The 72,089-nt window shown below is 43.0% G+C and overlaps 1 protein-coding gene across 1 annotated transcript; it reads left to right on the forward strand.

Annotated features, from left to right (window-relative positions):
- The first annotated feature begins 9,616 nt into the window (after positions 1–9,616).
- On the forward strand, positions 9,617–51,917 carry ntn2 (netrin 2). The gene is made up of 7 exons (XM_080049200.1): positions 9,617–9,748; positions 20,256–21,518; positions 35,033–35,221; positions 40,999–41,148; positions 43,425–43,478; positions 47,494–47,568; positions 47,666–51,917. The coding sequence occupies exons 2-7, from the start codon at positions 20,468–20,470 to the stop codon at positions 48,052–48,054; spliced, it is 1,908 nt and encodes a 635-aa protein (XP_079905326.1). The 5' UTR covers positions 9,617–9,748; positions 20,256–20,467; the 3' UTR covers positions 48,055–51,917.
- Positions 51,918–72,089: the final 20,172 nt, after the last annotated feature.

Genomic DNA, 72,089 nt, shown 5'->3' on the forward strand with positions numbered 1-72,089 from the left:
GAAATCAACCACAAAATAACTTTGGGAGCGCCATATTGATGATGTGAGGGTTAAAGTATCAAATTGAAGTGTCTTTTGCCGTTCCCTATAAAGAGGGTCGAAGAGGGCAGTGTACTCGATCCCACTGAAAGGGCAGAATAGGCATTAAGAGTGGAGTCTGAAACACTCAGGCCATTGTTTTATTTTCTTTTTCCCATAAGACAAAGAGCACGAGGGAACCAAACAGGTGACAATAAATGGCTTTATTTTCCCTACGGGGCGACGTGCACGACTTGGGTCTGCTGAACCTGATGTCCTGACGCCTGCCTGTCTGTCGTATTCAGCCGAGGTGGTCTATTCAAAGTGAGGGACCAGGGGACACACAGCCCAGGGGGGTGTGGACGTGTGTGTGTGTGTGTGTGTGTGTGTGTGTGTGTGTGTGTGTGTGTGTGTGTGTGTGTGTGTGTGTATGTGTACATGTATGTGTGTGTGTGTGTGTGTGTGTTTGTGTTTGTGTGTAAGGGGGAGGGAGGAGGCACTGTGAGCGGTAGAGAATGCTTGGTGATAGGTTACCAAAAACAGAGCACCAGGGGACAATAGGACCCGGGACATTCCTGACATAACCCCAACACACCGGGGAGGAAGTGGAAGAGAAGGGGGGGGGGGTTTATTGGTGTCAACGGCCCCTCGCCCCAAGAGGAGGAACGGGTGCCTCTTTTGTCCCCTCTGGCGTTGGAGATGGACTGAATCGAGACGCCTTGCACAGTGAGGACGCCTCTAAACACATACACACATAATCACTCCTTTGAAAGAAGAACCACCAATTAGGGAATGGACATATACGGCTATAGAGGTTTAGACTCAAAGGGGGCAGGCTTATGTGTGTGTGTGTGTGTGTGTGTCTGTGTTAGTGTGTGTGTGTGTGTGTGTGTGTGCGCGTGCGTGCGTGCATGTGTGTGTGTGTGTGTGTGTGTGTGTGTGTGTGTGTGTGTGTGTGGTTGCATGCCTGCCTGCCTGCATGCACTTGTCAATAGGATCTGAATGTATGGGAGAGCCAAATGGGATGCTTTTCAGCTCAGATTGCAAAAGGGTTGACCACATGGGAACACTGCTATGAACTTGTTTGAATCAGAGGGCATTTAGTCTCATTTAGGAATGGTTCATGTTACACTGAAAGAGACCACAACGAACAAGACAATGTAAAACTCAAATTGACTGGACAATTGTCAAAGTGAATTTCCCATAGTGTTACCCAAAACTTTGTATGCGCCACTTAAGGCATGGGTCGAATTCTCTTGTTGGGTGAAATGGAATGAAATTGATTTATCAAAACATTTAAAGCCGGTTAGCGTTATTTTACGGCAGATATTTAAAACATTTCTCAGAAAAGATGTGAGCCCACCCATTTTGCTCATTTAATATTATTCAACTGGTGAGAAGAAACATCGTCTCAGTGAATGGAGGGCTGGTTTTGAATTGCATTGTAATTACCGATCCACCCCAAGCCTCCTCACAGCTTATGCAAAACCATATTGAAGGTATAATTACCCTTCTTGTGAACGGATATGACTACGGAAAGCTGACCACTTGGCCTGACAAAGAATACTTTTACTCCAAAGATACCTGAGACCTAACCCCTACAGAAAACATCAACACCACATTGACTGAAGACTATGTTTAAGGTTATAGATTTAGAAAATATCATTATACCCGCTGAAGTTTGATATGTAGTAACTCACTTAGGAATCTGCCCAGGACATAGTTCTTATAAACCACCATTATTATAATTTTTTTTACACCTACATAAAATTAAATGTATAACTAAAACACTGCTCATCAGCCAGACAGTTTTTTCTGTACAAGTCTGGTGTCAATTTTGATCGTCTGGATATGGATTGGTCAATATTCGCCTGCTTTGACCTGTTGAGAAAAACCCTGAAACAGGTGGAGGAAGGTGTCAAATTAAACCAACGCTGCCATCTAGTGGTACAAATATTGTGTTAGGTATAGGAGCAAATGCTGGTATGCTTGTAAAGCTGTGGGACTACACTGTAGCTATCTGATCCCACATTAGCAGTGAGAAGCTGATCTTCTGAGGTCCTTCTGAGGGCCAGTTTAAGTGATTGCTAACTTGCACATTGTTGGTTTGTCAGGGATAATATTTTGCTTTATAACAGATTAACCAACTATTATATTCCTCATTTCCAAATGTCTTAATTTACCCATCCTCAATTTAATCTTTCAACAGTGTCAATCAGGTTGTATGCTCTAGAAAACTTATTCTGCATGTAAACTGAGTTCAGTAATCAAATATGGAATAAGCATTACTTACAGACAAAGACAATTATGTGCTCACAATGATATTGCCAACATGCTGATGTTAGGCAGGTGTTGTGTTAACAACGGTCACTAGCATGTTAGCATTCTAACATTTGCCAACTACCACCAAACGTTTTTGTAGCGTGTTTACCATGATCACCATCTTAGTTTAAAGGTGCTATAAGCGGAATGGTTCTTTTAGCTGACTTCCTGTCAGTGACTGCAGTTAGCAGTCCCCTCCCTTGTCCCCACGTCACCACATTAACGCACTGCGGTCTTCAAGCAGCGAGTTATCTAGCATCATCTCAGATCCACAAGTGTGATAAAACATGATAAAAACCATCAGAACAGGCATTGGGAAGGATGTTTACCTGCTCCTGCATAAACATTCACCCATCTGTCGCTCTGGCTTGCACCGGCAGTGAGACCATGAGTGAGACGGGCGTCGGTTTGTAGAGTTCTCTCTTGTGATTGGATAAAAAAAGTGACAGGATTGCCAAAGTTGGTGGATAGCCTGTCTGTACAACGTTCTGTACCAATCCATCCAATGGCACTTGAAATACTGCACAGGATAGGTTTAGGAGAATTTGGATCACCAAAATGGTTAGGTTTCATCATCTTGATATCATGAAATTCGTTGAGATATTTCAGACAGGACTAAAACAGTGGAGGATTGCGTGACTGACACTTCCATCCATAGAGCATGGCTAAAAAGATGATCAGTTAAAAGGCAAAGAACAGGAGCATGGGCGGTCTGGTGGTCTAGGGGGTTAATCAAGACAAAACAGGACAGAACATAGCAAAGGTTTCCCAGTTACTATAGTGTGTTCACTCTTTCCTGTTGCCACAAGTGAAAGATCACCCACCAATCAAAACTGGTAATAATTACCATTTTTGATGTTGATGAATTCAGGCAAGACGGAAACACTGAAACATTTAAAGCTTTCTTGTAATTGATAACAGATTTATTTGGGCGTTATTTACTACCAGAATGCTCAAATTGAAGCTCCACCATCATCCACTTCCAGCTCACTGGATTACAACTAATTCCTAGAGAGGCTCTGTAGCCTTGGGTGGCATTGTTGTGGCCGCGCAATTTATTAGCTAATCGACAAGACAGTGCCAGATTCCGCTGCTCATGAATATCAAGGCGGAATGAGAACCAGAACGTGAGCTTTCATTAGAGCGCTTCGGCTCTCTCGCTCTTTCTACATCTTCAGAACACACATAGAGTTCAAATGGGAACTCCCAAGCGCTTCCAGCTGGCAACACTTTGGGATAATGATGCTGGATTCCACACAAATGAAGGGTCTAAATACCACCAGAGAGGTACCTGAACCCCCTTCCTCAATGCAAGGACATGCATGCATGTATGTAAAATATATAAAGAATGTAAAAAAAGAAACACACACACACACACACATCCAATCAATCTTTTTTTCCTCTGTGGATTAATCACACATGCACTACACGCCAAGTGGGAAAGCCAATTTCCCACTGTCATCCTGGACAGACGCTGCTGTCAAATGTAAGCAGCTAACCCAAAAATAATCCCACTACAAGTCAACAGTATCCCTTACCGCACACACACACACACACACACACACACACACACACACACACACACACACACACACAGACACAGACACACACACACACACACACACACACACACACACACACAGACGTAGACACAAAGGCCGGCACACATCCTGAGTCTTCAAGAGTGCAGATTGGGTTACTGCAGGATCCTAGCTGCGGCCTCAAGGTATCCTCGTTTAAAAACTCTCTGCGGTTGAGTCATCAGTGTGAGCTGGGAGGAGACCACCTTCAGTGGTGTGATGTCAAAATGATGGATGAGACAATAATACTGGCAGAAGAGCTATTGATAGCTCTCTTTCCTTAATGTTGACATGTTGATACCGCACACCCCAAGCAAAGGAAGTGTGTGCATGTGTGTGTCAGCCTCTAGAGAGACTGTAAGCACGCACGCACGCACGCACGCACGCACACACACACACACACACACACACTCGCATTTCACAAGGACATGCTGGCATTATACCCATACCCATTAATATCTCTTCCGTTCCCACTCAGGCCCCTGGTCTTTGAAGTGGAGTGGCAGCTGAGCCCTGAGCGAGTGAGTGTGTGAGAGGATGTATACAATAACGCCAACACGCCGTCCTGACTTAAGATGAGTCGGCAGAGGGAAAGTAAACAGGCGGGGTTCCCCAAGCGGCTGTCGTTATAAACGGGGTGTGCTGAGAGGGGCTCAAGCTGTTTATTTTTACATGGGACCTCAATGTCGTTTGAAGTGCCCTCAGTGCTCTCTCTCTTATTCTCTTTCTCTCTCGGTCTCTCTCTCGGTTGCTCTTTCTTTCTCTATCAACCTCTTTCTTTTGACCGCCTTTTTCCCATATTTTCCCCAAATCCCTGCCATGACATTCCCCTCTAACCCCAACCCCCACCACCACCACCCACCCATCCATCCTCTCTGGGGTTCTCGCCAGAAGCTAGCTAATTATCAGTCGGTTGGGTTCCACCGTGCCCCTCTGTTTGGCCCACTTCTCTACCGCTGACTGTAAAGGCATATACAGTAGAAAAGGTCTCTTTCCATAATGTTGACATTTTGATACCGCACACCCCAAGCGAAAGAAGTGTGTGTGTGTGTGTGTGTGTGTGTGTGTGTGTGTGTGTGTGTATGTGTGTGTGTATGTGTATGTGTGTGTGTGTGTGTGTGTGTGTGTGTGTGTGTGTGTGTGTGTGTGTGTGTGTTTGTGTTTGGTGTGTGTGTGTGTGTGTGTCTTAAGACTCTGATTCTAACAGAAGGTTGTCAGGGGAAAAATATCTGGAGAACAGTGAAGGTACCTTTCAATCAATAGCACCTTCACTGTCGGAGAGATGTGAGGTGTATGTTTTGTGAGAGTGGCATGGAAATATAGGATACTTTAAGCATGAGCTTGAATTGTAAGGGATTAAATAAGTATCAAATGGTAAATTATTAATGAATATTACTTTTAATGATTTACTAATGCTTTTTAGGTCAGTAAAAAGCATTTTTAGTTGACGGATTGAATGGGTCTGGACCACAGCCCATTTGTTAACAACAGCTTTTTATGGATTGTTGTCTGTGAGTGTCACTTATCGAAATAACATGAAGAGTGATTACATCAATAGTTTCATCAATGGATTTGAAGCATGTTGCCAAGTTATGATTAGTCCACACATAAACTAACGTAAAGTGTAAGAAGTGTTCTGTAACTTAGTGGTTGAGCAGCGTGTTGTTAGCCACATTCCAAAACTATGTATGATGTTTTTATACCTAAAAAACGTTAACCAGTTGATCTTCAGAAATGCATGTTGTGTAGACAAGCATTGTTAAAACACCCATATAACAAAGGCATCTTTCAAAAAAAATATCAAAATGAAGGAATTACAGTATGATTGTTTCCATTGAATGTAACAATTTGGCCATTGTAACATGGTATTTATATTCTAATGAATTCAAGCCTGTTGAGAGGTGGAAGAAATTGATACAACATGTACATTTTTTAAACCTGTTTTAAAAGCTCCCAAAAGAGACACTTCAGGGTTAAACAGTCAATTCTCGAAAGAACATGATAGCACCATAGCACGAACACCGATCATTTCTCTGTTGTTGTAGTTTTTAACATGCAAACAAATCCCTTTTAGTAAAAATAGATCCACAATAATCCATCAATCAATTATGACCGACAGGAAGTGTTGTGAGTTTTAAATATAAAAATGACATCATGTAGGATCATGTGCAACTGCATGGGGTGTACACCTTTCTGGAAGCAAAGATTTGAACTCGTACAACACAGGTGTAACCAAAAACACCATGATGATGCCTGCATTTAATTGAGGTGTTTTAGTGTCAGTGCTAAATTGTGAGTGCTGGCTAATTTGCAAGTGTAAACTTAATGGAAAAGAGTTTCCCTCATGGTTTTAGTAACCCCTTTGCTTTTATGATAGGTTTAAATGTCTGAATTAACAAACGTGCATTATATTACTTACCTACTTTATGATACGTAATCTTCTCTTATCATAACTTCAAATCTTAAGAAAGACAGTGAACCCGGGCAAGCAGTGTAAAGTGTATATCAGTGTAAAAACTGTTGGAGCGGATCCCTGAGGGCGCCTGAAGTGCTCAGCCACAAGATGGTGCCCTCCCCCAACTTAAAACCAGGTATGGAGGGGGGTTTTCCCCTGGACAAGGTAAGCATCTCTCTTTGCGCTCAACAGCAGGGGCGCCCAACAGCAGGGGGGCCAAAGAATGAAGCAAGGAAAAAAAGCCGAAAGCTGACATTTTCTCCAGGGTGTCCGCCACAGGGAACCCAGCACTGAGAGCCCCGGGTTTTCAACACACTGACCAACTAAGGCTTGTTTCGCAGACCAAATCAACAGACTGATCCCAGTGCAACAACTCCAAAGGACCGAGGAGAGCTCCCGGCCTGCCTGAATCCCATCTGACAGCAAGTGAGTGTGGTTGCCTGTTGTTTAGTCTGGCTTTCTTTCTTTCATTCTGTCTTTAACGCAGTCCAATCTCTCCCAGTTGAAAGTGGAGAGATAATCTACATAAGTGCCCGATTTGGCGGGGCTCCTAAATGTTTCAACAGAAATTAGTCAAAATTAGCCCTCTGTTGTATAATGCGTGAACATGGACTATAGCCTACTGTCAATCAATGTACAAACAGATAAAACATTGTGTGAAAATGCTGAAGATTGTTCATGTGTTGTCATATTACCGAACTGAACAGTATTTTTTGTTTAATTCCCAAAAATACCGCTGGTCCAAATTACACTAAGCCATTCTGTGATTTTTCCAATTCCTCTATTTACTGGCCTACTTTCTCGCGTGTCTCCGTTATTAAAGCGAATTATAAAGTTGCTTATAGCGTTATTCACACACTTAGAGAACTTTAGGGGAAATGAAAAAATGTAATCAGACGAACATACTAAAGGTTCTTTATATAAAGACTCTTGTTAGATCGATGGAAAAAGTTATTAGGGTCTGATTCATGTGAGAAATCAAGAAAAATTGGGAAATGTCAAATGAAAAATTGGTCTCAGACAAATAGCCAAAGGGTGAAGTAATCGGACAGGAGGCCTGAGCAAAATGACTATTAATGATAAATACAGGCTGATGGAAGATAAATGTCCCGATATTTGACGAAAAAGTGTCTGCACAATAACTCGTAATTTATCCTGGGCCACTTTAATTTAATTAAATTAAATTAAATTTAATTGATTTCAGTCTATTTCTTGATGAAGCTTGGCACCAGTTCCCCCTCTGGTGTTTAAATCCATTAAGTGGCAATATCTTATTCATTTTTTCTGCCCCATTGCTTCACTGACATCGTTAATTAGTATTGGCTGCAGGTGTGCTTCGGTGTAGGCGTCGAACACACACACACTCACACACACGCGCGCGCGCACACACACACACACACACACACACACACACACGCACACGAGCAGGATTGGGGTTAATGCTTATTATTTGAAATTATCCGTGGGTTTGAATACATATCTAATCGCTCTTTGTTTGTGATGAATTAACGGAATAAAAGGGCACTCTAGCGCATCTCGGTCCCGGGCCGGGCCGGGCCAGGCCGAGCCGAATCGGGCTGGGCTGGGCTGTTCCCCCCAGAGGATGGTACAGTAAATACAACAGGAATGTTGATCAGCTTAAAGCGGAGCCGGGAGGCGCTTGGGATTTGATCGGACGTGATGCTCGAATAAAGAGCCGGCGGTGGGCAGGCAGGCTGCACCTGCAATAACACAGCGAGCAACACGCGGTCTGTCGCCTATACATTCACGGCGATTATAAAGCGGATTGTGTCCTTCCACGCGGTTCTGCTGGACTGGTTTAGCACATGTAACATGTTATTCTATACACAGCTTCAAAATGAATACTCCTGGTGCTCAGATTTGATTTGATTGGATGAGACCATTCGAAAGTTTAAGGCTAACAGGCCAACCAAAATGAACCCATTAATGCCTCAAGCAAAAGGTCAATACTATTGCTGTTTGACTGTGTTGATACATGTCAATATTAAAAAAAACTAATTAATTACTATTTACTACAAATTAAATACTTGTTTCAGTTCTAAAGTCGGAGTGACCTCTCCAGTGCGCCTTTACGCACGCTCTCTCTTGACAGGTGATATAACATTGCAAACAGTCATCATTACAAACCACATTTAGCTGCGGCTCTTTAACCTATGTGCACTAACAGAGGGGCATTAAGTCATATGAAAGCAGTTAATGAGTTAATGTGGTGCCGTCATGGCCTAGGGCGAAGGGCCTAATTGTCTGTGCCCAAACGAAACTCTCTCTCTCACACACACACACACACACACACACACACACACACACACACACACACACACACACACACACACACACACACACACACACACACACACACACACACACACACACACACACACACACACACACACACACACACACACACACACACACACCATAGACCATCCTCATAATGCGACTTCAAGCCAATACCATAATCTGTTTACCTTGATGCCACTTTAATTATAACATATTAATAAAGCCATCAACATGTTGGAGCCGTGACGCACTGGCGTTTGGGCTAATAAATCCAGCATGTGTTGGACTATTATTGGGATTAATAAATTGAACCATTCTGCATCTGCCTCTTGTTTCTGAGGCCCCCGAAGCCCCGCTAGGTCTACTCTGTTTCAACAGGTTCAGCGTTGTGTTCTCATTACGACCTCCATATGGCTGCCCGTGAACACACTGAGCCATGGGGCATTTAGAGCAGGCAGCGCAGTAAGAATCAGTCCGTAAAGCGACGGAGTTATTTGTAGTAAAACTGAAACCAGTTGTGTTGTTCGAGGGGGAAAAAAGCCCTGAACCAAGGTAGTTTGGTCAAGTGTGTATCTCCCTTTGCGCGTTATTTTGCCCACTCAACTAAATTTGATGCATAACCAAAATACAGCTAAATTAGACTTCAGTTAAGAGCGTATTTGGAATATTTGGAGCTCTCTCTCCCTCCTTCACTCTCTCTCTCTTCCTCCCTCTCCCTCTTTCTCTCTCCTTCACTCTCTCCCTCTCGCACACACGATTGGGAAAATCTGGGTTTGATTTGAATGGGGAGTAGCCTGCCCCGGGCTCGCTTTACAACCTTTGGATGTACTGGACACTTTTCAGTTGGTTTGAGCTACGGGCGCGTGTGGGTGCAGCGTTCCACGTCCTCTCGGTGTTTGCACGCGTTTCGCTCTTTCCCTTTCACTGCGTCTTAGTGTGAGAAACACGAGACACGTTAGCGCTTGGAGAGGACGGATTTCTGACGGAAGAGAACCTAAAGGCTAATCGCTGTGGATCTCGGGGGACGTCCTTTTAAATTCAACTACAGCAACATTCACGACTTGACATCGGGGTAAGTCCATAACTCGAGGTTCACTGTGCCCGTTTATTTCACATTCAGCGTGTTCGTGTTTTGGTGGAGAGCAGATTTCCATTTTACGCACCGCTTATCCTCTGAGAAACAGAAGTGAGTGACTCAATGGCTTGATGCTGCGGGCTCTCCATTACCTGCCATTCCTTTTAAATGAAGGCAATGACTGTCATTACTGTATTATAGCCTAAAGGCTTAGGTCGTGTGACTCTTAAAGTATGCGTTTGCGTCGCTGGAGCAGCGGGGCGCGCCGGATCAGAGCAGCGGACAACACAGACAGGTGTCAGCCTCCTCGGTTAACAACTGGGTCGCTGCAAAGGAGAGAGAGGAAAAAAGCGAGAGCAAACAGCCCGAGCCGAGGATTTAATACGAAGTACAAGAGGTGGGCTTTACGGGGCCAGTGAGCTTTAATAGCAACTTGGAACCAGAGCCAAGTGCGGATGCCAAAGCAAGCAGCGCGCTTCTCGGTTCCCGTCTTGCTCGTCACTGGCCTTGCCAAGACTCCCAATGCGTTTGTCACTTCTAATATTTTCCCTTTTCGCCTTGACGCCACCACGTGCATAGTAAAGAAGAAGAAAAAAAACAACACTGGTGTAAAAAAAACGTAATTTTTTTTAATTATGAAAGATGAATCTTACTAGATTCTGTAGAGCAACTCAGTTTCAATGTCAGGAAGCTTTAAGTTGTTTCTTCTCTGTGGTTTCTTGAGGACGTATGGGATGATGGGTTTGAGTTGACTATATGTAGCCTATTGTGGCCCAGGTGTGACAGGGTAAAAATAGCGTCAACCCATAATGGTGAGATCCACCCTCTCCACCCTCTCCCAGCTCTCCTCTCCTCTCTCCCTCACAAGCAGCAACACGCCTGGAAGTGAAAGCGAGAGTCCCACACAGATAGCTTATCTCAACTGCTTCAATAGACTTGAAGTATGCCCCTATTGCACACTGAAACAGTGTCAGCCACTTGACCTACTTCTCACTCTCACCACCAATGACTGGAATCAGTCCATGAAGAAGGCCTTTGAATCCTCTGTGTTCCCCTGAGGTCAAAGAGAACGGGAGTGTTAACCAGTGAATTAGCGAGTCGAAAGTGTCTGGTGCTGTTCATCTGGAATGTGGCCATCGCTTCCCTGTTTTTGCTAATTAATCATCATCATTATTTAACTGCATCACACCCTGCTTCCATCAATAACAGAGGGAGGGAGGGAGGTAGAGCCAGGAGCAAGCTGAAGGCACATGATGTGGAAGCTAATCCAAAGCAACATAGTGCAGATTTGATTCACTCCTGGGAAAGTGTGTGTGTGTGTGTGTGTGTGTGTGTGTGTGTGTGTGTGTGTGTGTGTGTGTGTGTGTGTGTGTGTGTGTGTGTGTGTGTGTGTGTGTGTGTGTGTGTGTGTGTGTGTGTGTGTGTGTGTGTGTGTGTGTGTGTGTGTGTGTCTGTCAGGCCTTTTTTTTTTTACTCTGTGAAAACCGTCCAACCCCTCAGAGATTTTAAATAAATATCCAAGAAGAGATCAAGCATCAAGAAGAGATGGGAATGATGGCCTTTCATATTGCAGCTGTATGTTAGAAGTTTCCCAATCAGGCTCTGGCACCTGACTACAGCCAATAGAACTCTTTTCTCAAATGGCTGATTGAGACTCTTTGATTTGACTCCATGTGGACTTTCAAAGGAAGAGAAGTTATGTTATTTCTTTTCCTCGATCATTTCCTTCCACGGTTTGAATCTATATATAGATCCGCAGATGTGATGTAATATAGTTCAGCATTACACAAAATGGTACTCGCACATGCACGGTCTCAGCTCAAAGATGTGAGAATGAAATTTAAATGCGGTCTTAAGTGGCCGTATGTTTTCCTCTTTGAGAGACAAATTGGTTTTGTGTGTGTGTGTGTGTGTGTGTGTGTGTGTGTGTTTTACCTTTCCTGTTAAAATACCTATCATTTGTCAGCGTGACACCCAAGATGTCTCTGTCTGTGGGAAGAGAACCCAGGGGCAAAGATTCACATGCTTCACCCTGCCACTCCCTGCACCCTGCTAGGCCTGCATGAGTCCGCCACACATTTCCTCCAGATGCAGAGGGGATGTATGTGTTTGTGCATACTGTGTGTGTGTGTGTGTGCGTGCTGGTGTGCGTGCGTGCGTGTGTGTCTGCGCCCAGTTAGTACCTATCAGTATTTAAGTAAGGAGCCCCAGAAAGGTAATGGTGGTACATTTTGTTTTGACGTTACCTCCCCTTTAGTTTTGGGTTATGTCTTAATATTTCTGTGTTTCCCCTGCATTATTTTTCCCTTACCTCGCACTTTATTTTGAATTCCCTCTGATCCATAGAGAAAAGCTGAGCTGTATTATGATAAAGTATAATGTGGTAGACCCCTGCAGGCTTGGAATCTCTCAGCAGTGGTGGCTCTGGCTAGCTAGATTGTCAGATCATAAAACGGAGTTATTTCCAAAAACAGTGATATTTTAACAGTTTTGGAAGGCAAAGACGAGGTGTCAGCCTGCTGACAACGGGGCATCAGATGTCATTTTTTGGAAAATGTGAAAGTAAGACAAGAAAAAATAAAGACATTTGGTCTCTTTCCTCTTTTAACTGATAGACTGCTTACCTCTGACCTTTTTAGGCAAAGGTCAACTGGTGAGTGCTTACATTGCTGTTGTAGGAGAATGAGGGGAAATGGAAAGGAGAGGAAGAAGGGAAGAGAGGAAAGGGAGTTGTCTGATGAGTCACAAGCTTTGGCATCCTATACCATTTGTCTTTTATGTGTGAGTGTGGGGGCACATATTGGGAACAATAAAAATACTACAGAGCACGTTTGTCCGTCGAGATCGTTGTGTGTTTAAGCGTAATGTACGCAACTGTGCGAGTATTCCAAGCACTTAATAAAACGATTTGTGTTTTTTTTTCCCCCTGTGATTTCAAAGCGGGCCCTGCTTTCGGCAGTGGGGTAGAGGTTGCGCTTGTGCAATGGAAAAAAAGGGACTGTTCCTGTGAGGGGTTTTTTTTTTGGGGAAACCGCGGCTCTGCCTACCGCAGCGATGAGGCCTTCAAAGGAGTGCTCACCTCTCCTCATGCTTAAAACCTTCCATCCCTCCAAACGAGCTACTTCCTCTCGTATCCAGGCACACCTCAACCTGCCTCTGCCTGCGACCACCACCGGCCAACCACACTGCTGCAAAGCTGCGGTCAGGGTTACGCTCAGGTCCATGGGAAATGTTCAATCAAGGAGCCCTCAGTCCATCCACACAGGGCCGGAACAGTACACTTTGCTACTTTTACTTCGCCGCATTTCTTGCATGTCTGTTCTATCATCTCTGTGACTCTTCCTCCTTCGTCCTTGATAGCACCTGTAGGTTAGTTTTCCTTGGATTTGATTTTGGATCACAGTTTGTCATGGCATAGGAGGCTATACATTTTTGAAATCTTGTCACTTCACTCTCCTCCTCCTTAGTAATAGTTAGCAGTTCCTTCCCATTATTTTTATTGACAGCCCATTTATCATCCTTAATTCTCAGATGTTGAGTAAAAGTATTAATAACACACTGTGAGAATACTCCACTATAACTAAAGTGTCCTGCATTCAAAACCGTAAAATCAGCAAGTAACAAAAGTAAAATGTTCCTTGTCAGTGTTTTATGATGTTGATATACAGTTTTACGATTACTATCACTGCTGCATGAATGTGTTGCCTTTCACTGCTATAGATGTTGATGTTGAGATGATTTTCTTTATATACTCTTAGTCAATTTGATCTACAGAAATGCATCATACTCTTTAAGATCATCATATGTTCGTAGCATGGCTGTGAATTCTATGTATCGTTACAAAGTCAATTTTTTCATGAGCTCAGAAAAACAGCCCCTTTCAGGTTTGTGACTGATGTAGTTTTGCTAAGGGAGGTTTTAATAGTTTGTTTAGTAGGGGGATTTCCTCAACCTATGCAGGAACCCTTCATCATCGTTTAGTTGATCAGAAAACGTTCAAATCAGCAAAAAATATGGACAGGACGGATATGACATTTTTTTATATAGAAAATAAGTAGTAACTAAAGCTAGCAGACAAAAAAAAGTACAACTTTCACGTAGGAGAATTTCACATTTGCACTTCTTTGCCTTTGCATTTTTTCTCCTCACTTTTTGTAACCGAAAACATACGAGGAGGTACTATAATTAGCAGTCTAACAGTCTCTTGTTACAGCAGGAAACAGAGCAGTGTTTGGATGTGTTGGAACACAAATCTGGTGTGAAAATAAAACAAAGAGCCTTTCTTATGATACATATCTGTATTTCTGCTCCCCCTGTGTCCCTCACAAATTAGCCCTCTTTAACCCTCATAGTGAGTCACCGCTTGCCCACAACTTTTCTGCCTGCTCATGTCCTTTTCCCACCCAATGTATCGCCTCCCATTTTCTCACCAAAAACACTGACCTCATCCACTTCATTAACAGACTAAATATACCGCGACTCGTCCTATCAGCATTTCTCTCACAGTTTTGAACTGTATACTGTGTATGTGTGTGGAGAGAGAGAGAGAGAGAGAGAGAGAGAGGTAGCCGAGCACATCCTCCTGTCTGTGAATGTGTGAGAACTAGCCTGACCTCATATTCCACCTAGCACTCTCTGTCTTCCCTCCTCCCCTGCTCGGTTCTGGATCAGGTTCTGTTGACTTAGAGAACCAATGTGGGACTCTGGGCCTGACCGTGTTTTGGGCTGGGCCACAGGAGCTGCTGCTGCATTCCTCCGCTGGGCGTTCTGTCTTTCTCTCCGCAGTGTCTCTTTCTGCCAGATGCAGAGAAGGAAAGGCATGGGATTATTATGTGTTTTGTAACAGATATCAATTAGTTCAGGTGCAGCGGGTTTGCTCTTGATATAACATTGAGGTGATAATGAAACATTTTTAAGGTTTAAAGGTGGAGAATGCTTGTTGTCAAACTTTTTTTTTGTCAAAATCAGAGAATCCCTCCTCACGATCTACCTGTGCGCTGAGAAAAAAGATCAAGTGTTGATCATCCTAGGTTCTGTAAACAGACATGCTGCTAGCTACAATGGGCCCCCTTTGTTTACATACCTTTGGTTAACATATGTGTTTACAGAGCCTAGGCTGTATAGCAACACTGGATTTTCTTTCAGCGCACACACTGACAGGTGGTCATGAAGGGATATTCACTGATTTTGACAAAAAGTGACTTTGTCAACAAGCGTTCTCCAGAATAGTTGACAGCACCTTTAGATTAAGTAGAGTAAAGCAGAAAAAACCTATAGATTTTTAATTTTTTTTAGTTTACACCTTCCAGAGACACACACTGAGCACCCCGAGCAGAAATAAGCTGGCTTTAAAAATTTGTCAGTGATCCCCCTGCTAATGACGCTCTCAGCTGTGAGAGTTGACCCCCTCCTGCCCTCGGCCCTCCCCGCTCCTCCTCAATCCCTAATGAATGCCAGCGAGGAACTCTGAGTACCCTACACCCCCACACCTACCACCAACACACACACACACACACACACACACACACACACACACACACACACACACACACACACACACACACACACACACAACACATGCACGCTTACACAAACAGCAGGATCATCGTCACCGCTGCAGGGACAGCTATCATCGGATGGATTTCAGGCCGCTAATATGTGACCCCTGTTACCTGAGGCCTGTCAGTCATGTTGATTCATCTGGACAGCTTTATTTGCCTTTTTAAACGTGTGTGTGTGTGTGTGTGTGTGTGCGTGCGTGCGCGCGTGTATGTGTACAATCTGTGATGATGTGATCGGTGCCGAACCAATTAGTCAATCTACAGAATTAGCCCATTGTGTAAATGTATCCCAAGAAAACTTTACTCAAAAGAGAATTTGCTCAATGTCTTCATTTTATAGCATGGTAAATAAAATTTAAAAAAGCATTGGGTTTGAAAGGGGGTTAAAAAAATGAATACGGAGGCCTAACCTTGGACTATTAGAAACTGCTCTGTATTTTTCATCACTATGTGACATTTTCTTGAATAAGAGTTCAGAAACAGTACAAAATGTATAGCATCAACAACAACAACTTAAAACCATGAGCAATTTGGGCGCAGGCCAATTTCTTACTTTGTTGCGTGCTCCTACTGTTCTTTTATATTTACGCAATGCCTATTTCCATAATGATAATGGGGAACGAAGGTGGCCCTGTTGTTAGCCAATTAAAAAGTCCTCTATGGTTCAAGGCAGCCACTAATAAGCCCACCAGGGATTACTGTACAGCAGGCTGGAGGGACAGCAGGGCACCAGCTTGGGGCCTCAGCTTGCTGTCATCCTAGAGAGGCAAACTCAGAAGACCTCCATTCATTGCGCGTCTTAGTCGGGGCCACAGCGGCATCTCTCCGGAGCAGCGCAAAAGGCTCCCGCTTGGGATACAAAGTGGCTCAGCTGTCCCTCTCCTATCTTGACCTCCCATGGCGCCCTCCTCTACACCCAAAGCCAAATAAAGCCTCTCAGACACTTTTCTGTTTTTCTAATCGGTGAACTCTGACAGAGACGCCCCACGCTTGAAAGAGAGACAGCTCAACATGGGATGATCTCCTGGTGACAGGGAGAAGCTGAAAAAACGTTGCTGAAACCACCGGACCACCCTGTCATCATCCTGTTGCTGTAGCTCTCTCTTTCTCTCTCTCTCTCTGCCCACCTCTTCCTAATCTAATTATCCTTCCTGTTGCCCTCCACCATCTACCTTCTCTAATTGGGCTGTCACCATTTGATTGAAAACCATTGAATCCTGTCCAAAAGCCAAATGGCCTGAGTCTTTGAGGTGGGGCACAACTTTTTATGCAGATTACCACTCTAAAAGCCCCATATTTTTTATCCATTGGCAATATGTGCCCATAATACTAATGAGATATATTATCTAAAACTGCAGTAGCTTAGCCGCTGGGGATTGTAGCTCGGCGAGTACATGTTCTATGCCATTAATCCACACAGGAATGTTTCAGTGGCGAATTGGCTTCGCAGTTTGTATGCACTTGAAAATGGCCTAACTTCCACAGTTAGGAACAGTTTGTCTTAACATACAGGTACGGTGGTATATACGTAGATGTGTGTGCAAGGGGTCTGGCCCAACTTTAAACAAAAGGGAAGCCAGTACAAAAAATGTACACTCATTGGACACTCCTAGATTGACTGACATGTTAAACTTAATAAAGGTGTAGTTCGACATTTAGGAAAAACTGCATTCATGCTGAGATTTGAATGAGAAGATCTACATAGCAGCTCTCATGTATGCACGCTAAATATGAAGCCACAGCCGGAAGCACTACTGTGTGGTGTTCATTGTCGTATTCAAAAAGACAGAGACGCGGGGCCTGCAGCTGTTGCTACTTCAACCACATTTAACGAAAGACAATGTCTGCCCCCACTGAGGGGAACTTGTGGCTTGTTAAACACACTGTCAATGCTGAAAGCAGAGATTTGTCTTGCTTAAACAGATTCTTAGTATTTCAAAGGTCAGCCAGCTACACCACTGTGCTGACATGCTGGCTAAGCCCACGGATCCAGTAAGATTTGTGGACTTGGCTTATATTTTGCAGTTGTAAAAGCAATATAGAATAAGTTGTAACTAAAACAATATTTTTTTTTGCCAGAGCCTATTTCTGGAAAGAGTGTCTCCGAAAACTGTTAACAGTTGCTGTAAGGCTAGCATTTATATCAGAGAGCTACAGAGAAGGAATTAAACAGCCATGTCACTGTTCTCTCTCTGTTTAACCTACAAGCTCATCTGCCAGACGCGCCTGACAGCACCAGACTCTGCGAGAATCTCCCAGCAGGCCCGGCAGCACACGGACCGCACCATATTTAGTCATACTAAGTCCAGACACAGACCGATGCAGTCCTCTACCTTAATCTGTCCTCCCCACTGTTTCTCTCTCCATCCCTCCCTCTCTAATTTTTTATGTCCTTCCCTCAACTCCCTCGCTCCATCTCTGTCACTTTCCCTCTCTCTCTCTCTCTCTCCTATACTGCTTCCATGCATATCCATCCTCACTCGCCCTCCCTCCAGTCAATTCTGCTTTATCACTGCCTTGCCCCTTTCCGCTTCTCTCCAACTCACATGTCCCTTTTTTCCTCCTCACCGGCAGAATCTCTTCTTATCCTTGTGCTTTTTTTTTTTGTCTCTTAAGCCTGTCCCATGTTTTCCGGCTTTAATCTAATTTGTTAAAGGTGCACTATACAGTTTCAGGGGAGGTGGATTTGTTTACATTTGCAGAGCCTGCAGTTAATTCACGAAACACATTCACTCTACATGTAATTCTTAGTATTAAATAATTCATCATCATAAATCAAACCAAAATTATTTTGCCACACCTGGAACCAAACTTAAGACTAGAATATGTTTGTGAACAAAACTGTGCGCCCTGCTGCTGTAAACAACAACAGTGAAACAATAACCTTTAAGGTAGCCTTCTAACTTCAAACAGTGTTCCATGGATCAATTTTTCCTGTGAAGAAAGTTTGTTCAGTTCTGAGAATGTACCTTGGAAAATGTTCATTTCTCTGACACACCCAAAGTTACATAGTGCACCTTTTAAAAATATCTTATTCCCTCACCTGTCTTAATCCCTACCCCTTCTCCCCTTTCCCTGACACCACACTCTCTTTTCTCTGATGAACATGTCCATTAGCATCCGGCCCCAGCTTCCATCAAACTGGGCCCGGATGCTAATGAGTTGCTAATTCTATCATCCGCCTCTCCATGCCCTCCCTGCTGGGTGTCAGGGCCCGCCAGCTTTACCACAGCCAGCCTTTTGATGGAGTGCCTTGGCTGATGAACTCCCCCGTCTGCGTGCCCACTTTGACCTCCATCGTCCTCAGACACATGTCATTGATCAATGTACTTATCCGCCATGGCAAGGCCCAGTCTTATACTCCCATCATTTTATCTTATTATGAGCAGCAGGCCCATTACCTGCAATATAGTTTTCATATGATGAATTTTGGAATAGCACTCACCTCAAATTTCAACCTCAAAGTCCCTTTCAGAGCTCCGGGACATATACACTACACTTATCTCTTTAACTCAAGTGTAATTCAAAATGAAGCAGTAAACAAGTCAGAACAGCCATTTTAAATCATGTTTAGCTACCTACCAATTTCTAGGATTGATATGAAAGGTAGTAACTTGACCTTTGTGAGATTTGTCTGTTTAATTCCCTCACACTATTTGGCCAGCCACTCTCTCTACAGAAGAGGCCACATAGCGGGGTTTGAGCACTTGAGCACACACGAGTGGTCCTATTTACCCCTCCACTGGGCTCTTTTGAGGGTTGCTAGCCTCACATAAGAAAAGAAGGACACTTTTTTTCCCTGAATCCCTTCAAGTCCGTCCGTCGGCCCTCCCCACTTGATTGAAGTGGATACAGAGGCGGCCTTTTGTTCTGCAGAGATGAAGAGGGATGCTGTAGTATAAGAGGGAGCGTGAGGTTAGGAGTAGGTGGGTGTGATTCATTGTAATCTAATAAATACCTCGCTAAGAAGGTTGGGGTGCCTTCTCAACCCCTCAGCTGTCTGTTTTGAAATGCATGGGGCTCCTCTAGATTTGACACTCAGGAGGGTAAAAAAGGGATTAGGGAAGGAAAAGCCTCAGGCCTTATACATCTCTTTCTATGTCTCTTTCTTTGCCCTTTCTCTCCCTGAGCCCCTCAATCTTTCTCTCTGTAGGACCGAGAGGCCCCCTCTTCTAGCTGTGAGCGTATGAATGATGTCATCCAGGTATCTATCTTGATTTAGAAAGGCTTGAATGGAGTCTCAGAGCCTCAGTTGTTCTAATGCGTTGACTATAATCCTCAAATATCTATCACTTTTGGTGCAATTTCTGGTTCATTGAATGCACATAATGCTGCCTTCTCTTGGGTCAGCACTGTGTAACAATAGTGTTGTGGTGGTTGATTTTCTGTTAAATTCCCGCAGATCATCAGTAAGAGCTCAAAAGTAGAGCCATGTCCTGGTACATGAAATAGTTTCCTTTTTTCTTTAAAGGACACACTCTAGGCAGCGGTTTGACCAGGGTCACAAACGGTCCACTGCTTTACAGCATCACCGCGGATTATAGGGTAACTTCTGCCACGCTGCTCAAGCATTACCAGAAGGCTTGGCCAGTTTTGACCTGAATGGAGGTACTGAATAAGAGGCCGGCATTGAAATTCAGGATGCAGTCACTTGCAGTCTCTAATGTCTCTCTTTAAATGGTCACATCCTTTCTCTTGGGCCCCCGTCTAACTGTCTCATCTCTTGACAGGCTTTTAGTCAATGAAAACATTCACTTGTAATTGTACAGTACGGATCTAATTTATTTTCCTTTACAAGGGCAAATATAATTTGGTTTCAAAAAATGCACAAAGTTGTTTTTTATGCAGTACAATCCTATCAGCGTCTCTCTCCATGTTATACCCAATTATGGTAAAAGCATGTCTATGACATTGACCTTTCTGTTTGTTTCTCTCTCTTGCAGGAAGGGCTCGGGTCAGCCTGAAGTGGAGGGTCACCGAGCTCAGACACTCTCCTTACATTGACTTACAATTATAAAAACAGGGGGAAAGTCTCACACCCACACACAGAGAAATACATCTTCACAACCACACAGTCTCTTGGGGCACATACACAAAGACTCATCCGTGCAAAAAAAACGCAGTCTTACATTCACACACAGGCCCCCTTAGCAGGATGAGGGAACCCTGGAGGTGGCTGCCGGGCCTGTGCCTCCTGGTATGCACAGCTTCCGCCCACAGTGCCGTAAATCCCTTTGCGGGGCAGCAGACCCCTCCAGACCCTTGCTATGACGACGCAGGCGTAGCCCGCCGCTGTATCCCCGAGTTCATCAACGCCGCGTTCGGCAAGGAGGTGACGGTGTCCAGCGTCTGTGGCCGGCCTCCGTCCCGCTCCTGCAGTGTGGTGGAGCGGGCCGACGACCGGCCCTCGGTCCGCACGTGCCAAATCTGTGACGCAGCCGACCCCCGCCGTGCCCACCCAGCTTCCTACCTCACTGACCTTAACTCAGCCCACAACCTCACCTGCTGGCAGTCTGAGAATCTGAACACCTCGCCACACAACGTGACTCTCACCCTTTCACTGGGTAAAAAGTTTGAGATCACTTATGTCAGCCTGCAGTTCTGTTCACCGAGACCCGAGTCCCTGGCCATACATAAGAGCATGGACTACGGCAAAACCTGGATGCCTTACCAGTTCTATTCCTCCCAGTGCCGGCGTATGTACAATCGGCCCAACAAAGCAAGCATTACCAAGCAGAATGAACAGGAGGCTCTGTGCACAGATGGCCACACTGACCTCTACCCACTTTCTGGAGGACTCATCGCTTTCAGCACTCTGGATGGACGGCCCTCCGGCAAAGACTTTGACAACAGCCCGGTCCTTCAGGACTGGGTGACTGTCACAGATATCCGTGTGGTTTTCAGCCGGCCCCAGCTACCCCGCGAACTGGGACTAGGGGCTGGAAGCAACAGCGGAGGGAGGGACGACGACCCCACGGCCGTGACATCGACGCTGCCAACTTATTTCTATGCAGTGGGAGACTTCCAGGTGGGCGGGAGGTGTAAATGCAACGGACATGGCTCACGCTGTCTGAAAGACAAGGAAGGCAAACTGGTGTGCGACTGTAAGCACAACACAGAGGGACCTGAATGTGACCGCTGCAAGCCCTTTCACTATGACCGACCGTGGCAGAGGGCCAACGCCCGCGAGGCCAATGAGTGTCTGCGTAAGTCTTTTCCTCTATCTGTTTTTTATATGCTTTTAACATGTCTGATGTGAAACATACTGTAGATTTCTGCAAAACATACAGACCATTTCTCAGAACTTATATGGTAGTACAAATTCTGTGAAAAGAACCCCAGCACAAAGGCTCTAAACTATATTATGTTGGTCAAAGGAAATGATAGAACTGATAAGCTTAATACAGTGTATTCGTGTGGATCAAAACACAGTCATTACAGACATATCAGATGTAGTTTGCAAATGTAATGGGTTAAAACCAGCTCTCTCTCCTTAATACATCTCAGAATTCCTAATGAGTGAAAGGGGGTGGAAAAAGGCTTGAACCTTGTTGAGCACACATCAACACATGACACAAATAATACCCCTTTGTTAGTTCAAGAAGTGTAAGAAATTGAAGAAATATTTTAAAAATATATCTTTTTTACTTCTTTGTTGAATAGAATCATAACCTTTTCATCACCCATTTCCAGGATATGAGGACAGCAATGAAACCGCAGGCCAACAAATTGAATTTATACACACAGGGAAAGAGGGAGGGCAGTAGAAAAGGAGAGATTTAACAACGATGACCTGCATTTGACTGTCAGAGGTAATTAAGGACGTTGCCAGAACACACCGGATGGGTTTGTGTTTAGACAGGTGAGGAGTACTGGTAGCGCATAGTGGTTAAGCTTGCAACTTTGGCAACATCTCTCAAAGACAAGCCCATCCTTTTTTTGCAATTCCCATCAGGCCCTTCTATTTACTCTTCCCCTACAGGGAAACAGGCCTACTTTCAACTAAATCAGGTTTTCTGGACCTGTCTATGAAAATACTCTTTTTCACAAGCAAGTCCAAACAGTGAATGACAACAGCTCGAGTCACTGGCGCACCGCTACAGGGGAGTCATCCAAGAATGTTCTTTGGCCCTGTTTGCCTTCACCTCAAGACATGCTCTGTAAAAACCATCCAGACGTGCTCTGAAACCTTGCCAAGCAAAATTAGAGCAACTTCTGCGGCAATGTTTGTTAAGGTAAATGGATTACGTTTGTATTAGATTAGGTTTTTTATATGATAACAGGTATTCATTTCATGGCTCTACAAGGTTCTAGACAAAAGCAATGTGTTTCTAAGCAGGAATTGGTTCTCTAATATGTAGATGTTTCTTTGGTGGTCATTTTTTTACAGCATTTTTCTGATAGTATAAATAGATATAGGTGGAACCTAATTCAGGTAAATTTTGTCTGTCATAAAAATGTGTTAGTGCAGGAAAATAAAACCATATTAGAACCCGCTGTCCCCATTTTAACCTTTTCCCCATAATGAAATAAAATTACAGTCAGAGAATAAAAAAACAGGAGCAGAACACTGTTTTTTTTAACATGCTATAAGTGAGCTGGCTTGAGATCATTTATAGTGTTGAACAGTGCCAGATCTGTTTTAAAGAGGACATAGAGTGAAGGGACGTAGGAGCCATGGCTATTTCAGCATGAGAGCGGCCAACCTTCCCTCACTTAATACTCGGAAACCTCCTGTGCCAACAACACTACCTTACTTTGGCTTCCTCGTCTATCCTTGACACCCTCACTTACTACACTCACATATACGGGTCGGGCACACACTGACACACAAATGCACCTAGCCCCTTTTCCAACAATATCCTGTAAATCCCTTTGTGAGTTCCCACCCATGCTTTTGCACACACACCCTCTTCCAAATGTCCTTTAGCTGTTTCCGAAATGGTACACCCGCTTCCCGTAGATCTCTTCTCAGCGGGATTGATATGTCACTTCGAGCCACGATTTTCTGGACCAAACAGCCCTGCTGCACTAGCCAACTGTGATGACCTAATCCCAATGTTGATACTGGGCAGTTAAAACATATTGCAAGTTGCACGCTATACCTGATCACACATCCGGACACGCCAAAAAAGTCTGTCCCAGATGTACCCAATTTCATGTTCCAACAGGCTCTTTTTTACAGCTTATTCTGGTAGAAATTGTTCCAAAATATCCTCATAGTAGCAGGAGAGCCTTTAAAAAGGCCTCTCCAGTGTATAGTAAAGCCCATTCTTGAAATACACCCGCCCCCTTCCCTATTTCTCTGCCTGCATTTCTTTCTGACACGGTGCACAAGTGGCGGCAAGCTGCAGTGTCGGCCCCTAGACAAGCCACTATGGCAACGAGGTGTAAGTGTTTAGACTGGACAAGTGTAAGAGTGGCAAGCTATAGAGCCAAGGAGTCCCTTAGGTGTCACCAGAGCCTTGATGAGGCCCTGTGGGTGTTTGGGTTGGAGGTATAGCGTCTGAGGGGGTCGGGCTGAGGTCATGATCCTTTGTGGGGTGGTGACAAGGTTAAGTTGATGGGGAGATGGCTTGTGGGTAATGAGGAATTCAGATTGGGCAGATGTGGAGCCAAATCAATAGCAGTTTCAAACGCCACCTTTGAGTCCGTCAGTCCTTGAGAAACTATGTACCTGGTGGATTTCACCCATGTTATTGTTAAAATACTTTGGAAGATTTAACCCCGTTTAGCCGTCTTTATTCAATATTTAACCTGCAAAAACGAGAAAAGAGCGTTGTCTCCAAGGGGCCCATTTTTCGCTGGTCCTACTAAATGTTTGACACGCACCGCACCAAGATTCCGTGGATTTTGGCATGCCCATTGTGCTGTGTCCAGACACAAGCCATGCACACACACGCCCATCCGCTGCCTTCCTCACTATGAATCCTGCCTTGAGACATTGGTTTACAAAATCCCTGCTCAAGTAGTCAAGAGAGGGGCAGCCTCGTAAAGGAGCGTGTCTGTTTGTATTGAGGGAGACATGATGGAAAAAGCTGTGATTTATCTGCCCCGAGTTTTAGCCACAGGACAGAATGAGGAAACAGATGGATAAGAGCTATTTGGTTACCGGTCGTGATGGAGTATTGGCTTTTTCTGCCTGCATGGTCGATGCCGTAATGTAAATGCTGACTTAAAAATGTGAGAGTGTACCGTGCCATAATAGAGTCTGCCAGAGTCACAGTAAAAGATTAAGAGGCCTCTTGTGAAGTCAACGACGATGTGACATCCTGAGTAGATGATAATTTATGGTGGTGTAAGAGCGCTCCGCTCCTAGCCGTGTCTGCAGCCTTCTTGGCCTATGTTTTGCTGCGGCACCAAGCTGTTCTATTCTCCAGTCTTTTTCCTTTTCCCCTCATTTTGAATGGGCCTGCAGGAAGTCCACAGTACTGCTCTGGGAGGCTCGGAGCCCAGGGCCAGACACCATCCATCCCTAATGGAGCAGCCCAGCCAGGTCTGTTCCCAGTGTTGTGCCAGGCACACTGCTATGCATTCATAGCATTAAATACAGAGGTCACATGAAGGCTGTTTGAATTGCCATTTGGGGCTGATTTGCCAGAAATGCAGGTGAGCTGCGGTTGGTAGCAGAGCTGGGTGGTTCCTGCTCTGCCGCAGCATTTGGGTGTGTCGTTGAATATTTGTAATAGTACGTCTTGACATATTGGGTGCAGTAGTGGGGGAATGAGTGATATGGTATTTTGTTTTTTTTGCACAAGAGGAGTTGCCTTTCGAAATTAAATCAATCAACCACCAAATAAGTATTTACCCTCATTAAACATCAGTCCATGTCATCACCTGAAGGAAGTTCAAACAAAACACTTATTACCTGTCATGTAATAGATGTGATTAGCTCGAGTTCTGCCACACTAATGAATGAGTGGTTGCATTAAAGTTTTAATTTTACAGCAGAAGGAGAAGCAGAATAGACAGATGTTGCATGCCATGTCACGAGCCCGCCCAAAACCTTTTGTGGAGGCTTGTGGTTTTTTGGTGTGCTCAGCCAGTTTTTTTTTGGAAACTATTAGCTAGAATTAGGGCTATTTGACAGATGGGTTTCTCAAGGGAGAGCAGTGTGATCCAGCAGAGGTGTGTGTGCGTAAATGCGTGTGTCAGAACAAGGGAAGAGGCCAGCCAGGAATACATGCTCAGAAAAAGCCCTCAGATGTGTACGAAACTGTGGAAACTTTGAAGACCATGGTACAAACTACTGTCCTTTTTTATTTCTCTTATTCTCTCTCTCTCTTCGTTTCCCTGGTCGACAAACGGGCAGATGGTTACTTCATGCTGATTAGAATTTCAAAATAGGCCTCCATCCTTTCACGCCGTTTTCCCCCCTCTACACATCTCCTTGCAAGGGCAAGCAGAGGTCAGGTCTGTGCTCCTGTCGCAGAGCTGTTTCGTCAAGACACTTTCTTGAAGCCCAGTGATTGAGAAATGACCTCATTCTTGAACACACACCAAACAAAAACCATGGCACCACTTGTGAGTTTGCACGATTTGTACAACATGAAAAACTGTTGCAAATTGTAGTTTTAGGTTTCCATAATCGAAGCATGGAGTAGGAACTTTAACATTGAATCAAGCTTTGCACACATACAGCAGCCTGAAATTGTCCTCCACGGCCAGCTGAAATTCTGCTGTCTGTCCCTAGAGGGCAACACGATATGAAGCTCAGTGAGATGCCAAATATAGAACGAGTGAGGATGAAAAAAGCCAGAGCTGGCGTGATATTACAGCGTGTATGTACCATGTTCCCACTTTCGCTAATTGACTTAAAGACCCTCCCACCCCCTGCACCTCCACTGCCTGTCGCTGGAGGCTAACAGGGAACCGACACTTCAATAACTTACAGCGCAACATACAAATGAGCTGGAGATGTTTGTGTGTGTGTGTGTGTGTGTATGTGTGTGTGCGTTGAAGGTTACTGAGCAAAAGAAAGTGATTTTGAAATGAAAACTCCTGTGCTTTCAAATAATTACACAGCCAAGGAATGTTGTTCTTAAATCAACAGCCCTATGAAAATGATGCCTCTGGGGTGGTTAGCGTGAGACGCAGGGGCTAAGGCCCTGCCAGGCCAACAAACAAGAGGTGGGTGTGTGTGTGTGTGTTTTGTTTTGATGGTGTGTGTGCGCGTGTGTGTGTGTGTGTGTGTGTTTGTGTATGTGTGTGTGTGTGTGTTAAGGGCAAAAGTAACTTCCTTTATATGGCTGAGACAACAAGGTTTGGGCAGTTTGATTGGTTTGTACTGTAGCTTGCATTCCCTCTGTCAGTATTGCAACTTTGTTCCTTGGCCAACCCACATGGGATTGATGCTTTTTTGGGTCTATGGAGCCACCCATAAAGGCTCTCTGGCAAGCAGGGAATGCGGTGAAACAAACGTTTAGGACAGCAAAGTGTCAAGTAACATTGTTAATGTCAGCTGGGGTTAAACGCTGAATCCTTAGGAAATGCTCTGCCGGATGCCCCGAGGCCAAGAGTGTGTGTCTATGTGTGCATGTACTGTATACGCATCTCGCTGCATTTGTGCATGTGTGAGAGCCACATGTAATTTAGTAGTGCGATGCAGCGTTTCATCCCTGTGCCAAAGCAAACTGGTGGAGCTGCAGTGTGCCCACCCTGCTCTCCCAGGCCCCCGTCCACTCTCCCCCCACAGATGGTAGCAATCACCTCCTGAGGTGCTCGTCACTGCCGGCCCTCTCTTCCTCTCTATCCTTGTGTAAGTGACTCTTGTCAAAAATTAACTCCCTGCCGGGATGTTTTCCTGTCTGCAACCTCTTCTTTTATATCTATATATATATATCTATATATCTATATATATATATATCTATATATATATATCTATCTATATATATATATATTGATATAGATATATATATATATATGTGTATGTGTGTGTGTGAATCCTTATGCAGCGAGATGCGTATACAATACATGCACGCATACGGCAGAGCATTTCCTAAGGATTTGCTATATATATATGTATATTTCTTATTTTTTATGGAATCAGCCCTTTTTCCCCTTCTCCCGCTGAATTCTTTGTGTTTTGGTTAACAGTTTGCCTCTTTCTATGCCGTTTGCAGGCTTCTGTGCCCTATTGCCTGAGAAAATATGTGGTTTTTGGCCGCCAGCCGGTGTTGCTGGTGGCAGCGAGCTTGAGTGGCTGTTAAGAAGAAAATACATGTCTGTTTGTTAGGAATGAGCGTGTGATGGTCGTTCAGCTCCTTTAACTGCGGTCTGACACAGACTAGTGATGAGTCGCTGTCACTGTTTGAAACCATGTGTACTAGTGCAGTGACTGTTTGGGGTGTGTGCCTGTGCAACCGTTTGGATTTTGATGCTGTTTCGGTATGGGCCGGACTCTCGTCCTTTTTGGGAATCCAAGCAAATTGCAGGTTTTCTACAGAACCGCCAATTCAAAAAACTTTACACTTTACACTTGACATGACATTGCACCTTTGGTGTTCAATAACCCCCCCCCCCCCAACACACACACACACACATGAAGCACGCAGGATGAAGGGGTGGTTCTTTCTTTAATGTTAGATTTTTTTCTATGTATGTTTTCTCTGCGTTGAATATTGATTGCACTGTAAGTGAATACACCGATCTGGTGTGAGAAGTGCAAACAACGGATCCTTTACTCCTCCATTATCATATCCTTATAGACAAGCTCTTCAGGGAACAGCCCAACCTATTTTCATTTTACAGGTTTAACATCACAGCTCTAAAGCATTCTAAATGGTTCAGCTATTAATTGGGTTAGAGACACAGTTATAATCTGACTTGTACAGTACAAATTAAAGTATTATGCTGGACAGTCTTTAGACAATCAAACCATTCCGTTGTATCAAAGATCGTCAGCTACAAATTCCAGCTACAGCATGTGAGTTAAAAAGATTTATCTAGGGGCGCCTAGCTCAGTTGGTAGGGCATCCCCCCCCCCATGGGCCTCGGCCAGCAGCGGACCCGGGTTCGATTCCAGCCCGCGGTAGATCTCTGCATGTCACTCCCCTCTCTGCCCCATTTCAACTCTGTCTCTACACTATCAATAAAGCATAAAAATGCCAAAAAAATATATCTTTAAAAAAGATTTATCTTAAACCCTAACTAAAAATAAAATGTGAAACTGTGGATTTCATCATACAGGCCTGTGTGACAACCTGATCACAGAAAAACATATGAAACCTTTAATTTTTCTACTGTCATCACTAGCCACAGTGGTGAATTCACACAGTAGGTTCCATCCGTACTTTCTATTGATAAAACCAGTCCATGCTTCCCATGCATCCACCACAGATTGGACCTCGTAGTTGTGGATGCCAAAAGTCATGTCAAAAGTAAAATCTGTTTTTACCTCAAGTTTAACTGATTGACCAAGATCATTTGATTGCACAAAAGTAATCTTCCTGTTCTCAGGACTGCAGTCTATTGCCTGTGTGAGAAGAAAAAAATGTGACTGAGTCAGACAGAGAGTGAAGGCAAAGCCGGGACAGAGATAACAATGTTTAGATGTGGGGAAGTGAAGTGGACCAGAGAGGGGAACAGAGCTAGGGACTCAACTCTCCACTGACACAAGGCCCCCCAACCTGGCAACCCTCCAGCCTAATCTCGTTAAAACCTTTCTCTGCCATGATGCCATCCAGAGAGAGGGAGGGAAAGGATGGACAAATGGACAAGAGAAAAGACTGAGGCAAAAATATGAAGATGCAACCAGTGAAAGTATTTGGATAGGGGTCTGATGAAAGTTAAAGGAGAGAGAGAGACAGAGAGAGGGAGGGCTCGGGGAGGGCTGGGAGAGGAATTAGGGGACTCTAAATTCAAAAAGGCTCCCAAGAGCCGGCTCTTAAGCCCACGGCATGAAGCTAACCGCAGAAACCAGGAGGGCGGGAGGGGAGGGCTGAGCTGTAGTCTCAAAAGCCAAAAGTGAAAGACTTGTCTAAATCAAATCAAATCAGTTTTATTTATATAGCCCAAAATCACAAATAAATTTGCCTCGGTGGGCTTTACATTTCATACAATATGATATATGATACAATATGATACAATATGACACCCTGCCCTTAGACCCTTAGCTCGGCTGAGAAAAAACTCCCAGTAAAAACCCTTTACCGGGAATAAAAAATTGAAGAAATCTCAGGGAGAGTCGACAGAGTAAGGGATCCCTCTCCCAGGACGGACATGCTGCAATAGATGTCATAAGTAGCGAAAAGTCACGAAGGAATTTGTTCATTGACCAGATGTTTACATGGTAATACTAAGTAAAGTGCGAATAGTGTGGATGCAGGAAGACTTCAGATGCTGCCAGAGTATCCACACCGTCTCGCCTCCACCAGGGAAAACTAAGGTCTTCTGCTGTGTGGAAGAGAGTGAAAGAGCACAGAAGCTAAAGCGGCTTTGTTGCAAAGAGGTAGAAGCTCCTGCACTCATCATAGCGCAATCTATGTAATGCACACAGCAGGGCTACAGGAGTGGTAGTTTCCTGAAAGTCCTAAACTAGGGATCGTTAAAAAAAATCTTTGTCTGAGCTTGTTCATTCATTAATTAGAGTCTACAGGCCCAGCTGTGTTATCTGTTAAAAGTATCACTTCTGTTTAACTTTTTTTTTAAATCTTTTTTTCACTAGATTCTTGTGTCTATGGTGTGTGGAGGGGGGGGGGGGAGTGTATGGGCACACATGTGTGTATGAGTGTGTTTGCCCACACCGTACACCGATTTGGCTCTAATGAGGAGCTAATTAACCGGGTGTTACCCCTGGTGCCCTGAGCAGGTGGCTGGAGCAGCCAGGCGGAACTCAGCCCAAAACACACTGACACAGACCATGCACACCGACACACACACCGACACACATGATGGCAGGAGCCCATATAGCAGAGCCTGTTTGGCCAGGCGGGGCGGGCACCCACGGGAGGGGGCTGCAGCAGGTCTGGACCTTGGCCTGGGCCAAGAGGGGGAGAGAGAGTCGGCGGTGGGAGAGCGGGCCGACGATTTTCAAGGACCAATTTTAGCCATGGGATTTGGGTTTTGCTAAGGCATCCAAAATCAATTGGCTGTGCTTACCGGCTTGGCTGCAGTCGCGCTCAAGGAAAAATGAGGTTAGATCTATCCCTGACATATGGAGGGGAACAGAGAGGCGGTGCACTCCACAAACACACTCACATTTTATTTGTTGAGCCCTGCCTTAACGGGCCAATTTCTCATAGCACAATTGACAGACCAGTCCGTGAGCTTGTTCAAAGCACATTTCCTTGTCAAGGCACCTGTTAAGAAAGCTGGAATAGAACAGTGTTGTCTGTCATTCTGCCTGACCTGAAATATTACCTTTTTCTTCCTGTACACAGATAAGAAAGAACCACCTAGATCACAAAGTGAGATTAGTGCAAACTGTTGAAGAATATAAAAACAAGACATTCACTCTAGCAGTTATTTGAGTCAGGCTTTGCATTTGGCATTGTTCAATTCGATGACAAAGTGGTACAACTATTCTCTGCACTAATATTTTCCTAGAGGTTTCTTGCTCCTCTTCCTCCATCCCCTCCTTGAATTTTATTTCAGCACCCATCTGTCTGCCAAGCCTGTAGCTTGTGTTTGCTGTTTGATTGCCACGACAACCTTAGGCAACCAGATTTTACGCATCCCTGGATTGGACATTAACACCCTAAAAAGGGATCGCATTAACCAGAGGGTCACCCCTTCTTTGCAGGCTTTCCGCCACCCACGGAACTTTTCTTTTTCGGCCGAAATGTCTTTTTTGTTCACCCCCTCCAACAGATAAGAATTAGTGAGTGTTTTTCGCAGAGCACTAGTGAAGCTTTGATGTGGTAATGAATTTAAAAATGGCCTTCAACAGTGTTCAGTTATCCCCGCTGAGCCTAATTTGGGTGAGGGGAGTAGTGAGGAGGTGGTGTGTCGGCCTGTGTGTGTGTGTGTGTGTGTGTGTGTAAGCACTTCAAAACAAACCCATAAACATTCCAGGATCCTTGGGCAGCTGCAGCTCCGACCTGAAGTTAACTGCACACAGCATGTACACAACAGAAGACACACACACACACACACACACACACACACACACACACACAAGGGAACACCTACAAAAACCTATTGAGTCCTCATGAGCTTTTTGCTTATTCATTTATTTCAGTTGTTAACCTAAGATCCCATTTTTGGTTATGCTTTCTTTTTTTAACAAGGTGGATTCTAAATGACATATACTTATTGTCCCATCCTCTCTCTCTGTCACAGAAAGGCTGGCTGTTGTTAAAGGCATTCCCAGCCATCGTTGCTGCACATGCTAAATCATTTAAAGGTTGAATCCTGGAGCTTTCATTACATTCTTCACACTTGAATGTATCCTCTCTTACCTCCGACTTTGTTGGCCGATCCCATTGCACGGCAGTAAATCGAAAAGATGCCATGAGAGGTCCCGTCGGTACTCGAGCAAAGGGAAGAAAATGTAATCCATTGCTTTCATGTTCTGCTACAAGGTGTTAATGGACACAAGTACTCACAGCTGTGTGTGTGTTTGAGACGCTTGATCATAATCACAGTACCCCACTTCGTTCTCTTCGTCCCCCCACAGCAGCTCCAGACACTCACCGGAGCTGGTGTGTTCTTTGTCACATTTCCCGTCAGAGGAATCAAGACAGGCTGTTTAGTTTTTCACACGCACGCACACGCCAATTTGGTGTATATTTTTGTTCAAATGAGAACCATGTCACTGAAGATAGAAAGCATTGAACTCGCTCGATTCGACCTCCCTCTAAACTCCCATCTTAACGCTACCTGAATATCACCTTTGGACACTTGGGTTTGAAGGACAATCCTCATCTTGGATCTCACCAGTTCGTGAGAGCACACCCAAAAGACCCAGCAGTGTCTCTACACAAACAACTTTGCCTCCATGTGGATCCATACATGAAACAGCATTTCATTAACTGTAGAATTCCATACAAATTGTGCCGCATAATAACCAGATGGAATTGGGAAACAGTCTGGGAATGTGCTCCCCCTTTTTTTCCAGGGAAAACTGGGCCTCTTTCCCAACCTGGTGCCAGGCTTCCCTTTTTAGTGTAGATGGAGATGCATATCGCTCACTGCTCGCATAATACTACTTACTTCACATTATGTATTCAGGTGATTGTCCTCCCGTGAACGGGGCGGATCATTCTGCACGTGCGTTAATTGCGTTAAAAAAATTAACGCCATTAATTCCAGAAATTCATTATATATATATTTAGTAATAGTAATTTTATATATATATATATACATATATATATATATATATATACTGTGCGGGGAAGATTTATACCTACATGCTTGTAGGTATAGTAATATACAAAGAGCCTTCCAGCTGCTGGTAAGCTTAGCCCAGCATAAAGACTGGAAACAGCTATCTTGGCTCCATCCAAAAGTAACACAATCCACCTACTGGCATCTCTTAAACTCCCAGATGAACACTTTATATCTTGTTTGTGTAATCTGTACGAAAACCAAAGTGTAAAAATGACATATAGCGATGGTAAGGGGGGGTTATGAACCGGGCTATTTCTTGGTAACATTGAGTAACTTCCTTGAGTCTCTGCTGGTTCCCTGTCAACCTGACGACAAGGCATCATAAAGTAATTATGTCTGCCTGCCAAAAAAATTGTCCTGCACAAAACACTCGAGATGCCACAGCGTTTCATTTATACACTTTGGTTTTTGTATGGATTAAACAAACAAGATGTAACGTGTGTATTGGTGAGATTTAGAGAGGTGTCGGTTGGCGGATTCTCCTTTGGACAGAGCCAGGTTAGTCTTTGTTCTAAAATAAGCTAAGCTTTTCTGCGAGAAAAAAAAAATTGAATGAGCCTATTTCCCAAAATGGTGAACTATTCCTGTATTAAAGGTACGTAGCAAGACTTAAAAAAAGAGAAGGCATTTAGCAAGGGGGTATAACTGATCAGAACTAGGTCTTGGAACACGCTATCCAAAATAAATAAATAGCGTCAAATATGAAAAAAGTTAACTTGAGAAAGAAGCTCAAAGCTCCTTTTCTCACCTCTGCACAGCTGGCCAATCACATTTACAGTTTTGGGGAAAAAGTTACAGAAATGGTCGGACACTAGGGCTGTAACGATATGTGTATCGAACCGAGAATCGCGATACACAGAGCTATGATCCTGCATGTTTTTTTTGTATTTTTTGTATTTTTTTATTTTAGGCCTAAGTTTTGGATAAAAGGTTTGGTGAAGGATGCTGTAGCTGTTAAGTGTTTATTTGTTTTCTAACTTGATTTTTGGTTTAAAGCACAATTCAATATTTTATATTTTTCAACAGTATTATTTTGTTACAGAGAAGAGAGAAATGTTATACCATTGGTTATTTATTTATTCATGTTGCTTATATTGTTCTTTGTGTTCAAATCGGTTCAGGTTATTTGTTAATAAATGTTACATTAAGTTAAATGTTATTATAAATATTATTTAAATAAAATGCTTTTAAATTTCAAAAATCGTTGTATGTATCGAATCGTGGGTCAAAAATCGTGATACGAATCGAATCATGAGTTTTTGTATCGTTACAGCCCTATCGTTCACAGCCCTCTATAGCGTAAAAAGCCACACATATAGACAAACATACAAAGCCACTCGTCCATCAACCAGTCTGTCTTTAGTTATTCCCCATTGTTGTGTCTTATATACTATTCTAAACATCCATTGTTAGTGTATTTTCTTCAAACACACTACCTCCAGATTCAAGTTAATTAATGTCATCTTCTGTTGTGATCCCCTAATAATCCTCCATTGCCGTAGCTGTTGACATTTTTGGTCAAACGGCTCTGCCGTTGTTTACCCCTTTCTAATTTATCTGCCGATAACTTTGAACTGGAACTGAGCTCTGCAGCAGTCACCTTTGAAGCCGCGGCCAAGTCTTCAGGTCCCAGGTCTGACTCTGATTTTACCAGCGAGAGTCTGAATATAACTCTGTTACACAAAAAAGAAGGGCATGGTTTCTCATTAGGCTTTCTCCAATGCAAACCCCACATGTACAGAGTGGTACGGAGTGTGGTTTAATAGGGAGGAATCGATGGAAAAGACCTGTGAGGCGAACAGACATAAAGGAATCAGCTGGATTTCAAGTGGAACCGGGAGAGACTGTGGAGAGAGAGAAATAAAATCACTTCAGATGTCCCATATATTGCGGCTCGCCTCATTTAGAAGACAGCCAGCGTGAGCCCATTCTTTTATCTGAGTCGGTCAGGCTTTTAATAGATCTTAGGAGGCCTCTACTCGTCCGTGATTCATGAAATTAATGTCTCTCTTTCCAGTGATTAATACCTAATGGGCTGAGAGAAGCCGAATTCATTAATTATGAAATGGAGAAAATGAGCTCTGCAAATATCACTTTTGATTGATGACTTCTGGAATAGCAGCCAAGCACACAACCGCAGTGTAGATTATAAACCACTCACTATACTGCTTCACTGGAAAAATCTCTCCCAGCTCTTTTGTGATATACGTACATCGTAGTAAGCAAATGTTCCCCCCCCCCCCATGTACATTTCATCTATGATAACTTACATTTAGCCTCTAAAAGGATAAATACTGTGAAGAATAACTAAACCTTTTTATTTATCCAACTCACATTAGCTGTTGTAATCACACAACTGACAATGTTATCTTTCCCCTTACCTCTGCAGCGTGTAACTGCAACCTCCACGCCCGTCGCTGTCGATTTAACATGGAGTTGTATAAGCTGTCGGGCAGGAAGAGTGGAGGAGTCTGCATGAACTGCCGCCACAACACCGCGGGCCGCCACTGCCACTACTGCAAAGAGGGCTTTTACAGAGACTTGGCCAGACCCATTTCTCACCGACGAGCATGCAAAGGTAAGTGTCCAATAAACAAAGGCAAGATCATCGGATTGGCATATTAGCGGCATCTCTAATCTATTTTGTAAATACTGTTAGAATGTCTCTAGGCGGCACTCGTTTCTTATTTTCTTAATATTCCAGGGAAATCATTTCCAACGACTCATTGTTTACACTAACGAGCGGGAAAGTGTTCACGAGCAAGGATCACTTTTGTGTTCAATCAATCAGTAATAGTGTAGCGAAATGAACATTTGTTTGTATGAAAATGTCACGGATTATTACTTAAAGCTCATTCTGACTTTTAATGTGGCCATATGCAACACTAAATGTTTATAAAATGTTCATACAAAAGCTGATTGAGACGTTTTAACCCCGGCTGATACGTGGAAAATAATGCCATTTTCTGAAAAGTTAAGATGGAGGAACAAGTTATGATTGGAAACATGCACATACAAATTGATACTATGCCCTAAGCTTTTCTGGCCATACCAACCAATATTTCCCCATACCACACACAGTGTAATATTATCACTTGACCAAGCATTTCCCATGGAAACATATGTTTTACCCCTTTATTATTTCACATTTGCAGTGAACTATTTGCAGTCTGATATCATGCTGGAAGCAATTCTCTCCTCATTGGCTCAAAAATTACACCGGTTTCCTGTAGTTGTTGCTCGGGAAAACAGTTAAATTAACTGCAGAGTGTGTGTCTTCTGTTGATCCAAATGAAGGTAAATAATCTATTCCAGAATCGTTCAGAGCTGCCAACGTTCATAGCTGTGAAGATCTTTCGGTGGAATATTTCATGGCGAGAATCTCCTGCTGGCTTCCGCTCAGTTTTTCCTTCTGCAGCTGACACAGGCCGTAACTGAACACCGGGAGGTTAGAAATGGCATGATATTAGCTGCGCTGAGATGCCGAGCCATCAATCAAATATTGGCAAAAACTCCAGTGACTTGGGTCACATAGCTAAAAACTTAAGTCATTTGACCTGTTACTGCACAAAAAACACAGTCAGGAAGAGATGTGCTTCAGTCCTGAGATGTGTGTCCCCATGTGAAAATCGTTTCCACGTCATCTTGGAGGTGCGATGCTCTGGCACATACGCAAGGCCCCTGACACTGCAATTAGTCCTTATTGAAATCTAATGATCAGATGGCAAACAGTTTATCCCCCTCGCTTGCAAAAGCCCATTATTTAATCTCCCCCTTCTCCATCTCCCGTGATTGTTTGTAACCACTAGGGGAGTGAACGTTTACAAAAATGTCTAACCGGTTACACGTCAGATTTTTTTTCGTGTACACGGTTAACCATGACGTCATTGTCATCATGTGACCACCGTCGGAAGCGCCCGTCCTGTACACACACACACACACACACACAACCACACACTTGTTCGCTCACCTGTAAACCTTAACACACAGTTGACATGAACTATGCTCGTTTACACACCTCTTATAATAGGTCCATGCACACACACACACATACGCTCGCCTGTCATTGGTTCGCCGCCATTATCGCCTTCGTTAATTTCCTAATTAATATAGCCTATCGCTTTCTACATGTCCACGCTTCTGCAGGTTTAACACGTGTCATAAGGTTTGGGCTACTTACTAGCGTAGTTCACGTCAACCGGGTAACTTTCATCTTTCATCACACGTCCGTGGCTGTGACTCAAGCCCGATAGTGACTCCCTGTGTGTGTTTGTGTGTGCACATGCATGTGTGTCTGCAGTGCCGATACACACACACACACACACACACACACACACACACACACACACACACACACACACACACACACCGAGGGACAGACAGATTCGGCAGACTAGCTTTTATCATCCCCACATAGTTTGATATACAATTAATAAATGCGTGTCTCCAGAACATATTTAAAAACTTTATTAGAAAAAAAATTAAAAACGGTTTTCGTTTATTGATTTTTCCTAAATGGTCATGATTTACTAACCTGTTACACATGTACACGTGCACACCCCTAGTAACCACCGTTTCCTCTTCCTCCCCAACTTCTGATTTGTCTTTCCATGGTTTTTAAGACCTCTGTTTTTCTTTCATCGTGGTATCCCTGTTTTGTTTTTTTAAGCCCTGTGTTTTGCTCTCCTTCATGTTTTATCTCCATGTGTCAGGGTCAAGACATAGGTCAGCGGTGCGGTATGTCTGTGGTCATGTCTGAAATGGACTTACATCAATAAAATACAGGTGTTTTCCAAAGAGCAAGAAAGGACCAGAGAGGATGAATAGGCCACGTCTGTTTCTAATAAGAGCCGCTCTGTAGATGATGGGTGTCCATACACAATCTGAGGAGGAGTAACCACCTTTCTCCTGCCTCTGCCACCACTTACCTCCCACACACACACACACACAAAACAAACGCTCTGTCTTCTGTGTTAAGTACTAAGATCCAAAGGCAAAGAGAATCTGCAGGGGTTCCAGCCCTGCAGTTCAAATGTCCAGACACCAGCCTCTCCAGGAGCCCTTTACAGTGTCACAAGCATTAAAACAGTCAGTTAAGTGAAAGAAACATGGCAATCACCACAGGGCCTGGCTGCAGTATACGAGGTCTTCAGAATACACGTTTTTTCTTATGTGGATCCAAGCTGTACAGCTGGTATATGTTGACCACAAGGAACATTGATAAAAGGCACTAAAAACGAGGCCATGAGCAGCAAAGACAGCCAACTAAAACCACACTGACATTGGCCTTATGGTTTAAATATCCGTCTGAAGCATTGCATGAGTGTTACACAATCTTATCAAAAAGTAATTTTAGGTTAGTAGCACCTGGCCTAGATCAGCATGTAAATATGATCCCTGAGGGCGAATGACTTGATTCCTGTTTTAATTAGTATCGTATTACTTTAGCCAGTGATTGTGAACACCAGAAAGTAAAGCCAGAGAATCATAGTTTTAATCTCAGATGTCACTAGGAGAGAGGAATTGTTCTGGTGACTAAGCTTCCTGTCTCAGAGATGGGGCTCCAAGCCTTTTAGTGGTTTTGGTACCTTGCTCAAGGGTGACCTTGGCAGTGGCAAGTTACAAACCATATTTCCATACAACGATACGAATAAAACCAACCTCTCCAAATGTGGACGGTGCCAATAAATGCAGACATAGAGCAATCTACACACGTTCCTTAGTACATATGCACACACACACACACACACACACACACACACACACACACACACACACAGAGCAACACAAATCAGTTAAACTGAGCAAACGCCTGTCAAAGGACTACAAATCCCAACCCGGTGCCTGTCAAGTCTGAAGGTGCAAAAGGGGCTTGAAAAGTCATCAACCTCTGAGGACGTTTTTACTGCTTCTTAACTGGCCCGAGCCCCCTGCACATAAAACTTCAGAAAAACAGTTCCACGGAGGAGAGCTGGGGGTGGAGATTGACACCACCACCCCCCCATCCTGCTTCTTACAGCCCATTCCGATCTGGCTGGTTGTGCTGGATGTTTACCAAACAATGCAGGCATTGGAAGTCAACTCTGATGTCTAAGAGCCTGTGATTATTTAGAGGGGAAGTGAGAAAGGTCTAACATTACAAACATCTTGTTACTGACCCGATTGGGTTGATAGCTTGTGCTGTTCAGTGATCGGCCCTAGAAACAATGGCCACATGTCTCGGCAGGCATGACAGACCAACTCCAGACTTGTTGCAGATAGATTATATAACAAGGGGTTTATCCCACATGTGTTTTTTGAATACACAATTTCACAGGCAAGGAATATATAACTCAAATCAAATCATTTTGCGGTACAATTATTTTGTTTTTGTTAAATGTAGCTTGTTCACTTTTCAGAGCAAATCATTGATCATGAGCTTAAAATGGTAAATGTTCCATGCAAGCGACACAAGAACTAAGTCTACCTTGCATAGATCAGGGTTTTCATATCAGTGTGTAAGCGCACTTATCAGCTGGGTTTTATTAGAACATCTAGGATGGGCATAAAAAAAAAACAGTTCCCGAGACCTTTGTTGACCTGACATCTGACATCCAACTTAGCCCTTGGTCATAGCCTGCCATATGAAGATGTATGTTCCAGTCTGGTCAATCAAAGCATGAGTTTCCTGGTTGGGCCTGCATGGCTCAAATGGTTGGGATTTTGCACGGATAGATTTACGTCACCGTGCACAGCTTGAAACGGAGCACAGCTACTTTGACACCTGTGTGCCGGAAAAAAAGGCAGAACTTGTTTTCTGAAGATCTGAGCTGCAGTTAATCCCTTCCAACACGGCCGCCAGACACACACACGATCCCTCTTGGGTCAGTTTCAGCCATTTAAAAAAAACGTCCCTTTGCCCAGTCAACAGGTGGTGTTGTAGCAGCAAAAAATATTTCCGGTGCAAATAAACACATTCACAGTTCCGTCAAGTGGTGGGAAGAAAACTGTGGCATGTTAACAGCTGCCTTTCTCTGGCAAGCCCTGTAACACAATGTTGTTGGGTTACAGGGTTTTTCCCCAAAGTATAATTTTGGCCTTTTTTGTTTTTTTCTTGATAAGCTTGGACAATTACAGCTATCGTTTTACAGTCAAGTCACAATGAGTTAGCTTTAGTCATTTTGCACTAGCCTGTGCCTGTTTTTCCAAAATAATTACATTGAAAATAAGGGGAAGAGGCAGAATCTTCACCTTCCATTTCACGGTGTGTTATATTTTTGGAAGCATGTCAGTAGATAAAAATGGGTAAAGGATATTTTTCTCTACTCCACAAACTTAAAAGTGAAACCAATCAGTCACACCTTCTGAGGACTGCTAAAGATGTAAAACTGGTACATTTGTTTTGATGTGTCACTGATGTGTGGCTTGATGTGAAATGTTAAGTACGTGTTTATTACTTAAAGAACAAATGTCTGCTTTTTTAGGGGAGTCAGGAGTAGCCACAGTTTGGTTATATTCCCTGTTGTTTACCCCATTGAGCACAACAGAGGCTCTGTTTGGATTGTACTGAAGTGCTGTGTATCTCACTCTCCCTGTTTCTGTCCAACACTCTCCTTCACTTCTCACTCAAAAAATATGTTGCTGTTCCCTATTCCTGTCATCCTCTAACATCTTTTAAAGCTCTCTCAAAGGGCATCGGACCAACACGCCAACTCTTGTATTTACCAGCTCTTTAAACCCCAAAAAAGCCCCTTATTTCTTAAGAAGGGTTGAAAATAAAGACTTTGCCAAAGTGAGGTGACCGAGGCTTATGCTTGTTGCTTTTGGCATTTGCCTGGCATCAACTGAACTTTCGGGGAAGTGATGAAACAGCAGAGCGTGTGTCACCAGGCAGGCACCAAACTGTACACAGCGTTTATAGGCCAGCGGAAACGAGCGGAGAGGAAGGCACAGTGTGTCTTGCTGGGTCTCCTGACATGTCACTCCCATCATCTGCTGTCTGGCCTGGCTGTCTACTTTCACACAAAAATCTCACTTTCTCACTACCTGAATAGAATACCGCCTTCTCTCTTTCACACAAACAGATACCCATATCCAGCGTGTCTCAATTCAGTATTCAAGGAATCTCAAGCAAAAACACTGACAAAAACAGGCTGCCACGATCTGAGAGTCCGATTTCCAGAGGCAGAGATGCAGCCTTAACGCATTATCTGCTCTCTGCTGGCACAATAACAGAATATTACATGTAACCCAGTTCTCTGCAGAGACTTTGTCATGAATTGTGGTAATTCATTAATATTTTCTTTTTCTATCCTCTTTCTTATACCACCACCCTTCCTCCCCTTTTGACACCTGTCCCCGACCCCCCCACCCCAGCATGTGACTGCCACCCTGTGGGCGCAGCAGGCAAGACGTGCAACCAGACCACAGGCCAATGCCCCTGCAAGGACGGTGTCACGGGCATCACCTGCAACCGCTGCGCCAAGGGCTACCAGCAGAGCCGCTCCCCTGTGGCCCCCTGCATCAGTGAGTTACCCGCATAAACACACAAAGAAATACCAAGTGACACTAACAACCTACACTGTCTTTAGTGTGGCAATTTGATCCGCTTGTCACTGAGTCACTGCAAAACACTGACAAACCCTATTGTGAAGAACAAAATATAACAAAAGGCTTAATACGTAGGAACAATACACAGTCATGAACTACACTAAAAGCAATACATTCTCAAGCCATTGGGATTACAGAGCATAATTGAAAGCACACTTCCCTGCAGCCTCAAGCTGTTCTGGCCTTCTGACAGGCAACACCCAACCCGAACTCTGCACTGCATAGATACAGTACATGTGTTCTGTGGGTTTGCATGGCCACTGAAAATGAAATGATAATTTCATATAGAACAGCCCAAAACATTAGCAAACAAGGGCCCAGATGTAAAGTCAGGCCCTTTGTTATAAAGTGACATTATTTGGGCAGCTGGTAGTGTGATAACTAAAGACTTAGTTGTTGTTTTCCATTTGCTGTTCACTTTCGTATAGTGTGTGTCTGCGTATTGCTGCAGTTGAAGCTGTCAACTACATCAGGTTTTTTAATTTCCTGTGAAAAGCTTGTGCGTGTGTGTTTTGCCAGTGTGGCGGCGGCGGCACATGCAGGCAACTTTCCACCACATTGTGTGCCAGGCGGAACAAGAACACACTCACAGGTCAACCTCAACCAAGAGCAAGCCGTGCCACTCAGTGCCGCACAGAGCTCTGCCACACTGTGCCAAATGCTGCCATGTTGTTTCTCTCACGTGCAGCTTCAGAGCAGATGGCGCACGGGCGAGAAGGAAAAAACTGCGGTCATGGATGCTAGACCCCACTCATTTGAGTGCCACTGAACCATCCAGGGAGAACAAGAATAATTTTGTGTGTGCGTTTAAGTACATGCGCACATTTGGATCCATTATGTATGGCGTTAATGACAACTCTGTGTGTCAATATGGCCTCATGGTGGGCATCTTGCCTCCTATTGAGGCTCCTGGACCCGGAGACAGAAGACAAGCCCATTAAGAAGCCAATTAGTATGATGGCAGCGACCCTCATCTGACTGATCCTTTCATCATCTGTCTGTCTTCACGAGATGTGAAGCCATGAGGGCAAACAGACTCAAAGTGGCTTCTAGCAGCTGCGCCTGCTTTCACAAAGCTCCGTGCCCTTGTTTGTTTTTGTTGGCGGGGTGTCCATAATTTCAGAGAGACAACTGCTGTTTTTGCCTTGAAACAGCTTTCCAACAGCAACTCCGCCCCACACACCCCCTTACCTCCCGCCAACACACTCGCACGCACTTGGTTCAAATCCTCAACCTTCAAATCCAATCAAAAGCAGATCCTCTTGGGCGGATGCTGAGCGGGCGTTCCAGTGACTCTCTTTACAGTAATAAGCAGAGGGGCCTGTTGTTAGCATTAGCATTTGTATTGCAAACTTGCATACAATTAGAAGAGAAGTCCTGGTGGAATTCCGGCAAGCACTTTATTGAGTAGCCAGCGGGCACAGCGAAGGAGGGCTGCATCTGTCTCAAGACGATCCAACCGAATTGCCCCCTTGCCATCTGTCCATCTGTCTATACATGACTGCATGGAGATTACACAGCAGTGTTAACCCGGCATCTGTTAGGGGAGGACAAGACTTATCTAGTGCAGCCACCTTTTCATTTTAATAAAAGGATCATCTTCTGTCTCAGATGTATCAAGTGTGCCAACCTTGTATGGATTGGCTTCTCCAAACTGGATGGATTAGTTGGTAGATTGAGAGTTGTGTATACTGAGTTGTGTGTACTGAGTGAATCAAAACTTGCACAGTGTCTGGATCTTTTAATGTATTCCTTAAAATGACAGTGACGCCACCACATTAGTCCTTGTAATGCATTGCTTATTTGAACCTGTAGTCCCCTCACCACCAATAAGTATCCATGCCACTCTTTCACTGTTTATCTAGCAGGCCTGTCTTCAACTGTGTTTTAATGTGCATAATTGACACGTCACAATCCAAACCTACTGTACCCGCCCAATTGGCATTGGTGACAAAGATACTTTCTCCTTCCTCTCAATACTAAGCGTAGCCTCTGTTTTGAGTGTATTTAAATATTCACATAGCTTCCCAGTCTTTGGAATTACTTTTAATGAATTCAGATATACTTCATTTATTTTACCACACATTCACTTTTACCAGGCATACAGCCAAATGACTTTGACCCTACTTGAAAGGTATGGATTTACATTTAGCCAGTGAAATAACTTTGTGTTTCTTGTGTGTGTGTTTCAGAAATCCCAGTGGTCAACCCCACAGCTGTGGTGAGCAGCACAGAGGAACCAGCAGGTTAGTATATGCTCTCTGCACCTCGCCCATTCACCACCGTTTTATGAGAGGAACAAAAACATATTTTTTTCATATTTCTGGGCTTGAGTTTTCAAGGTGTGGAATAAATATTAATGAAGGGTGGGCCCTGTCTTTTGAAGTTCTGCAAAAAACGAACGAGTGCACTGGGGCCTGCAGAATTGTTTCCATTGTCTTAAAAACCTGTGTCCTTGGCTCAGTTTCCCCAACCGCTAACCTCTAGTTAGTGGAGCCTCGCATGTGCACAAAATATAGCCGCAGCTTGAAGTCAAGGCCGGCAAATGGGCAGCAGAGGTGATTCGTTAACGTTTAGCAGGGAGATACAGTGGAAGGGAGAGTTTTGAGACATGAAAGGAGTGTTGGCAAGTGAATGGGGGGAAATTTGTTCAGTCTCTCCCTTCAACTGTCCAATTTAGGCTCCGGTCAATTACCCTGCCCTTATTTTTCATTCTGCGGCTGTTTGATTTGTATGGTGGTGTTGATTTGGAAATGTTGATTCATTAGTGGGTTCATAATGTACATCATCAGGCTGCAGATTGTACCTCGCACTTTGTCACAGATACTTTGCTGCACTGTTCAAATCATAACGTTTTGGTGTTTTTATCCTCCTTACTTTTGACTTATAGATATATATGGACTTACTTTGCAAAGGTTAAATATAGTTGAGAGTATGACTTATAGGGCTAAATATGTCTAAAATGGCTGATACTGACTTCACTTCAGAAGGAAAATGGGCCAAGCATGGCAATGCAGTCAATTTACATTGCATACAATGGGAAAACACATTAAATCTAATGGTATAAAATAAATCAATTTGTTTATATGAAAGGAATAGTTTGACACTTTGGGAAACACCCTTATTTACTTTTGTTGCCAAGAGTTACATGAGAAGATTTGTACCATCGCCCTAGTATTAACCTAACCAGTTAGCTTAGCACAACATACAAGTCCATAAAAATGAACCCCTGTAGAAACCACAAATTGCTGCATCATTTCTTGGACAGATTAAATACATTAGAGTTAACTTTGGGCGCAGCTAGGCTACCTAATAAGCTAACCGCCCACTGAATCCAGCTGCATATTTACTGCACAGACATGAGAGTGGTAACTATCTTCTCATTTAAGCAAATAAACATATTCCCTAAAATGTCTGAATATTATTTTAAAGATAAATAGATATTGATAATTTTCTCACATTTCCAGCGTATTTTCTCACTCACCACTTCTATTATTCTGTTTCCTCTCATTACTTTGGCTTATGAGCCTTTTTGGGAGAAAAACTAAAAAATGCACGGCCCTTTTTTCTGTGGGCCGCTTCCCTGGGAAAATGTTACGAGGTCGAAGAACACAAGAGTTGTTGATCGCCAATTCACCTCAGGCTCTACCAAACACACACCAGAGCATTTCCCCCCAATCTTTTCCAACTTCCTAAACTACCATAGAGCAAAAGCCTCGCCATCAGAAACCTAAGGCCCCCAAAATGTTTTTGTGTAAGGGGCGGTGGATGCAATTTGTCCTTGTCATGGCACAGTGAGAGGGGGCTTAAGGGAACGAGAGCATCGAGAGCCAATTGTGAGTGTGGTCTTCTGGGTCAATTGGCAATTCACAAGAGCTTATTCCAGGTGAACAGCCAGCAGTGAGTGACTCTTCATGGGAAAACACACACTGTCTACCAGCCACTGATACCCTTAGGCCAGCCACTGTATAAACAGTGGCACGCACACACATCGGCAGTGATGTAATGAAATCCATGCGCATCTCATACAAATGCATGTCTGTCACAGTCGCATGCACACTTCCATGATAATGATCTGCACACAAAACCACACGCTTGCTCACTTATAACAAGAAATAACCTTAAGCAAGCAATGAAATTTAGCATTATTTATTGAAAGTCTTGAGTAACGTACGATACACGCAAGCACATGCATATATATACGCACAAATCCATCCACACTCTACACTACCAATCATAATTTTTTTTAGTCACCCTGTCTTGGGGTTATTGGAAGCTGCCATCTGCTCTCTCTTTCTCCTGTTCTCTCCTCTCTCTGGCTAATAAAATCTGCAGCGCTCTGATATACAGCCAAGCCTCCTGGACGTTTTTATGGGCTCCTAGGTCCCCCTGTTTCTTTCTCCTCCTTCCATTTCTCCATCCGTCCTCCCCCCCCCCCCCCAAAGAAAATGAACGATACAACACCCCTACTCTCATGCAACCCAGAGAGCGTAATTTCTCCCTCTCACGACCGCTTTTTTCTTTTCTTTTTTCTTTTTCTCATTGGGATATTTCATGTGCAGCTATTTTATTTGGTTTTACTTCGGAAAGCAACAGTCAGGACTTGAAAGGTTTTCCTTTTGAAGGCAATGAGAGGGCTCAACCACAGATATCAGTCCGGTTAGCAAAAATGTGTTTTTTCAGTTTCATGCCCTGACATTCAATGCAAGCTGCATGGTCTGCTCTCCGTGCCCCCCTCACTAAAACTGACTAAAAATTACCCTCTTGACGCATTCTCTACATTTTCAGTCAATCAACCATTTTTTTCTCTTTTCCTAGTATCCTTCCCATAGTTTTGCAATTTAAATAAGTGGACCCAAAATTATACAGGTCATAAAATCAGTGGCATCAAGTTAAGTACAGTAGAACCCTGCTAATGATCAACAGTGTCTATTTGTCTCTTGCCAGCTTCAGTAGCAGTAGTGAGCACAGTTTAAAAACTCAGGGCAAAGCCTTACATTATACAATAATTCTTATTATCATTTTCTTCTTACAAGAACACTTTCATCTTTTTTGGAAAGTTTGCTTGACTTATTCAGCCCCAATTCCTTCTGCTCCCAGCTCATGGAAAATGTATTTTGTGATCCCAGAGAAGCAAGGTTTTTGATCAGATGACAAAATAAATATTTTAGAATCAGAAAGATATAATCATGCCAAAGTGTTTCACTTACAAATACATTTGTGATCATACATTGATATTCTGATTAAAAGTCAACATTTGGTCATAGATTGAAATGACGTGAGGCTTCAGCCAGAAGTAGTAGTAGTAGTTTTTTTAGATAAGAGAAATTCCTTGCCAATTGTTTCCAGTGAAGTTTCCATGTCTGTGGTGGGTGGAGAAGGGTCGACCTGAGTAAGTCCTTAGACACTTGTCAACTAACCAAACCAAGGCTATAAGACGCTACCAAGAAGAGGTCTGAGATTGTTCACTCAGCCAAGAGGTCCATTTTAAGTGCCACACTCATAATTATAACAGCTCATCACTGGCGGCTCCACCTATTGGTCAAAAGAGGTCATCTGTCCAATGTGTGGTCTCAGTTGTCATGCCGGCAGCCAAGTTCTATTCACATACATCCAACCATGGCCTGCCTCCACCGCACTCTGTTTTTCATCAAAACCCCAGAAAACATGTCAAACTGAACACTTTTACTCATCTGGTATGTTTCACTTGCACAGGATTTCGATGTGCGATTTGTCAGAAGTTGTTTTTTAAACGCACAAAAACCCATCCAGCTTAACATTATCCAACCTGCTCCAGTTTCCCTTGCAGCCTTTTAGCCCTGTCAGTTAATACAGATTGTTGTGAAGGCAAGCATGCATATGTGCCCCAAGGTTTTAGAACAATAGTTTTTTTTTTTTTTTATAAATCTGACAATACTATTGCTTTACCAGTACAAACTCTCAAATCTACAAACAACCTTAGCCTATGTGTAGAAACAAGCCTATGATGATTCATTTTGATGCTGTTGAGTGTTTATAGGTGGTTTCACGGTACATAACAGTTAACAGTGTCTTGTCACAATAACTTTGTGGTTGTTATTTATGTGCTACCGTAGCACCATATAATGCACTATAAAATGGCAAAATAGTTCTAAAATGCAAACTTGTGGGTGTTGAGTGTAATTTTCCCAATGTTGGTTGTAATTTGAGTGTAAGTAAACTTGTTAAGAAGATCCATGGAGTTACAGCCCGACTGAATGTTTGTTGTGCTTGATTTTCCAGATTGCGAGTCCTACTGTAAACCAGTGAAGGGCAACCTAAAGATCAATATGAAGAAATATTGCAAAAAAGATTACGGTAAGAAAGTAGAAATGGATTATCAAGCATAATAAGTAGATGTACTGTGTTCTGATTATTGATCTGAGTCTCCTTTTTTCTATGAATGTGTCCTCAGCGGTCCAAGTGAATGTGCTAGACATGGAGACCGTGGGGGACTGGGCTAAGTTCTCTGTCAATTTGGTATCCGTGTACAAGAGCCGTGGCGATCCCTTGAAGCGAGGCGACAACATCCTGTGGGTGCACATGAAGGACCTTGCCTGCAAATGTCCAAAGATCCAGATGAGCAAACGCTTTTTGGTGATGGGTGGCAGCGACGGAGGAACAGGCCCAGGGGCGGTACCAGGGGTAGGGCCAGGTGGTGGTAGTGCCACCAGCCCAGGGGCGGAGCGTGTGGGCCTTGTGGCCGATAAAAACAGCCTGGTCATCCAGTGGCGGGACGTTTGGACGAGACGCTTGAGGAAGTTCCAGCGCAAAGAGAAGAAAGGCAAGTGCAGCAAAGCGTGATGGGAAATCAGCATTTCTTCCTATATCTCCATCGTCCACCTTCCATGAACCCATACCTGGTGATATCCCTTTCCTCCTCCTGAATCCTTTGTCCCTCATCACGGGAACACTGCACATTAAAAAGACTGCATGTTCCCTACCTGTTTTAAGGACCACGTTTTGTGTATATTGTATAATTATTTTCCGTTAAATTTTTTGTCTATTGTTTTGTCGGATGTCTTTTTTTGTCCAATTGGTTTGCCTTAAAAAGGGACCATTAAAAAGTGTATGAAGTTTAGACAAAAGCAGATGCCATTCCCTCCCTCAATGACGACAGCGGAAATGTCCACTTGTCCCCCATCTACGCCCCCCCTTCCCCTCCCCTGATGCTCAACCGCCTCCTACTGTCAAGAATGACTGTCTTCTACCACTTGGTTTGACATAGAAAAATACCAGGGCTCACATTTCACGTGCTTCTCTGAGGTATTTATTCGACAGTGTTTGTCAATTCAGAGGGACTGACTGATTTCAGCAACAAGACAAGCTGCACATCCTCAGCTTAGCCTCCTCACGTTTCAACTGTTGAAACAAACTCAACTTGGATCAGAACATGCTGTACCACCTAAGAAGCTTTCAACATTTGCTGTTACAATGTTCATAAAGAATAGGACTACTCGTTCCAGGCTTCTGCAGTAACTTCTACAGACTGTAACTATAAAAACTCTAGTCCCATGAGGGGACCAAGGGCTCCCTTTAGCAGGGACATTTTCCACAGCAAACCTAAGTCACACCACCACCACTGCTGCAGTCAGACAGCCCAACAGAATTAACTGCTCGTGTCAGCTGTTATATCTGCAAGTATTTGACGCTACTGCTCATAGTAGACTTTATATTCTTCGCGTGGCTACGTCTTATCTGATCCATCCATATTCCAGCCATTTCCTTGTTTGAAATATATCTTTTTGTTTAATTTTAAGCAGAACAAACTCTATTAGCATGTGTTAGTCACATCCCCAGGCCTCCGGGGCTGTGCCTCTTCACCACCAGTCCCTTCTTGAGTGGTTTATAAAGTCATGCATCACCATCATGACTCATTGCTTGTCACTTTTTTTTTCTTCTGGAAGACAGATTAAGCGGTGTGGACAAACGGCTGGAGTTTCAGAACAATGCCAATATTTCCAAGGATTTTTTTAATTTTTTTTGCTTTATGGATAATGTCTTCTGTGGGAAGTGGCCTTCCAGATGTTGCTGTGTAGCCAATGTCATTTATTTTGTATTTAAATGCCTGAACATTTTCCTGATGTGTGTCTAGTGACTGGCAAGCTTTTTGCCAAAATAAGAGATTGAAACGAGAGTTCCTTTACATGCAGTAAAAAGAAAACAAAGTTGGATAAACAACATAGTCGTGTTTTTCTCTAGCATATTTCGACAAAATGAATGAGGCTGGAACATTTTTAGTGCTCACTGATTGTATTATGACATGAGAACGTCACATTTCATTCCTCATGTGCTTTGTTATGTTTGCATGTTTGTGGTTTTTGCTGGTCCATCAGAACCTTACAGTGAGCAGACCAAGATCTTTAACCAATATGAGCATCAAGACCCAAAGGCAAACTTCCCAAGTCATCGTACCCCACTCGCCCACCCTAATGCAGTCCCTGTCATCGTTTGCCAAATAAGTATAGTCAGTTTTTAAATTCAATTAAGAGACCATGGAAGTTAGGACGGACGAAAACCACAGAGAGATCCGTCTGGTTGCTCTCACGCTTTTTATCTGCCGTTTGCTGTTATTTCATTTTGTAAAGAACATTACAATTTATTTAAATATAGTACATGATAAACACACAGCTTCGAGGGGCGCATCAAGCTAGCGTAGCATTGAGTGTGCCGACAGTCATGTCATGCTAGCTAGTGGTTATGCTCCTCTGGCTGCAGTGGTATGTTTGGTTTGTCATCCTTCCAAAAGTGTCTCTCCACCACTCTCTCCTCAGTGTCAGCCTCCACCGTCCACAAACTCTCTTTTTTAACCCATTTTGCATGTTGTGTATTGAGTGTTTTAGATAAGTGACAGCACGGAATGAGGCTGTCAAATCTCCTCAGTGGTGTACTGTACTGCACTGTATCTCTTGTTTTCACTTCTTCTGAGAATGTATGTCATACTGTGAAAGAACAAACTCACGCAGTTGTATGGACTGATTTTAAGTGTTTATGAAATAATGTTACAAAGCTTAAGAATGTGTACGCCATGACAGTTGATGCTATTATAAACTATGAACCGGGTTGGACGTTGTTCAAATGATTGTGGACAGTGCATGTGTCTCATAATTACATTTAAATTAACAAATCCAAAAACAATACGGAAACCAAAATGAGTTCACCCACCATGATAACTGGTGTTTGAAAAAGAAAAGAAAAGATGAGAAGGACAATAAAAGTGAAGTTTTGAGATCACCTTGCTCAAGGCACAATTCCCACAGTTGGAATTTCACAAAAATGCAGAACCTAACAGTCAGTTTGTATGTTGGCTGTCTGCAGCAGCCCGTCACTAGACAGATGGTGTTACAGAAGCACCAGTCTCCTCACCCTGGTATGTGAGTATGGTGTGACACATTATGATGTATGGTCAAATGACGTGCCCGCAAGGCCTGCCTAGCGCTCAACTCCTTAAGCACCCAACACACTTGTAGAAGAACTGCAGTCAGTGTCCTTGAATCTGGACTTTTCATTCACGCAAATTCCCACAAAATCTTTCCTTTCACCCTCTATTGGCTCTGTGCTTTCCTCAAGTGAGTGCCCACCCTGAACGTTGGGATACAGATAAGAAAGGCAGAGTGAGCCAGATGTTTGTTTGGGGGGTGGAAGCGTAGTCTTGTGAAAGCTTTTTTAGTGAGCCTCATAGGGACAGCCGTCCCGTTGTTTTACGTTAACAAGCCCAGCAGCTTGGCATTGGAACTGAGGCCATAACTGCTTTGCTTTGTTTGCAGCATTTACAACATTCACAGGTGTGTGCTTGCATCTGTGTGTGTGTGTGTGTGTGTGTGTGTGTGTGTGTGTGTGTGTGTGTGTGTGTGTGTGTGTGTGTGTGTGTGTGTGTGTGTGTGTGTGTGTGTGCGTGCGTCTAATAAACCCTACCCGAGTAAACAAGTGATATGGCAATGAACTGAAAGTGCAGAAAGTTGAGAGAGCTCTCATTTGAAGACAGCCTTTTTCGTTCCACTGTTTAATGTTTGCATTGAGGTGTCTGACCAGCCTATGATGAAGAATTATTATTTACATGTTTCTGTTTCACTTCCATCTTGTTTTGTTTAATTTTTTTTTTTTCTTTTTAATGTCACATTTTTTAATGTTGTAAATATGTACTGAACTGCCTCTGCCATTCATGTTGTCTTTTGAAAAGTATCAACTGGCCTCAGATGACTCACTTGTATGGATGTACAAACCAGATGATGTTATATGGATGTAGAAAACCAGAAACATATGCTTTTGTGATCGCAGCCAGAAGATGTGGTTCAGATATTACACAGAATGTATTCATTTTTGGTTTAACGTTGTTTCCAGACAACAACCATCCAATTGTAAATGACTGAGTTGAAAGAAAATGTGACACGGGCTGATCGGACCCTCTGCTTCTCCCATAGAAGGTACAAACAGGAACTGACACAACAGAAGACCACTTTATGTTACATTTCTGTCCTGGGAATATCTCTTCACTCTCACAAAGAATGATCCACCTTCATTTCTTGGGGAACAAAGGGATCCTTCCCTCGGTTCAGTCCCTCCTCACTTCTGTTATATCAAAGTCTTCCTTGTACATTTTACTCTGAGGCAATGAAACCACTGACTTTTTAATCTGAATGATAAAAAAATAAATTATTAGTTAATGAGCTGTGTGTGGTGTTGATAATTTGTCTCTTTAATTGCAGTCATTAGCCTGCACTGCAGAAATACTATCAGATTGATGTGTGTTTCCCCTTGGAAAGTGTGCTCATGGACAGTGGGCACTGCTGTGGTGTGTTTCCACTCACAGGGCACTGGGGTTTGAAGGGGGGAGAGTGCAGGGCAGAACGGCTCCCCCCTCTATGAACAAAGCATGAGCTAAAGTTCTGTAAATAAACAGTGAGGCGCGCGCACACACACACACACACACACACACACACACACACACACACACACACTTTTGAATGTGTACCTCACCTCTGAGGAAACCCAACTCCCGCGTCAGGTCCAAAGCAGGAAACTCCTTACTCTTACTCTGTCTCTTTTTCCTTCTCACCCCCACATCCCTCACCTACAGTCTCCTCTCTTGTCGTCTCCCCACCCTCTAACCAAACAGGCCAGCTTCATCCTGAATTGCAGGAAGGCGACCGTTTATTACCACCCTCTCTAGGCATTAATTTGCCGTCAAGAAAAGGTTGCTCAGATTGTCTTGAAACACACACACAAATGCCCACAAAATGAAACCATGACAGACACTGCCCGGCCCAAAAAAATTCACACACTCAAATATTTCGTTCGATCATCTTTAGCTTTGATTACGACACATATTTGCCATAGCACATTTCAAAAAGCTTTTTTTTGGCATGTAAGGTTGCTGAACCTAGACCTGACCAACTGAAGTTACCACAGATCATACTTCACTGCCCTCACAGGCGTGTACAGTAGGCACTAGGCATGATGTGAGCATCACTTCATCCACCTCTCTTCTTACCCTGATGTGCCCATCACTCTGGAACAGGGTCAATCTGGACTCATCAGACCACACAACCTTTTTCTATTGCTCTAGAGTTCCTGATAAGCCCCATTGATAAGTGGTTTTTAAGGTTGGTACACACTCAGGGGCGGCCTGAACGATCTGGGGGCCCCATTCAAGACCTAGTGTGGGGCCCCCCACTTTTTTTGTATTTTCTTGAAAAAAAAAAATCGTAATTATTTTTTTATTTTTTTATACATATTTCTTGTGCATGCTTCCCGCAAAAAGAAAACAGATTGTAGAGTTTTATGAGATGATGGGCCACTGGGTGCAGACTCTTAAAGGGCCCCCCCACTCCTACCTATCCAGTTAGGTACACTGACTTTTCAGCACATATACAATTAATGGTAAAAACATATTAATGAAGTCAGTTTTTCTCACAGGATTTAGGGATACTGGTCCTTGTTGAGGGGTCCGGGGGCATCCCCCCCGGAAGAAAATGTGTGCCTTTTGAATTAAAATGCATCAATCTGGTGCACTTTGAGGGGAACATTTAGAGGCTATATCAAATCCTGAGATGCAGCAGGAACATTATTTTTCAGGTTTTTCTTAATCAGGCAGCACTCTTTACTCTGCTACTGTAAAAACAGTACAGTAGATTGGTCTGCAGACTCATGTTCTATGATGGAGTGACTCATTTCAACAGATACAGGGTGGATAGCTACTTTTTATGAACAGTATAGAATTTACACATAGAAATCATATTCCTATATGTGTGTGGGGGCCCTAAAGGCTCATCATGAAGCCCCTTAGACAGAGCTACTAATGCTGTTTTCTTATGCTTTTGTATTTCTCCCCCTACTAGTTGAGGGGCCCATGATGATTTATTTTCTTATATTTAGGCTTATTCCTTTTTGGACCCTGTTATTGACATGAGTGACTGAGCTCTTTGACAATGCAACATGAAAAGTTACTATGAGGCCTAGGGCCCGGTAGCCTGCTCAAGAATTATTTATCAAAAAAAAAAAAAAAAAAAAAAATCTTTTTTTTAGGGAGGGCTTGGGGGCCCCCCAGAGGGCGGGGCCCCATTCAATTGAATGGGTTGAAACATAGCTAAGGCCGCTACTGTACACACTGCACGCAATACTCGAGATGGACACCACAATATTAAATACAACGTCAATGTACAGTGGTTTGCAAAAGTATTCATACCCCTTGTAATTTTCTACATTTTGTCATGTTAAAACCACATACGTACATTATTTTATTGGGATTTTATGTGATACACCAACACAAAGTGGCACATCATTGTGAAGTGGAATGAAAATGAAACATGGTTTTATTTTTTTTCATAAATAAAAAACTGAAAAGTGTGGCGTGCATAAGTATTCAGCCCCCTGAATCAATGCTTTGTAGAACCACCTATCGCTGCCATTACAGCTGCAAATCTATTGGAGTATTTCTCTACCAGCTTTGCACATCTACATACTGATATTTATTGCCCATTCTTCTTTGCAAGATAGCTCAAGGTTCAGATTCAGCATCAGATTGGATGGAGAGTGTCTGTCAACAGCAATTTTCAAGTCTTTCTCAATATTCTCAATTGTTTTTAGGTCTGGACTTTGACTGGGCCATTCTAACACATGACTATGCTTTGATTTAAACCATTTCATAGTAGATCTGGTTGTATGTTTAGGGTAGTTCTCCTTCTGGAAGGTGAACCTCTGCCCCAGTCTCAAGTCTTTTGCAGACTCTTAGACCCTGTTTCCACCTGGCATTAATATGTGGTTCTGAGGAATCCGATTGTTATATGTAAATGTAATATGCTTGTTCACACCTGGCCTTAACAATGCGTCTTCTATGCGCGTTTGCGATCCGGATTTGAATTCCCCGCGCTGTATGGAAATCAGCTCGTACATCATTTCCGCTTATACACTCCATCTTCAATGTTTTCTGTTTTCTGTTGTCTGTTTACCTGCAACGGTGCGCTTTTATGACGTGAATTGTCGCGTGAATGAGTACGCGTTTCCGCCCAGTCACTCGCCGCAGTTGAGTGGGCGGGGCCTAATGTGTATGAGATGCGCATACGCGTTTCCACTGTTAATGGGTATGTGGATAAGTGGTCTCAAACCACCTCCGAATGTGGATAATTTCAATGCGCATTCAATGCGCATTGAGCGTGTTTCCACCTGTAGTTAGCGCGATCGGATCCTAAAAACCACATATTAATGCCAGGTGGAAACAGGGTCTAACAGGTTTTCTTCCCTGTATTTGGCTCCATCTATCTTCCCATCAACTCTAACCAGCTTTCCTGTACCTACTGAAGAAAAGCATCCCCATAGCATGATGCTGCCACCACCATGTTTCACTGTGGTGATGGTGTGTATAGGGCTTCTTTATAGGTCCATGGTATAGGGTGGTTTGTAGTGTTAGTTTACGCCACACATTGCATTTTGCATTCAGGCCAAAAACTTCACGTTTGGTCTCATCTGACTATGCATGGCTTTTGGCAAGGGTTGGAGGAAGGTGCTCTGTTCAGATGAGATCAAATTTGAAGTGTTTGGCCTTAATGCAAAATGCAATGTGTGGTGGAAAACTAACACTGCACTTCACCCTATACACACCATCCTCACTGTGAAACATGGTGGTGGCAGCATCATGCTATGGGGATGCTTTTCTTCAGCAGGTACAGGGAAACTAGTGAGAGTTGATGGGAAGATGGATGGAGCCAAATACAGGGCAGAAAACCTGTTAGAGTCTGCAAAAGACTTGAGACTGGGTGTAGGTTCACCTTCCAGAAGGAGAACTACCCTAAACATACAGCCAGATTTACAATGGAATGGTTTAAATCAAAGCATAAGCATGTGTTAGAATGGTCCAGTCAAAGTCCAGACCTAAAAACAATTGAGAATATTGAGAAAGACTTGAAAATTGCTGTTGACAGACACTCTCCATCCAATCTGATGCTGAATCTGTAGTTCGAGCTATTTTGCAAAGAAGAATGGGCAATAAATATCTGTAGATGTGCAAAGCTGGTAGAGAAATACTCCAATAGATTTGCAGATGTAATGGCAGCGATAGGTGGTTCTACAAAGCATTGACTCAGGGGGCTGAATACTTTTGCACGCCACACTTTTCAGTTTTTTATTTATAAAAAATAAATAAAACCACATTTCATTTTCATTCCACTTCACAATGATGCGCCTCTTTGTGTTGGTGTATCACATACAATCCCAATAAAATAAATGTACGTATGTGGTTGTAACGTGACAAAATGTAGAAAATTACAAGGGGTATGAATACTTTTGCAAGCCACTGTATAGGCGCGTCTACAAGCAATTGGGCGTCAAGCGGCGCGATTAACGCATTTGGCACGGCGTGATGAAGCATCCAGCGTGCCGCCACAATCGTGTCAAGCGCTTGAAGTTGTTGCGCCACGATAGCCAATCACCGTTGAGATTGACCCGAAGTCACTGACATCTAAATGGAGGACAGATCACACAGAGGCAGAGAAACAAGGAGGACAATAATTCTTCAGCCCTTCAAACCGGGCCAAGGACAGGGAAGTGTTCCTTACTTGAGCATGGTATGGCGCACTCACACTGGTCAAAATAACTAGACTATAGGCATCAATGGTGCTTGGGCACGGTAAAATTGCCTAGTGCCAGCGTGCCCCTAGGGGGTTTTACATCTGTCCTGTTTGGTTCGATTGAAATGAACTCGGTCCGTTTTAACCTTTGCATAGGTGAGACACAGCAAACACACTCGGGTGCGCAACGAAAGCAGACCAAACAAGCTTGCCAAGAACTTGTTGAAGAGGGGATCTCTGTACACTTCCACATATATAGTTAACATACTGTTGCAGTTGAGATTATGCCTCTGCACCAGAATGTCAAAATCAACAAAACATTTTTTTTAAATGTTCTGTGTTTTCAGAGACAACAGAGCCCTGTATTGCGAGAGGTCTTGGATTGAGCTGTGGCTAAAAGTGCTGGAAAAGAAAAAAACATATCAGAGCAAATACTGTCCATTCTTCCCCGTCACTATCCCACTGACACACACACACACACATCCAGACAAACACACACCACCCAGCGGCAGACAAGGAGGGCTTACCAATCGTGCTTTCATAAACTGCCAAAGCAGCTTCATTGGCTTAAAATGGAGCCTCATTACCACTGTGCTTCAAAACTCAAAAACGGTATTTTATTCTATGTGTGTGTGTGTGTGTGTGTGCGTGTGTGGTGTGTGTGTGTGTGTGTGTGTATGTAGGTTTATTTCCTAAATGTTCTTTTCCCTGATGTACTTCTCTTACTTTACGCCGCATTCACAAGTTTCCATTCTAATGGTCTCTATGACTTAGTCCATTTTTTATTTCTTTTCCCCCCTATCTCATTCCCCTCAGAGACACTAAATGCATGTGTGAATTTCTGAATGTATCTGTGAACACTCATGTATAGCCTGTCTGCGTGTCCGTGAGTGTGTGTGGGTCACCAAGAAGTAACCCCCCTGAAAACCGCAAAAATGTGGCGAGAAATCTGTATGGACCAAGATCATAAATATTCAGAGGTGAAGGTCTGATCTCTGTCTCCCCCTCTCTCTCTCTCTCTCTCTCTCTCTCTCTCTCTCTCTCTCTCTCTCTCTCTCTCTCTCTCTCTCTCTCTCTCTCTCTCTCTCTCTCTCTCTCTCTCTCTCTCTCTCTCTCTCTCTCTCTCTCTCTCTCTCTCTCTCTCTCTCTCTCTCTCTCTCTCTCTCTCTCTCTCTCTCTCTCTCTCTCTCTCTCTCTCTCTAGGCTGCATGTCTTTTCTCTGAGTGAAACCAGCTGTCGTCTGAAGAGACACCACTCCCTCTGGAACTGACAACATGCGTGACAATGACCACACCTTCACTCGCACATCTGCCATCCTTCAATCTCTTCATCTTTCCAGTTTTTCATTTGACAAAAACAAATTAAAAAATAATCCACCACTTCACACTTTCAAACCATCCAAATATTTAAGCCCACAAATGCGCCAATCACATGCATGATACTCACAGACAATTTCCCAGACACAGACACTCAGTGTCTGGGATTGTAAGGGACTGCTGTTGCACAAAACTGCCATTCAGTGTTCATTTGTTGCTATTTTTTATTGTAGAAACAAACTTTATTGGGCCAATGAGTGATTGAAAATGAGTGATGAATGGAGGGTAATTTAAAACCAGTGTGGTCCCTCATAGGAGCATTGTGCAGCACAAGCCTGCTCCTAATCCGCCCCTCAGCTTTTTGTTTGATTGGGTACTGTTGAAAATGGGGATGAGTCAGCCTCTTCAAAGCTTGTAACATAAGAGGAATGTGCGTGTGCGTGTGCGTGTGTGTGTGTGTGTGTGTGTATTAAGGTGATCACAAAAAGCGAATTGTGTGCAAATAGACAAATAGAAATTACACTGATTTTGCATAAGCTCTAGGCGAGTTAGTTATTATGCTGCACGTTAATAGCTTTGCTTCAAGAATTACAATCCTGGCTTTAGGGCTGAAGAATTATTAAACTTTCACTTCAGTGGCAGCACTTTTAATGATGTAAAAAAAACTCTTTCAATATGTTGCTGTGTTGTGTTTGGCCTAGAATGCTCCATATGATCATGGTTGGCTACTTCAGGATGGGATTGGGGCGTGCATTTTGGTTAAATCAGAGAGCGTCTTCTGCCAAAGTCTTAGGAGAGAGGAATGTCAAAAAGATCATTCTCTTCGCACTCTTTAAGAGACGGTTCACTTGAACTGGATGACAGATGGAGGACTTCTCTAAAGGACATGTACCTCATCAAACCCGATTAACTGGAAAATAATCAGGAGACTAATATTCAGAGCAGCGTAGACCCACATATTATAGGAGAAATGTATTCTGAATTATTAGATTTCAGAGAGCATTATTCATTCATACGTGATGACTGATCGGTGATAATGTGCCATTTGAGGAGAATCCATGCTGAATTGGCTTGGAGTTGCATCAGTTGTGTCAGCCAAACAATTTATTAAATATGCATAATTCAGCTGTGAACTCGGGGGCACGATATGTTTAAAATAAATCTGACTAATTTCCTTTTTTTGGAATACATACGCAGTCCCTTTATTAATGTACAGAGTCCTCTAGAGCCAAAGAGGAAGATGGTGCTGACAATATGTCTTTAAAACATTTCCAAAATAATCTAGTTTTTGGGCCACGTTTAATCTCAGTTAAATCCCTGGTTCAATAGTTTTTTTCAAATTTAGCTTAAAAATTTGACATCTCTTCGCTTTACATTTTTCTATGCTCTTTCATGTCTTGCTAATGAAAAAAAATAGATTTAGTAAGAATGCTCCTCTTTCCTTTAGGCTCAGGCCCTCTTTCGGCTCTACACCCCAGGCTATACTGTACCGAACTGCGTTAGGCTGCTGGGTCGATCCACTTCAAGCCCCATCTGTTGGCATTTAGCACCAGCTTCCCCGCCTCTGCACTGATCTCCGGTCTACATTAACTGCCCTAATTTGTCTGCCAAAGCCCACTCTGATTGCTACCATGTGATGTTATGTGAAAGGTGAGGGATGCCTACTTATCTGTGAAAACGGACGGAGAGAAAGAGCAGGGGGAGGGTTCAAACCAAGAGAGGGCAAGCAGGGTGAGAGAAAAAAAAGGTTTAGGGAGGAAAGGAAAATAAAGTGATAAGAAAATGGCATGAAGAATAGGGACCACATGACAGACTGGGGACGAGAAGGTACGAATGGACAGGGGTTAAGGCTGCTTGTGAAATGTGAAAAAGGTGCAGTTTGAGGTTGATGGTTTTGTGAAGACAGGGGCCTCCAGAGATAACTAGGACAGTGATGAGTCTAGACTGAGATGTCATATAGCTCTACAGTCCACCAGGACTTTTCCAGTCATGGTTCAATGTATGCATGCTAACGTAAGTGGCCAATGGACTTTCTATTCTGAGACTTTTTGTCCACTTCTTAAGAAAAGGATCTTTAGGCGTTTCCATGCCAGTGGGAATTGTGTTTTTAACGCATGTGACAATCAGACAAGTGGAAATCTGGAAGTGAGAAGAAGCTCAGGCAGAGGTTTTTTATTCTTGTTTTGAATGATCTGCCCTCTAAGAAAGGGCAGAAAGCCTGCTACCATAGAAAAGCAGATGAAACCATCCAACTGCACTACACCCACTTAAAAAGGTTGAAATCAGCAGTGCTTTGAGGCTTATACTAACATGCTTATATTAAGCAGGCAAAAGAATACTGTATAAAAACACAGCTTAGCATGTATGACAAAGTATAGTGAGCTAACAAACAATTAGCTACTGTAGTAGACTACCTGCTAGCTAACAGAGCCACATGTGCAATCAAATAAACATAAAAGTAGCTAACTTTACATTCTTACACCTGCAAGCTAATGTAAGCATTACAAACTAACAACTTACAGACAAATAGTCTCCAAGGCAAAGGTGTAATAAAGAAATACTCAGCAGCATTTATCTGAATGCTGTTCCTGTAGTCGTGTCTGCATAAAACTATAAACAAAATGTAAGCTACATGAAAGACCGGATATTTGGTGCGAAGATCTTGTTTACAACCTGTGAGACAGAGGGCTCACTGACGCTTTTTCCAAAAACCAAAATAAAATGCAAATAATAACACTTCTTATTCACTTAGAAAAACTGCTATAACAATAATTACTGGCTTATAGTTAAGTCTTGATATATTGCTTTTGTTAAGGTATGTTCCACATGTAATACCCACATGCTTCATTTTACATTTATAAATGTGCTACTACTGCAGGTAACACTGTTGTGTGTGTAATTAAGTGTCAATGTCAAAAACTGATAATGTTATCTTACCACATAAATCAAAATTGTTTCTTTACATGATTATTAAGCCTACTATGACAAGTTTATGAGAGGCTATGTTATTGGTTTATGTCAAGTCGACATAACCAAGACATCAAAAACATATTTTGTCCAGTTTATGTCAGGTTGTCATAACAAAGACAACTCGTACAATGTCAATTTTGCATTAAACCTGACATAATTGACCGAATGACACTTTATGACAACACTCATAACTATTCATAATATTCATGACAGGTATCATGTCATGGTTATGACAGTGTAATGACAGTCTTATGCATACCCCTTCAAATAAAGTGTTACCAAAAAAGCCAGCAAAGCTCCCCATAGGCAGCAACCTGCTCTCAGCTCCCCTACGAAGCCTCAGCCCAGCTGTGGTAAAATGCATGGCATGACTTGACCACGGTTGCTCACTAGGAAGTGGTTCTGCCAGGCCAGACCAGAGGTCTCTACCTCTTTACTAATGACGGCTCCCAGACAACTATTCTTCCACCATCTATAAATCGGCCATGGTGTTTGCAATTCAACGTGTTGATGTAATATAAAAAAATTGTCGAAGGGCAAAGGTACTGATCCAGGGTGCTGCTTTGTCGGTTGCTTTTTTGAAAGTCTTGACATTCAATCACTCTCTGGCCCAATAAAGTCTTGTCATTTACAGACTTGGTAACTCTTCTGTATTTGACAAAATTTGTGAATTGTGGCTCCAGAGCAGCATGACAGAAGGTTTGACAATCCATCCCTAATAATCATTATCATCATCATCTTTCTTATTAACACAAACCAAGTTAATCCACAGATACATCAAATAAAGTTATTGATTAAAGGAGATTGACATCAGAGATATGGGGGGAGGATATTGTAAAGGGAAATGCTTCCGAAGGGAGCGCGGGGGGGGCTTCCTCCCTCCAATACACCAGAGGAAGGTCTGGACAACCAGGGCCTTGTTTCTGCCAGGAAAAGTAGGAATCAGGCTCTTGGTTCAACAACACAGGCACCTGTGAAAATATGGGCAGCACACCACGTATCAAACCAAATAAACTCACCTTGGCGTGGAGCGAGGGCCCGCTCTGATGACAGATGCCACTCGGCAGCCGTGCCCGCAGGCCAATAAAACACCTCTCTAGCGTGATGGTAGAGCTTAAGACTAGATCTGGTTTTTCATGTCACAGAGGTTTCATTTGTGTAACGTCTCTATTCAGAATCTAGTTGAAACACTAATTGATACCATAGAAAGATGGCTATTAAACTGTATGAATGGTTCTGGACTGCAAAAAGCATATAAAGTCTGGACCCTATGACATAGCTACACAAGAATAACAATCTCAGGAGTTGCAAAACACCAAAATACACATCCAATATGTGATCGAGGCTGCAATCGGTCATTTTAATAAAAACAAATTCCTAGGAGTGTATGTCACTATTCAGTGGCCAGCAGGACCGTTCAGGACCCAAGGCCTGACACGGTGCAGTAAAACCAGAGGAAACCGCACTTCCTGTCCTCTACTCTAATTTCTTGAGCAGTAATGGCTGAAGCCAAGCCGAAGCCAAGCCGAAGCCAAGCTACGGCTGTGGCAGTGGCTGCATGTAGTAGAACCAGGCCACAAAATAAGAAAAGCCGTCCCAATTTACTTTGGCACTCTAACCTCAAGCCAGCATTACGACCACCGAGACCGCTAGTTGTAAAAAAATGGCATGGTAGACATGCTATCCAGACATGGGCAAGGACAATCCTGGCACGATCCATTCCTGTTTCCTTTTCCTCCTGATAGCCATAATGTGAGAGTAATGCTTTGCAAAATGTAGACAGGCTTTGGAGTGGTGCGGCAAGTTTGTAAATCTTTACTTTCAAATGCTCATTGCAGTGGAAGAAAAGGGACCTCATTGTGCAAACATGAGTGACTGGAAAAACAATCCATATCATAGCCTTTGACTAGAAACTCATAACTCCTGGCTGCCGGACCTAAAAACCTTTCCTCTTTTTAAACATGGAACATTGCATCCGGGAAGCTTGTCTACAACGCATTACAAAAATTATTTTCATCGTAATCCTCAGTGAACCAGTTTAAATAACTTTGTACACTGACTTTGGTACTGAATATGGTTAATAATTATGTTTACCTCATGGTTCCCACCGTCTTAAGAAGTCCTAAGAGTCTAGCTTGGATTGTGAATCCTAAATCATTTGGTCTCACTAAAGAATTTCATAAGTGAGATGAAAGTGTTTGCTTTGAAGTAATTGGTCAAAGGACTAACAAGACCTACACTTCACACTTGGCAAAAAAAGATTAAATGTAGGTGTACAAACCTTGCCACACAATACAAGAGCAATGATAATCTGAGATATGGGACTGTCAGTAAGGAGCAATAGAGAGGATCTTTGAGTAATGCTCCACCTGAATGTGCACCTGTCCTAGATATCCCAGAAACCTGAGATTGGGGTGGGGGCAGGGAAAACCCCATTGAGTTGATTGTGACAGAGCCAGATGTGCTACTTTAGTGTTTTTTAAGCATTTCCACAGACTTTAATGTGGTTTATATTTTCTAAGGAAGATCATCTTATTGGCTATCAGTATTCTACATCTCTTCCAAGATAATATTTTTAAAGATGCTTCTTTAAATACTTGATAATCCTTCTGTCTCCAGCATGCACCCCCCACCTGACCTTCAGGTTCTAAATATTTGTTCTCTCATGCCTATGCTCGAAAAAGTCAAGAGTGATGTTCATATATGAAAACTTGGTTGTTTACATAGCCCACTCTGACACAAGCAGGCCATTTTGCAGAGAGATGAAGGAGCTTTGCAAATAATCAAAAACACAGCAGACCTGAACGTCATGAAGAAGCACTTAACTCCTGAATCCAGCTATATCCCCTCTGCGGCAGTGCAAGAAACCTACAAATGACAGTTATCTTTGGGGGTCCAAGCCCTCAGGCCTCCCTGGTCAGGGCAAGGCAGGGGGCTATGTGTGCCAGTGTGCCATGACAAGGTTATGATTATTATTTCAAGGCTGAGGTGAGGAGAGGGTTATGGGGGAGGGGGGGCTGCACCACACAAAAAGCATGCATAATAACAACCAGGTGAGAGGGCTCCGTAAGCTCGCCGGAATGCAACAGACTCCCAAAGCTCTACCTGATTATAAAAATAAAAAAGATGAGTGAGAATAGGAAATGAAGAGCAAAAGAACTTTGTTTATGTTCTCTACTTGTCTAAAACGCCACACTTGACCTTCACAAATTGCCAACGATGTAATCATAAGGGTGAAGTGCAGAAGGCATCAGCCAAACTAGCTTTCATAACCCAAAATCTGTTTGTTTTGTGCCAGAAACACTACAGGTCTCTGGCAGCTCTCGCCTGTGTTATTTTCCACCCAGAACTCCTCTTCATTCCTCATTTGTCCTTCAACAAATCTAACTACTTAGTCAGTCAGTTAAGGCCGGAGTTTGGTGGCAGTCCATTACAAGACACCTTTTGAAAAGTCCCTGAAGACCTGTTGGTTTGTGGTGTGAACAGCGGTATCGCATTTCACATCTTAAAGTGAGCAGCAATAGGCTGACGGTCATTAGAAGGTGTTGAGCTACAATACGGCTAACACCAGCCCCTACAATAACCACTGTGGTTATGACTTTCAGCGGCGGTTAGAACGGCCTACTGTGGAGTTTGATTGACTCAAACGCTTGGGAGTTAAATAATGCTGACCTGTAACCATTAGTGTTTTACCTCAAAAATATATGGACCTGAATATTTATTTGTGGGGTAGATAATCTGAAGCAGACTTGTGAAATGTGCCATCAGAAAAATTCACTCTGACAGGCATGTTTGTTTTCGCCAAAACAAGTTTGGTATGTTTAAAGACGGCAAAAAGAAAAATGTGTTCTAGAATTTTAAAATCTTACTTTCATCACCGTTTTAATGAAAACAAATTAAGAACTCCTTGGTGTTCAGTACTGATAATACATTACCCTTTAGATTCCTTCTACTGACATTTAGTATTTTCTTATAATGTCTGCAAGCATAATTAATGAGCACCTCATGAAGAGTGGACCACTGAAGTATTCCTAGCATAAATATGTCAGACGTGGTCATTCCTTTATTGCATTGGTGAAGTGGTGATTTCCCCCCAAAAAAAGATAATTTGCATCATCCAATTCCATTATCCAAGTGATATCTTTATATTTGTCACATGCATTTATTTTTCTTAATATATATATATTCTTTTTTTAACCATGACCATCTGGTTTTAATTTAGAGGCCATCTGGATGCCCCCTCCCTTTACCCCCCCCCCCCCCCCCCTCCACAAGATCGAAAGTTACACGTGTCCAGCCAGCGCTCACTTTTATACCTGAGAGGTGAGCTCCTTCCAAGATGAATGGTGGCTAGGCTGTGAAGAAAATAGCTGTTTCATCATTTTGGATTGGAAGGCAAGAATCAGTGGTGCAAAGGTGCAAACTAGGAATTTATCAAAATGAATAAGAGTTATAGATGTTAAGAGTGACCGCATCCCTTTAGCAAGCTACTGCTAAAGGGATACAGAGTCAAGTTTTTATCCCTTGCAGAGGCCTGACCTTGGTAAGCCATTAACATTGAAGCATAACGTTGCTTTGATTATTTGCATCATTCAAGACGGATGACAGTAGATTTATTTTCCTGAGTTGAGACTGGATCTTAGCCCTGGACCCATGGAGTTCATTTTCTGCCAATCAAGTTTGATCAAGCCTTGAGTTCTGAATGAACTTTGTATTAAATTAAATTGTATATTTTGTGAATTTGGCTCAGTCATCAATTAAACAGATGACAGTTTTAGTGTTACTTGTCAATGCCAAAAGGCAGTCGTTAATGTTTAAAATTCAGTGTCTGCCAACCCTTAAAGCGTTAGCCTCCATCCCTAACAGATGCCTCCCCACCGCTATCCCTTCAGCCTTGGTAAGTCATTCTCTCCCTCTGTCTATTTGTCTTGACGTCTTATACCACCATCCCACATGTCTATCCTTCAGATTTCTCCCACTGTTAGAGCGCACGACCAGGCTACAGATGGCATGGACCTCCACCCATTCGCAGTATTCCACCTCACAGCCTCGTCCATATCTGTGGCCAAGCCCAGCTGCAGCAGATATACAGCAAGTCTGCTTTCCTTTTCACCCTGTGCCTGCCGCTGATTAGTCTGTTTAGCATCAGCCACCAACTGTTGAAATGCTGCTATAATTTTGTGGCAATGTTAGCATAATGTAAGATAATATTAAAAGCGAAGAAAGCATAGTTTCCATCGACATGCATCATGCAAAGAATCAGTCAATCCTTCAGCCATGATGGTAAATGGTATATGGCTACATTTATAGCACTTTACAAGGTTTTTAGTGAATATTTACTCACACACTCAGCAAGATGCAAGATGCAAGCTGGCCTGCCTATTGTGAACGATATGGTGTTCAGTGTCTTGTTTAAGGACACTTGTTGAAGCGGTGGGGATCAAACCATCAACCCTGTGATCACGATAAAGACATAAAGTGATAAAGTGCCCTCTTAAGTAAATTTAGTAGGGATAATGCAATGTCTTTTATAGGCTGCATCATGACTTTGTGTGCACTGGTGCCCTATGGCTTCCAGCTGGTGCCCTTTTCATTTTTTAACCCCATGCCCTTCAGACAGCCTGAGTGCGCCACTATTTGTCGTAAAGTTGGATGTTGGTGGGGGTAAATGGTTTTGAGTAAGGTTAGCAAAAGGTTTTGGTGATTCTTTGGTATTCTATCCTTCAAAAAAACTCCTTTAAAAAACTGTTAAGTAAACTCCTGTCAAATAAACGTTTTGATTTTAATGTTTTAATATACATTAATGCAGTTAGCTGCCTCTATAGCCTACCCGTTAAACTAAAACTCTCCCTAATATTTCTCCATCGCATACACACACACACACACACACACACACACACACACACACACACACACACACACACACACACACACACACACACACACACACACACACACACATCTATCTCCAAAAGACACCAAACAAGACCTTGCAACTACTCCCAAAGTTAAAAAAAACAAAAAAAAAAAAAAAACTTGGAGCTCATTCTCTCAAACCTTCATCCTGACCCTGTCTGTGAACTGCGTATTTGATCAAGCTGTGAGTGAATGTTGGACCCATTTGACAAACAAAGCTCTACATGGCATTTATCTTTTGCTCAAAATGTAAAAACCATCGAGGATGGATCTCATCCGGGTGAAATAAAGTAAACTTGTTGTGGGAAAGCTGCTCACGCTGGAATGTTAATGCAATTGGGCTTAGTTATTAAATGGATTTGAAACACTCAACATTTTTCATATCATCCCTCTCTACACCTTTGTCCTTGACATCACTGTTGTAGTGCTCTCTCACCTAGACTTCGTATTAGAGGTGTCAGCAAGTCCGACACCCCCACAGTAACAGTAAATGCTATATTTTCTCAGTTCAAAAAGTTTATATTCCCGTGCACATGGAAATAAACAGCATAAGCCCAGTTACGTCCTTTTGTATATTTTCAATATTTTGCCAGGGCCCAATCATTAACAGCAAAAACTCACACATCCGGCCACAACAACACATATGGTAGGGCATATTTTCCAAAGGTCAAACTTCTTTTGAGTGCGGGACCACAAAATGTATAAAAGTTAAGTATTTTATCTTTATTTCGTTAATTGCATCAATCACGCTCAAATCCTTATCCATTTCATCATGCTAAACACTGGCCCTACCATTTGGGGCTCAATGTACTGTACAGTTTATTAAAAAGATAATTTAGTGGATAAAGTTTAAAAAGTTTGGAAATATACTTATTTGATTTATTGGTGTAAGTTACGCAAGAAGCAGCTGATTGATTTTGGTGGACTATTTTATTAAAATGTTGTGTTTGAGAAAATGGAATTTGTTGAATTTTAGTTAAACTGTAAAATAGGTTTAAGTTCTGCATTTGTGATCGCTGAATTTATTTAATAGATATGACCATTTTCAGTTGTTTTACAGGCAAAAAAATACTATTGTTTGGTATGCCTGTGTGCATGATTGTGTATCAGACCCAGCCAGTCTCGTAAAATGCATCCTTGGTCTTGTGAAGGCCCTTCAGAGAGGCACACCTGAGCCGGCTCGTAAAGCTTTCAGGCGGAGCGACCTGTGCAGCTGTGCTTTGTGGATGTAGGTTGCCGGTTACACAACCAACATTTCCACTTTTAAACATATCACTAGGTCATGCACGCTCAACTTCTTCTTCCTTAGTTCTTTTTTATGTGCGCTATTACTGAGGGACATCTGACAAGCCAGTATCGGATGAAACATTTATTTTGGTGATTCAGCCCCTGTCACCGTTCAGCACTGCACACACCTGCACAGTCACTTAAGTACCTGTTGTGGTTCCAAACCCCTCATTCACTTTCCCTCCATATAGTGTTTCCTTCCACTGACACTGGATAAGTGCATGTTTGTGTCCAGCTTAACATTCTCAACAACCCACACACGCATAATTTTACGGGCATCCAAAACACACAATTTGTGCACTTAGAAACACATCCACGTGACGCGCTCCCCTCCTGTAGGTATGCACCCATATGAACATGTAGCTTATGGCCAGCAGGGTGAAAGGGGAGATTTTTTTCTATTGGGAGCTCTGCCAGTTTTCTTTTCATTACTCTACCTGGGGGCTGAACCCCCACTATCACAATAAGCTTTATTTTTATCGACATGTCCAGACGGAAGCGGCATTCCAGGGAATTAGGCTCAATTTCACTTGGCCTCCAGTGTTTTTGGGGAATACTGTGCTCCCACAACTGCCCCTCTCCCCATTTTTTTTTTGCAAGTGGAAAATGCTGCCCGCTGAATATCACATCTTTACTGATATTGAATATTGTATATTAAAAATTTATCAAATTTATTCCATTTGTTGCCTTTTTTGGAAGGTTTAATTGCAGCATTTATGCTTGGAAATATGTATCAGGTGTGTGGGTCGATAACATAGTGAGACATCTCACATGGCAACAAGTACAGCAACTGCTATGTGAAATGTTGCTTCTCCCATACTTTACATATAAGCGGGCAGTAAAGCCACATATTTGTCTAGTATTCCATGTTCTTGTACACTAGAGCAGTGATATTTTGAGGAATGGTCGCAGTTGTTGACACAGGCCGACGCCTACACTGCTGTCGTCTGTAAATCATCTTACAGAGACAGAGAGAAGCCTGCCTGCATCATCTATCACACACATAGCCATTTGTCATACATCTCCTGTAGTTCATTTTATCTTTGTCTGTTGATAATCCCCCACAGAGAAAAGAGCACCACCTATTGAAAGTAACATTGTGTATAGAAAATTCAAGGTACGCTTACTGAACTGATCTTTGGGAACAATTAAAGCTACTTGTCAAACTAGATTAAATTAAAATGGGTTGTCTACTCACCAAGTTGAGTCAGCAGGAGTCAATCTGCATACAAAGAGCTACAGAGACAAGAAATAAAAGATCAGGGATGCTCACTTTAGTAGTGTTGCAGTTAATTGAAACAAATGTAAAATGTAAATAAAATAAATAATATTTGAATGAAGAACAGACATCACTCATATCCCTTTCACACAAACAGGGGCCATTTCAAAACTGGTTACAGCCTAATACCAGTTACGAACCGGTTGGTTTCACAACGACCAGAGCCGACAAGAGAGCAACGTCATGACGTCACTGTAAAAATCTGTGTACGTCGCCCAACTACGCTGCTCTTGTGGCTAACGCTAGAGCTAATGCTAACTTTAAGCACAACAACAGCGGCGGATACGTCTTATTTTTACACGTATTGCCTCTCGCTTTGCTTTGTTAACAAACAGTAATTATTTTGTATTTATGTCTCGTATAGCGGTGTTTTTAAATATGGCGGGCATGAGGTTTGAGTTGATCTGGTTAGTCAGGATAAACCGGCACCTGACGTAGGTGGTACACATTTTCTAGGCCAGCTCAAACCTGGAGCTGGGCTGGCACCAGTTTTTCCAGCCCGGAGCCGGCTCTCTGGCGGTGCGAAACCAAAAAAACTGTCTCTAACTGGGCTCTAGCTCCGATTTTGCGTCGGTGTGAAAGGGGCATCAGTCATTTATCATGTTCTCTGCCATCCTGTTTGTGACAACAAATAGCTCAATTTATAAAACAAGGTTAATTCTTAACTGTATCCTAATAATATCAGTGCTAACATTGGAATTCAAGAGCAAACTACATCTGATCCAGCAGCTAAATTACAGTCATTGCAACCAGGCTTGTCCGACCTACACAATAGCAAACTGCGTAGTTTTATTGATGATTGAATCACTTTTGATCGTAAAACCATGAGAAAACCGCAGCATCTTACCGTATTCAGGGTCTGGAGCTATGTAGCCCTTACAGAAGCTTTTTTTAATTCGGCCTGGAATGTGTGCTTCTTTTAAAAGACTTTGTGCAATACACCCATACCCTGATATTGATCATTTTAATTTCCATATGTTATCCATATCGACAGTTTGTTTACGTTAGCTTTGATGCTTCAATGATGCTTTGGGAGTCTTCTTTTTTGTTTAATGGCGGGCTAAAAAACAACTTTTAGGTGTATGCTGCCACCTATTGGAGTATGTCAACATGACCTTTTGAATTCGCCTTCCAACTGAGAGAATAAAAAATAAATGTAGCCCTCCCACTCAATTATGTTTTGGTGAAATAAGCTACATTTATAGAATGTAAAAAAAAAAAAAACATCGGAAAGATCGGAAAGACAAGAATTGAGAGCTAATACCCTACAGTCAAAACCATGTGTGATCAGCAGCTCTCTTTTTCCTTTAAAAAATAAAATAATAAAACACAATGTAGAAACCTTAATAAAAATATCTAGGGTTTAAAAAGGTTCAGACAGGCTACTGGTAGCGTGGCAAGGTCAAACCTTTTCCGTGGCCTCTTGTTTACCGGATGGTGATGCTAACTGCTAGCAACAGTCCAATCCACAGCCCCATAGCGAAAAGCCGCACTTCCAAAGCACGCTCGGTTACACTTTTAACAAAATAAACAAACACTCACGCAAACCCCCGGTTGAAAATGGTTAATAATATGTCTTTAAAGTTATGACTGAAGGTTCTCTGACTCTTCAGCTTCTTCCCTTGGCTTGTTTTCTCTCATCCACGTACTTTAGTTCTTTTGCCCCGCCCCTCTGACAATCCTATATGTTAATCCCCAATGACAGATAGAATGATTGACACCTGCCCAAACAAATCAGAACCCATATAAAGAAAATTGAGAGGTTCAAGGGCTTCTCAAAACATATGAAATCTTGATATTTAAAGGGGTAGTTCAGGATTTTAGACATAGGGCCTTATTCCCAAGTTAGCCTTGGTGTTCTTTATCAGTGGAAACAGTTTTCAACACATTTAATTCAGTCCTTCTAGTCGCAAAGTGTGCTCGTGCTAAGCTAGCGCACGGCATCGGGGGGATACCTAGCCTGCTACTAAAACAGTCGTCTTACCCACTCCACAGTACACCCGAGGCCAATCAATTATAACGCCAGACTATCGATGTAAATGTCTGTGTTGATAGAATAATTAAAACCAACCTCGCATATTGCATTTTGAGGGACTTTATTCCTTGTAGGCTGCGGCAGCGGCGGACTAATACCTAGGTTACAGGCTCTATAATAGTTTGTTTACCTGCTGCTGCCCGTACCTGTACGAGCCGGAATACACTGATGAAGAATTGAGAGGAATGCTCAAAGGGCAGAAAGAGAAAGAGCGTCTGTAGAGACAGCCCCCGCTGGAGCTGCAGCAGAGAACCGGAACAGAATGACGGTAGACTGGTGGCAGTGCAGTTTCAGTTTCTGTCCCACGCTGCTCTGTTTACTTTCTGCTGTAGTGATTCGGTTACACAGCAAAGTAAAAGTCCGCTGCTGCTAAGAAAGTAGTCCCTCAAAATGCCATAATTCATGCGATGCGAGGTTGGTTTTATTTCTAAAATTATTCTATCAACACAGACATTTACATCGATAGTCTGGCGTTATAATTGATTGGCCTCGGGTGTACTGTGGAGTGGGTAAGACTGTTTTAGTAGCAGGCTGGTATCCCCCCGATGCCGTGCGCTAGCTTAGCACGAGCGCACTCTGCAACTAGAAGGACTGAATTAAATGTGTTGAAAACGGTCTCCACTGATAAAGAACACCAAGGCTAACTTGGGAATAAGGCCCTATGTCTAAAATCCTGAACTACCCCTTTAACATAAACTTCCCCACATTAACCAGACAAATGTCCACAGCAGCAATACAATTGCAAGTCCACATTAGTGACAATTTAGCTTGTATAATAAATGTGTAAAAACCCCATAAACCAATTAGAAGGGTGCTACATTATCATTATTTTCGTTTCATATCGCTAAAGGTGTGGCTACCTGACTGCTGACAAGAAAGCCACCCCTTGGAATTTAATGCACATCTATATTCGCACCAAAATCCATCCGGCTTGACCAGGTTTATAGATTTCTACAGAACCGCTGACTCAGACC

Source organism: Ammodytes marinus, assembly GCF_949987685.1.
Source record: "Ammodytes marinus genome assembly, chromosome: 20".
In the NCBI taxonomy this organism is placed as follows: domain Eukaryota; kingdom Metazoa; phylum Chordata; class Actinopteri; order Uranoscopiformes; family Ammodytidae; genus Ammodytes; species Ammodytes marinus.

Excerpts from the sequence above, each read along its gene's own strand:
- ntn2 (XM_080049200.1), top strand. The coding sequence starts at position 20,468 with ATGAGGGAACCCTGGAGGTGGCTGCCGGGCCTGTGCCTCCTGGTATGC. Across the intron at positions 35,222-40,998 it reads TCACCGACGAGCATGCAAAG|CATGTGACTGCCACCCTGTG; the intron begins GTAAGTGTCCAA and ends CCCCCACCCCAG. Across the intron at positions 47,569-47,665 it reads ATATTGCAAAAAAGATTACG|CGGTCCAAGTGAATGTGCTA; the intron begins GTAAGAAAGTAG and ends ATGTGTCCTCAG.